This window comes from Eptesicus fuscus, chromosome 10, assembly GCF_027574615.1.
Source record: "Eptesicus fuscus isolate TK198812 chromosome 10, DD_ASM_mEF_20220401, whole genome shotgun sequence".
NCBI classification, from domain to species: domain Eukaryota; kingdom Metazoa; phylum Chordata; class Mammalia; order Chiroptera; family Vespertilionidae; genus Eptesicus; species Eptesicus fuscus.
In genome coordinates, this window is record NC_072482.1 from 97,413,063 (window position 1) to 97,479,950 (window position 66,888).

The 66,888-nt window shown below is 64.9% G+C and overlaps 4 protein-coding genes across 7 annotated transcripts; 2 read left to right on the plus strand and 2 right to left on the minus strand.

The window, feature by feature from the left end:
- Positions 1 to 7,424: 7,424 nt before the first annotated feature.
- CCR6 (C-C motif chemokine receptor 6) lies at positions 7,425 to 13,686 on the plus strand. Its single transcript, XM_008156687.3, has 3 exons — positions 7,425 to 7,483; positions 12,382 to 12,452; positions 12,542 to 13,686. Exons 2-3 carry the CDS (start codon positions 12,444 to 12,446, stop codon positions 13,637 to 13,639), a joined length of 1,107 nt encoding a protein of 368 aa, XP_008154909.3. The 5' UTR covers positions 7,425 to 7,483; positions 12,382 to 12,443; the 3' UTR covers positions 13,640 to 13,686.
- A 9,269-nt stretch (positions 13,687 to 22,955) lies between these two features.
- GPR31 (G protein-coupled receptor 31) lies at positions 22,956 to 23,900 on the minus strand. The gene has a single exon (XM_008156688.3). It carries the CDS (start codon positions 23,898 to 23,900, stop codon positions 22,956 to 22,958), a length of 945 nt encoding a protein of 314 aa, XP_008154910.2.
- A 4,195-nt stretch (positions 23,901 to 28,095) lies between these two features.
- On the plus strand, positions 28,096 to 44,329 carry TCP10L (t-complex 10 like). 3 transcript variants are annotated; one of them, XM_054722278.1, is made up of 11 exons: positions 28,096 to 28,151; positions 31,039 to 31,128; positions 31,342 to 31,444; positions 32,468 to 32,653; positions 33,295 to 33,429; positions 34,363 to 34,521; positions 35,191 to 35,289; positions 38,587 to 38,712; positions 39,692 to 39,776; positions 42,377 to 42,494; positions 43,669 to 44,329. In XM_054722278.1, the coding sequence occupies exons 3-11, from the start codon at positions 31,343 to 31,345 to the stop codon at positions 43,856 to 43,858; spliced, it is 1,200 nt and encodes a 399-aa protein (XP_054578253.1). In that variant the 5' UTR covers positions 28,096 to 28,151; positions 31,039 to 31,128; position 31,342; the 3' UTR covers positions 43,859 to 44,329. The 3 variants fall into 3 exon arrangements, with proteins under 3 accessions (XP_054578253.1, XP_054578255.1, XP_054578254.1); XM_054722280.1 differs by having other exon boundaries at positions 31,342 to 31,438; XM_054722279.1 differs by lacking the exon at positions 28,096 to 28,151 and adding an exon at positions 28,586 to 28,604.
- Positions 44,330 to 48,669: 4,340 nt separating this feature from the next.
- UNC93A (unc-93 homolog A) lies at positions 48,670 to 59,657 on the minus strand. 2 transcript variants are annotated; one of them, XM_008156689.3, is made up of 8 exons: positions 59,571 to 59,657; positions 58,458 to 58,639; positions 57,202 to 57,431; positions 55,446 to 55,571; positions 54,345 to 54,553; positions 53,294 to 53,429; positions 52,017 to 52,148; positions 48,670 to 49,402 (listed from the first exon to the last, which is right to left on the minus strand). In XM_008156689.3, exons 1-8 carry the CDS (start codon positions 59,655 to 59,657, stop codon positions 49,137 to 49,139), a joined length of 1,368 nt encoding a protein of 455 aa, XP_008154911.2. In that variant the 3' UTR covers positions 48,670 to 49,136. The 2 variants fall into 2 exon arrangements, with proteins under 2 accessions (XP_008154911.2, XP_054578250.1); XM_054722275.1 differs by lacking the exon at positions 55,446 to 55,571.
- Between the last annotated feature and the right edge of the window lie 7,231 nt (positions 59,658 to 66,888).

The window sequence follows — 66,888 nt, forward strand, 5'->3', positions numbered from 1 at the left end:
TTCTAACTTCAGCCTCCGTTCTGCTCAGCCTTCCTTCCGACCACTTCTCCTAGGTTTTACACACACACACACACACACACACACACACACACTAGAGGCCCGGTGCATGAAAATTCATGCACTGGAGGGGGGTCCCTCAGCCCGGCCTGCCCCCTCTCACAGTCCGGGAGCCCTTAGGGGCGGGAGGCGACCCGGCGATCAGGGGAAGGCGACGCCCCATCACACCTCTGCTGCTGCCACTGCCGGCAGCACAAGCCTCGGCCGGCCCTGGTTACCTGAGCCTCGGGCGGCCCTGGGCAGCTGGGGGGCTGAGGGAACTGGGGGACTCTGGAGGCAAGTGTGCAGAGCAGCTGGGCCCGCCTGGGGGTGGGCCTGGCCTTGCCGTGCGCCTGCCGCCCCGGCGGGGCTGAGGGGACTGGTGCCGCCATTTGTGGCTGTGGGTGCCGCCACCTTTGAGGGCGTGGCAGTCAATCAGCATATTCCCTCCTTATTAGCTGTGGATGCTGCCATCTTTGCGACAGCGTGAGGGTCAATTAGCCTATTCCCTCTTTATGAGATAGGATATATATACATTTATTGATTTCAGAGAGGAAGGGAGAAGGAGAGGGAGAGAAACGTCAATGAGGAGAGAGAATCATGATCAGCTGCCTCCTGCACCACCCCACTGGGGATCGAGCCCACACCCCGGGCATGTGCCCCGACTGGGAACTGAACCCTGACCTCCGGGTTCACAGGTCGATGCTCAACCACGGAGCCACGCCAGCATGGCTTCTCCTCCGTTTCCCGAGCTCGAGTGTGGGGGAGGGAGACGCTTTCTCCACGCCCCCCCGCCCCCCGCGGGGCCCTGTCCTGGGAGTGACCGCAGACTGATGAGCAGAGAACAGCTCACTCACACGCATCCGCTCCCCCCTGGGCAGTGGGCACCGGCTCCGGCCAGCCGTCTGGGGGAGGAGGCAGGCTGGGGCAGGTGACCGGGGAAGCCGTGTGTCTGTGACCCGGCCGCCATCGCCACGAGAACATGGGTCCCACTGGCTTCCCACAGCCCTGGGGAGAAGGTGACGCCGTTAGGAGGGACTGCAAACCGGGAGGCAGGCTGAAGGGCGGGGGTCGGGGGGGGGAAGGGGAGAAGGCAGCCTCCGGGACCATGGCCACAGAGGTCACAGGGCGCCAAGGGCGTGGAGAGTCCGCCGGGAGGAGGCGGGATTTTCCTCCAAAGCCCTTATCACCGTCTACCATGCTGTATATCCTTTCGTTTATTTTGTCTGTGGTCCAGCTCCCATGACCGGAATGTAAATCCCTGGGGTCAAGGCTTTTGTCCATTTTATTCGCTCCCGTGACCCTTTTGCCTAGAGGGGTGCCCAGCACACAGTAGGTGCCCAGCACACAGTAGGTGCCCAGGAAGTCTTGCTGCCGGAACAAATGAGTGGGGTGGAGGGGGGCGTGGGAGACCCAGGCCTCATGTGGCACCCGCTGCTCTGATGCAGGCACTCCCTGCCCGATGACGCCACATCTGTATGTGCTAGTTTCTCTTCAGCTGTAAAACGTTTTACCAGAACTGTTAGTCGGTGTTCAATGAAACGATCCCTACGAAAAGCGCTTTCCCGTTTGCGTGTGAATGCGCACCAGCGATGCTACTTCCAACCACAGGACAAACCGCAGGCTGCGCAGTCCTGGGGGTTGTGCCGAGGGCTAACGCGGGACTTTTCTCGGGGGCGTTAGCAGCGTGACTAGGGCTTAGGTGGTGGAGGTGACCCCGAGTCCCTCACAGCGCGGGGTCTTCCCGGAACGATCCGGACGGCTCCCGGGGGCCGTGGTCACAGCGGCCGGGGCGGGGGCGGGCGCGGCTGCGGAAGGAGGCAGCAGGACCCCGGAGGGCGGTGTTCCTCCTTCCCAGCCGGGACGCCTCCTGAGGGTCCGGCCTGCCCCATGGTGGCCTCCGGGTCTCCGTCCGTTCTGTTACCCTCAGAGGCCCAAGTCCTGTCATTCTCCGGCGTTCCGTTCTTTTACGGACGAGAAGGGGGGTGTTGGTGCCCGAGTGAGCTGGGAAAGGGGGGAGCTGTTCAGAGAACGTCATTGTCATTCTAACGAACCGGAGTTTCCAAGAAGCAGCAGAAACATTCCACAGACCAATAATTCTGAAACACACAAAAAAATTTCTATCTGAAATTGAAATGATCGAGTGACCTAGTTACATAACCCTGCCTTCCTTCCTCCCCGCTGTGCCCTCTTCTGTGATCTGAAGAACGTGCTGGAAGCATTAACGCTGTGGTGAGCAGTTCCCCGCAGCCCGGCGTGGGGGTGCAGCACCCAGCAGGCGCGGGGAGGTCGCCGAGCTGTGCGGACGGACAGACGGACAGGCGGCGTCCCGGCCAGGAGCCCTGCAGGCAGCACCCTCTGCCCCGTCAGCCAGGAGGGTCCGGCGCTGCCCGGGGGAGAGCACCTACGGGTTTCGTTTCTGAGGCTCCGAGGAGAGCTCGGTGCCGTCGGTGGCCGGACCCCTGCTTCCCCGGTGAGTGCTGGCTTTGCCGGGCCCGGGCCGTGCCGGCCGGTGTCCCCTGCCGAGTGTGCGTGGCCGAGGCGGCCGCCGCCCCACCAGCTGGGGCTTCCTGTGGCCCCGGGGGAGGGCAGGGCTCACCCCGGGGGGCCTGGGAGGGGACCTGCTCCGGGGCCTGTTTCATGCGATGCTGACGGGAGTCCCAGGAGGCGGTGTGAGCAGTTAGGAGCGCATCGCCCCCTGCGTGGAGGGTGGAGGGTGGAGGGTGGAGGGTGGAGGGTGGAGGGTGGAGGGTGGAGGGTGGGGGGTGGGTCCAGACCCTGAGAGGCCTGCGGGCCTGTCTCACGCGGACAGGAGCTGGGACCCCCGGCACCGGTGGCCGGAGGCGGGCTGACCGCTGGGGAGGGGTGGCCAGGGGGCCGAGCCGCCCGAGCAGGGTCTGTGTGAGGCTCGGCAATGAGGGGGAGCGCAGGTCCAGGGACCCGGCACTGCGCTGTGGGGGCGCCTCGGACCGAGCGAGGGGCCGCGGCCTAATGTGCCGGGACTCGGGGAGGTGATGGCTGGGGAGGGGGCGGCGTGTGGTGAGCAGAGCGGGCGGGGCAGGGCCCGCTGGACAGGCCGGCGCGGACAGCGGGACGGAGGAGAGGAGGGAGGGGGAGGAGGGCGGCCAGAGCCCGCTCAGCGAAGGTGCGAATCCCACGGAAACGCCGGCCGTGCTCCTGGCTCCTTCGCGGCTGCGATCACGGAGGACGTCCTGTGACACCCCGTCTGGCGAGTGAAAGTGCGAGAAGGTGGGTCCGCCCGCCCTGCACCGAGGAACACACTGCGCGCCGTCGCAGGAGCCGCCGGGACCACCGGGCTGTTCGGGCCGTCGCTCCCCGCTGCGCCCGCACCCACCGAGCCTGTGTCTGTGCCGGAGCCCGAGGACAAACCGGGAGAGGACACGGCGAAGTGGGCCCCACCGAGCCCGCGCCCCGAGTTCCTCCGGGGGGGGGGGGGGCTCAGGGCACCTCGAGGTGCTGACCCCTATTCTGGGGGCCCTTCGCATAAGCCGAGGGAGCGGGGAGGAGGTCAGCCAGGGGTCAGTCTTGGAGAGCCCCGGCGGACAGAGCGCTGCCCTCAGACGTTGGGAAGGGAAGCCCCGTGTGCAGGTAGGACGCAGTGAGCTCCCCGGGGCGGGCGGGGGACGCAGCCGAGTAGCCGGGTCTGTGCCCTGGTGACCGCAGGCGCCGGGAGGCCGGGCGCGGTGCGGACCTGGCTCTCCATCGGCCACGACTCCGGTTTTAAAAGCTCTGAAGTGCCAGAGCCCTGGGCACCGTCCCTCCAACGAGGCCCGGCCCGGCCCTGCTCCCTGACGCGTGAGAGCCGGGGACAGCCGTCCGAGGGCGGCCGTGCTCCTCGCACTGTGACCGGCTCAGGGTGAGCAGCCCTCTCCCTGCCCACAGCCGCCCGCTGTGCTCGCGGGACAGGCCCCGATCGGCCCGTGGCCGCCGCCACGCCTTCACGCCCCCTCATCCCTGTGGCGCCTCGTCAGCTGCCGCAGGTTCCCGTCACACGGGACGAAAGGAAGGCCCGCGTCTGGTCCCCCGAGCGCAGAGAGTCCGCGGCAGGCCCTCTGCTCGCCCCCCGCCCCCCGCCCCCGCAGGGAGGCGCCTGCCGTCCGGGCCGAGGGCGGGCGGTGGGTTATCTGTCAGCGATCGCGCAGCGGGCCCGGCACCCGCCGAGTGTGGCTTCCACGTGGCTTTCCGGTAGATAACAGCTATTTGGTGACTCTACAAATCACGGCTCGTGTGTGAGACCGAGCGCAGTGAACACGCCGCGTCTGCGTCCTGCGTCCTGAGTGTGGGCTCCCGCTGCCCCTGGCAACGGGCTGACCAGCGAGGCCCTGCGCTCAGCCTCGCCGCCGGCCTCCGACCCGAGGCGGCCGAGGGGCCTCAGGCTCCGGACTGGGCAGAACCGGAGGAGTGGCCTTTCTGCCCCCCCTCCCCCCACTGTGACGGCCGCCGTGCCTCCTGGGAGAGGGTGCCCGGTGCTGCCGTGGGTCCGGGAGAGCCCCGTCCACGAGGGAGCGCGTTGAGGGCCTGGAGGGTTTCCCTGATGCCGCCGCCTCAGGTCAGCGGCACGGGCCTGGCTTCTGTGCTGAGCGGGGCCCCCTCCCCCCCCATTTCCTGTGTCTGCCTCTGAGGCGAGAGAGCGTTTTCTGTTCTGGAAACCGAGGAGGAAGCGGGCCTGGGGCGCTCGGGGGAGACGGCCAGGAACGGCCTGGAAGGTGGAAGTTTCCGGCGTGAACACAGGTGACCCTGGACCCGCCCTCGCTGCTCCTAGAGGCTCCGCTCCGGCGGGCCGCGTTCAGCGCCCGGAGGCACAGGACGGGACAGAGCAGCGCCCACCCCCGCCCCACCCCCCGCGGCCCCCCTCGTGCTCACTCAGCCTCAGAGTTTCACGCTGACTTTTCAGTCCCGGTCACACCGAGGCCGCGTCGCGCATCGCAGGGTGACGGGGTCACAGCCTGACCCGGGGCCGCAGGGGAGACGGGCAGGGGGACAGCTCTTTCCAGGCGCCAACGCGCCGTCTGGACAAACTCCCCTCCGCCTCCCGGTCAGGCCCCGCTCCGTCCTCGGCGCCGCTGCGGGCCGTGGGCACCCGCCCCTCAGTCTCCATCGCCGCCGTTACCGAGGGAGGGACGCGCTGGGAGCGTCTCTAAGGGGCAGGGGCCTTGCAGGTCCCTCACCCTCGCTCCCCACGAGGAGGCCGACGCCCGCCGGGGACCTGGAAACGGCCCATCAGTGGCGGACGCAGGTCTGAAGTCACGTCAGGAATCTCCACGCACACGGCCCGTCCCCTCGCATCCGTGTGCCTTAAAGGAACCGCATCTCCTCCCCTCGGCTCGGCCTCGACAGCTTCTCTGTGCACAGCTGTGTCAGCGTCAGAACGCGCGTCCAGTCCCCACGCCCCGTGTCTGTTGAGACGGGAAATTGGCGCCGTTTCCACGCCTCCGTCCTCGGGGCCGTCCCGGGGCCGGCGGACGGGCTCTCCAGGCGGATGGAGTTGGGAAGTTGCTTTCTCTCCACGTTTCGGAGCGAGGACACCGACCCGTCCAGGGGTGAACGAGACAGGATAAGGGAAACCCCGCGGGGTCCCCCCAGGCCCCTGGGAGCCTGCCCCGCCCACGGCTGCGACCCCTGCCCCCGCGCCCCGGCCGCGGCCACGTCGGACTCCTGTGTCTCCTCTGTTCTGTGAACCGCTGCCCGCCACGCCACTGCCCCCGCCGCCCGCGTCCGGCCCCCACCTGCTGTGCGGGTCAGCGGGTCTGCGCGCTCCTCTGCTCACGCCGCTGGCCTCCCGCCCCCGCCCCTGGCAGGTCCGTGTCTCCTGGCTGTGCGCTCCCCACACTCCCAGTGCGGCTCCCCAGCAACGGCCCACCGGCAGCCCGGCGTGGCGGCGTGGCAGCGTGGCCGGCCCCCGTGTGCCTCCCCTCCCCCACGGTGTGAGTTCCCACAGGCGGGAGGCGGGCTGCCTGCGTGGAATCTGTGTGCGCGGCGGTGCACGCGGCCGTCACTGAGCTATCACGTTATAACAGGCGGAGCGGGTGGATTTCACTTTGAAACACGGAAGGAATATTGGGACATAGAACATTCCAGACTCCGTCCAGGCCAGTGAGTCCAGAACAGCAGCCTCACGGGCAGAAGGGACGGCAGCTGCGGGGAGCCCCTCCCGTCTCTGAGGCCCTCCCTCAGAGGGCGCAGGTGGAGGGGTCACCCCTCGGAGCCTCTCCCCCTCCCCCCAGGCCCTGCGCCTCGGAAAGGCGGCCACGTACTGGGGTGACCCTTGTCTCCGGGGAGGACCGGCCACTGAGCCGCTCAGCCCGCCCCCTCCATGCGGCCACACGGAACTGCCTGCTCACGGCCGCTCCCGTCCGGTGTCAGGAACGCGGACCTGCTTCTCTTCCCGGCCACCATTCCTGCCGCAGGCTCACGTCCCGCTCCATGCTAAATAGGACGTGGGAGGGAACGGGGGGGGGGGGGGGGGGCAGGTGGAAGAGAGGGATCTGAGCAGCGACAGGGGCCGCTGCACCTGCTGCTCGGCAGGCGTGGAGGCGGCAGAGCTCGGCCCGTGGGAAGGGGCCGCGGCCTGAGCAGTGAAAGCTGAGCCAGCCCCGGCGCGTCTCGGTGGCCGGTCCCTCGTCCGTGACACTTTTGGCGTTTCCGGGGCTGGTTCCAGCCACGCCGCGCTGTGGTGAACACCTTTCTGACTCCGTCTGCCCGTGGGGAGTTAGGGTCCTTGGCCCTGAGCTGAGTGCCCGGGGTCCCCGCGGCTGCTCCGCCCACCGTGGTCGTAGCTGAGGGCCGGCGGTCCTGGGTTCGCACCTGCCGTCGAACGGCCGCCCCGCGTCGGGGGCTTGCGTGTGTGTTTATCGCGACGTGACTGCCGTCCAGCGTTCCAGGCCACAGCCTGCGGGTGGGACACCTGCTGTGACACGGTGGCCACGCCAGGAGCCGAGTACTCAGAGCCGGCCTGACACGCCCCGCCCCCCCAGGGCGCCCGAGGCCGGGGCCGTCCCTTCTCCAGCCCGTGAGGAGGGCGCTGTGTGGGGAGGGGGTTGGGGACCCGCCTGGGTGCGCCCAGCTCCGGGCTCGGGAGGCTGGGCTGGGCGCTCCCTCCCCTTCCCAGGCAGCCGCCGCGTCCCTGCTGACAGGGGAGGGGAAGCGTGGCCCCCAGGCCCCCGGGCTCCTGGCCCTGCGGGGGAGGGAGTCACATGATGACCTGCGGCCCCGCGGGCTGGAGGTGGTTAACATCTGCATTTAGGCAAATAGGCGTTGCTTCTGAGTAGGAAGTGGCCTGTGCCTGGGGCCAATGTCAGTCTCCCCAGTCTCCCTCCATGACCAGGAGTCCCATCTCTTCTCAGAGTCCCCGGCGCCGACGGGGAGCCTGGAGCGTCGCGGGCGCGTGGCCGGAACGCCCCGGGATCGGATCGCGGCATCGCTCAAGGTAAGTGCGGCTGCGAGGGGGCTCCTCCTCTCCACCCTCCGGGCCTCGGCCTCGCGCCCCTGGTCCGAGGGACCTGAGACTCGGAACCGCTTCCCTCCCGGCTCCCGGCTCCCGAGTGCTGGCGGCCGACCGGGCGGCACTCGGCAAACACTCGCGCTTCAGACGTGGCCCTCGGGTCTTAGCAGCGCCCCGTCCTGGGCACAAGCCCACGGCCCTGGAGGTCAGCGACGGCTGCGCCCTCGTCGCCTTTCCCGGGGTCGGGGGGCCAGGCCCTGCTCCGGAGAGAGGAGCGCTCTTCATCCAGCGGAGCGCGGCGTTTGCAGCGCTGACAGCTACGCTCAGGGACGTTGGGGCGATGCGAACGGGGACCTGTGCACCGCAAGGCACGGGGCCCGCGTGGGGAGGGGGCCGGCACCGGGGAAGGGGCTCGTCCGGAGAGCTGTGCCGACAAGCTGATCGGGGCGTGCTCCGGGCTCCGCGATCAGGACCCGCTCTGCTCACACCCCAGGTGCCCTGAGGCCGTGGAGGTTCACGGCCGAGACACAGGCAGGAGGGGCTCGTGCTGTGGAGGGAAATGCGGCGCCGAGTCAACGCGACTCTGAGAGGGTCACAGAGGTAGTTTCTGCAAATAAAAAAGAAAATGCGAAAGCAAGCACCTGAAGCAGCAAAGGAACCAGAAGAAGAAGGAAGAGAGCGCACAGACCTCTGCACAAATCGCTGGAAATCACCTCCTGCCGCGGTGACCGCGCTCGCTCAAAAGCAGAAGGAAGCAGCGAGTTTCAGCCCCGGCGACGGATCTAAAAACCGCTGCGGCGCTGGGGCCGGGCTCCGAGGAGGCGAGAGAGCACGCTCACTGAGCACAGGCGGCGGCCGGGGGCTCTGCCTCAGAGCGGGTTTTAACTGCGCTCCATGTTAGGTCTCGGGGCGCCTCGCAGCCCCCCCCCCCCCCCCGAGGCCTCTGGCACGAAGTGAGGGGGATGGTGGGAGCCCACAGGCTCTCAGGGGGCTGGTGTCCCGGCTACAAGGCGGGCGCTCTGTCCCCCTCAGCGGGTGTGCGAGGGTCGAGACCATGGATGTGGAGCAGTGATTCCTAATGTCCAGCATGTACTCAGAACTCACATGTACATGCGTGCACACACATGCACACATGGTACATGCACATTACACACGAACACAGCACACGCGTGCATCGGTTTATGTACAACACACACATGCGCATAACTCACACTCTGTCCCAGTCTTGCCCCTTGTCCTGCAGGCTTCACTGTTTGTGAAAACAAGCTCAGATTTTAAGTCTCTGCTTTGACTTAATTTTAACGAACTTAACCTTGTGATTGAACTTGTTTAAATTAATTTTAACCGCTGTCCTTGCTGGCAGTATTTCAATGCTGTCACGCACGATGCTTTTCCGGGGTTAGTTTTCTGGGTGAGTCCGCCTTGGCCAGTGGCCCAAGATCGGAGGGCCCGCCGGCCACACCCGCCTCTCCAGCCTCCTCGGCTCCGGGACCTCGCTGCCCCTGCCCCGGCCCCACCGGGCCCCACCACCAACTCCCCGTGGCCGCGCTGCCTGCCGGCTGGTCCCGCTAGGACGCCTGCGCTGTCCACGGACCCGGTCACCTGCTTGTGGCCGGAGGCGCCCAAAGCCCCCACGTGCGAAGCCGTGGTTTCTGAGGAGGCCCCGGGGTCTCTGCGGTGCGTAGGCGCGTGGGTGTGGGGGCCGGCGCGTGGGTGTGGGGGCCGGCGCGTGGGTGTGGGGGCCGGTGTGTGGGTGTGGGGGCCGGCGCGTGGGTGTGGGGGCCGGCGCGTGGGTGTGGACCGCCAGCCTCTCGGCGGCTCCCGCGTGGCCCGGCTCTCAGGGCGTTCTTTTTGCTGCTGAGCGGACTCATACTCGCTGTCGGTCTCGGGGAGGTGGTGCTTTGCTCGTGGTACCTAACACCAACGGGACGAGGAAGCCACATGATTTTATTGCAAAATGTAAGTGAACGTTGTAAGTGCCACGTCTAAAATGTGACTCTAAGCAGCGCCACTTTTTCTCCAAGTAACACCGCTCTCCACGCACGGGAACGGACTCTGCCACGTCAAACCGAAGGCAGCGGCGTGACCGCCGGCCACCTGCCTGCATTCGCCCGGTGCCAGCACGTTGGCTTCTCGCGGGGAAGGCGCCGCGTGGACATGCTTCCCAGCGGACCTGCCGCCTGTGAAGGGCGAACGCAGCCCGTGTGCCGGGGAGGGGAGAGCAGCCACTCCGCGAGGCGCCCTCGGGACAGTGGGTCCCTCGGTGCTGCTGATACGGCTGGGACGCCGCGACGAGACGACGGGTCGGGAGTGAGCTGCGTGCGTGCGTCTCTGAGCCACTGGGTGCAGCCGGTGAGGGACCGCCAGGAGGCCAGCTGAGCCCGGCCCCTGTGCACCCGGCCCCTGTGCACCCGGCCCCTGTGCACCCGGCCCCTGTGCACCCGGCCCCTGTGCACCCGGCCCCTGTGCACCCGGCCCCTGTGCACCCGGCGTGGCCCTGGGTGGGCTCCCGAGCCGCTCCCGTCGCCTGCCCGGGTCCCGGCAGCACCGGGGGGGGGGGGGGGGGGGGGGGAGGCGTCCCTCAAGCACGGCTCTCCGGGCACTGGCCTCGGCTCTGCTAAATGTCCGGGAGGAGGGTGCCCTCAGCGTTTCCCAAACTCACCTACCCCAGGGCACCCCTCCCCCTCTGCCACAATCTTCATGGCAGAAACAGTTTCTCCAAAGAGCTGAATCGGCGAGTCACGTGAGCAGGGCGTGTGCAGGCCTCCTGACGTGTCGTGGTGGCGTGTGTCACCAGCACCGCTTCCCTGAAACAATCCACGTGATGTTTGTGGTGACATGGTGGCCTGGCCGGCTGAATCACCGCCAGCAGCGCGGGTGCCGGGAAGACACGGGGATGCGCTGCGGTCTGGGTTCCGAGCACTGATTCTCAGCCACGTGCGCGGACTAGGCATTGTCTGCAGGTGCGTGCCCTTTGACCCCGCGGTCCCGAACACCATCCCCAAGCAACACGGAACTCACACGCCAGGGTCCCTGTGATGAATCCTGAAATTCCAATCACAGGAATCAGAGGGGATTGAAACAGTGCCCCTCAGGTAGACAATCCAGTGGACACCCTCACCTCCCAGCACCAGCCAGCAGCTCCCACAGCCCTGCCTCCCGCAGCTCCCCCCCCCACCCACACACCCCCGCCTCAGAGCCACGATGGGGGTGTGGCCACAGCTGCCTGCCGGTGCCGGCTCCCGGCAACGGGAGGGAGGGGTGAGGCTGCCCATCGAGCGTGCGAGGGACAGAGTGGGAGTCACCTCACAGGGGCACGCGCTCAGGAACTAGAGGCCCGGTGCACGAAATTTGTGCACTCGGGGGGGGGCGTCCCTCAGCTCGGTCTGCGCCCTCTTGCAGTCCGGGAGCCCTTGGGGGATGTCCATGGGGAGCGGGCCTAAGCCGGCAGTCGGCATCCTTAGGGCTGCTGTGGAGGTGGTAGAGGTCGTGCCACCGCCGCTGCACTCACCAGCAGTGAGCCTGGCTTCTGGCTGAGCGGTGCTCCCCCTGTGGGAGCAACTGACCACCAGGGGGCAGCTCCTGCATTGAGCGTCTGCCCTGTGGTGGTCAATGCACATCAAATGAGTGGTTGAGTGGCCTTAGCATATCATTAGCATATTACCCTTTGATTGGTTGAACGGCCAACCAGACAACCAGACACTTAGCATATTAGGCTTTTAGTACCGCTCAACCGCTTGCTATGACGTGCACTGACCACCAGGGGGCAGACGCTCTGGTAGGTGAGCTTGCTGCTGTGGTCCAGCCGATCGGGACTGAGCAAGCCGGGCCAGACATGCCCTGGAGCCCTCCTGCAGTCCCTCTCCGGCTGGCCAACCTCCCGCATCCCACCCCAGCCCCCACTATGCACCGGTGGGGTCCCTCGGCCTGGCCTGCGCCCTCTCGCAATCCGGGACCCCTCGGGGGATGTCGGAGAGCCGGTTTCGGCCCGATCCTGCAGGCCAGGCCGAGAGGCCCCACTGGAGCATGAATTCGTGCCCCGGGCCTCTAGTTGAGGGTATACACATTCCTGCTGCCTTCCCCGGCCAGGGAGTCTTGTCAGCATATCCTGAGGATGGCCCTCACGTTCAGAGTTTAAAGAAAACCCATGGACGGCTCACGTGCCGGCGCCCTGAGCTGTGCTGTCAGCGCCTTGCCGGCGAGCGCTGCAAGCTGTCGGGATTCGGACCGACTCCTCTGGCACAAGCTCGTCAGGGGACCTGCCTGCCTGTGCTTCCGCTGGGCTTGGCGTGAGGAGTTCTGTGCAGATCAGAGTCTGCGGTGGTGCTGACGTCACCCTGGTTCACCCTAGGGATCAGGAATCCGTGAGTCGCAGCCCGCGGGCCACGTCTGGGCCAGCCCACGCGTGCGTGTGATCGTCCACAACCACTCTCCAGTCGTGTGTTAGAGCCCGGCTGGCGTGGCTCAGTGGTTGAGCATCAACCTATGAACCAGGAGGTCACGGTTTGATTCCCGGTCAGGGCACATGTCCCGGTTTCGAGCTCAATCCCCAGTGAGGGGTGTGCAGGAGGCAGCCGATCCATGATTCTCTGTCATTGATGTTTCTAGCTCTTTCTCCCTCTCCCTTCCTCTCTCTCTAAAAAGGTAAATAAAAACCTATTAAAAGGATAAAAAGTAGTGTGGCAGAGACCCTGTGACCTGCAGGGCCTGAGACCTCTGTCCGGCCTCCCAGGAGGGTGCTGCCCCCTGCTGGAAGTGGGTGTGTTTGTGTGGCGCACCCGTGTGCGCTCCTGTTCCTGTGCGAGAGGACGATGCCCTCGGCTGTGGGCCCTCCCAGATGCGTGTCTTAACGCCCCGTGTCTCTTGCTTCCTTTCCTGCCCAGGGTCCCTCCTGTCCTGTCATCCCCGTGGGCGGGCCCACAGCCCTGCCGGCACCGGCGGCACCATGAGTGAGGTGAGTGTCCCCGGGGGTTGGCTGGGGGCAGACGTTGCGTTCACGTCTTGAAAATGGCTGGCCGCTAACTCTCCCTCCGCCCGTCCCAGGAGCCCGTGACCTACATGGACGTCTACCCCGACGATGACGACTACAACGCCACGGCGGACTACGCCGCGGACGTCCTGTGTGTCCTGCAGGACGTCCGGGACTTCTCCCGGCTGTTTGTGCCCGTCACCTACTCCTTGATCTGCGTCTCCGGGCTCCTGGGCAACGCCCTGGTCGCGCTCACCTTCGCGTTCTACAAGAAGGCCAGGTCCATGACGGACGTGTACCTCCTGAACATGGCGCTGGCGGACATCCTGTTCGTCCTGACCCTGCCCTTCTGGGCGGTGACGCACGCCGAGGGCCGGTGGGTCTTCAGCGGCGCCCTGTGCAAGCTGGTGCGCGGCGTCTACGCCGTCAACTTCCACTGCGGGATGCTGCTGCTGGCCTGCATCAGCCTGGACCGCTACGTGGCCATCGTGCAGGCCACGCGGTCCTTCCGCCTGCGCGCCCGCGTGCGGGCGCACCACCGCGCCATCTGCCTGGCCGTGTGGGCCCTGTCCGGCCTCCTGTCCGTCTGGACCGTCGTCTTCAACCAGAAGTACGCGCTGCAGGGCCGGGAGGTGTGCGAGCCCCGGTACCTGGACGTGGCGGAGCCGCTGCGCTGGAAGCTGCTGCTGCTGGGGCTGCAGCTGCTGTGGGGCTTCTTCGTCCCGCTGCTGCTCATGACCTCCTGCTACCTGCTCATCGCGCGGACCCTGGTGCGGGCCCAGAACTCCAGGCGGCACAAGGCCATCCGCGTGATCGTGGCCGTGGTCCTCGTGTTCCTGGCCTGCCAGGTCCCGCACAACGTCGTCCTGCTGGTGACGGCCGCGAACCTGGGCAAGGTGGGCCGGTCCTGCTGGGGCGAGAAGGTGCGGGGCTACCTGGAGACGGGCACCGAGGTGCTGGCCTTCCTGCACTGCTGCCTCAACCCCCTGCTCTACGCCTTCGTCGGCCACAAGTTCCGCAGCTACTTCCTGAGGGTCGCCAAGGACCTGCTGTGCGTGGGGCGGCGGCGCGCGCCCGGCCTGGCCTGCGCCCGGCTGCACCCCGAGGCCTTCCCCTCGCGGCAGAACAGCGAGACCGCCGACAACGACAACCCGTCCTCCTTCACCATGTGACCCGCCCCGGGCGCCCTGGCCGCGCTCACGTCGGGAGAGGACTCGCGGGAGAGTGTGCGGTGTCTCCCCCGGGGACCGGGACCGGGTGGCCTTGGGCTGTGGACATCTGGGGGGCGGCGGGGAGGGGGGGGCGGCTCATGCAAATTTTCTCCACCAGAAACTCTGATTCTGCCGCCTCTGAGGGCCGCACCCCACGAAGCAGGCTCCGGGCAACGCCGCGTTTCAGGGAGGGCTGACAAACGGACCGTTTGGGAAATATTCATGAACCAGCCCTAGACCACCATTTCTCCCGGCCAGAGAAAACAATGCTACAAACAAACAAAAAAAAAGAACAAAACAAACAAAAATACACAAAAAGAACAAGGACACTGCTGAGGAATACACAGGGAGCCTGTCCCCTTCGGGAAGGGGGGGCCGTGAAGAGGCTCCTGGCTCTGCTGTGGACGCTGAGGCGGCTCCCAGAGGCGGAGGTCCATTAGGAATCAGGTTTCCTCCATCTCTCAGCTTCTAGAAAGTTCCTGGAACTCGTGTTTGGAAGGGCCGTGTACATGTAGGAGGGAAAAGCTCAGCACGTCCGAAAGACAGGCGTGCTGGGGAGATGCGGACTCGCGTTCCTGGAGGCTGGCACGTGTGATGCGGACGGACGTGGCCTCTGCAGCTTTCTCTCGCGCTCACGAGCGTCTACGTGAGATTCAAAGTGACATCTTAGGGCCTGAAGTCTGCATTTTATTTTATTTTTTTAAATTTTAAAGCCACTATTTTAAAAAAATGATTTCTTTTTTTTTTAATTGATTTCAGAGAAGAAGGGAGAGAGAGAGAGAAACATCAGCGATGAGAGAGAATCACGGATCGGCTGCCTCCTGCACGCCCCCTGCTGGGGATCGAGCCCACAACCCGGGCCTGTGCCCTGACCCAGAATCAAACCGTGACCTCCTGGTTTATAGGTCGACGCTCAACCCCTGAGCCACGCCGGCCGTGCTTGAAGTTTGCATTTATAACACGGCATTGGCTTCGCAAAACGAAACTGGTTTGCATGGGAAGCAGAGACGGTCTCGCAGCCTCGGCGTTCCGTCGGCGGGACCCCCGTGTGCGAGACTCTCCCGCCCTTCACACCCGTCAGCAGTCGCCTCCGGAAATCAAAGCGAAGGAGACGCCCCCAGCGGCCCCTTTCAGGTGCCCGGCACGGACAGGACCCCCCGTGGCACCGAGACGCCTGGTGCCCGGCACGGACAGGACCCCCCGTGGCACCGAGACGCCTGGTGCCCGGCACGCGGAAATGGCTCCTCTGTGTGACCGGATTCCCCAGAGGGGGAGGCTCGCCTCTCTAGGCAGCAGCCCTTCCCCACTCCGCCGCCGCGATGAATAAAAATGTCTCCGAGTGTCCTGAGTGCTTTGTCCTTGCCGCGCGTCAGGTACGTCGGGCACTTCCATAGCGCTTGGCGCCCACCCACGGCACGGAGCCGCGTGGGCTTCCTCCTGCAGGAAATGCTCGGGTTGTCCCCCGACAGTCCTCTGTCCTCTCTCCCCGGCTTCCGGCGCCTTCTCTCCCTGCCGGGCTCCGGAGGACACGGCGCGCCTGCCTCCCTGCTCTGCGCTCGGCTCCTGGTTCGGCACGTTCGCGGCATGGCCATCGGCACCTGTGAGAACACACTCGCCGGGAGGGAGTCACACCTCGGCCTGTCGCACACTCGCACACACGCACGCTCATGGCGTCACACGCATGTGAGCAATCACGTCTGCTGTGCTGACCAGGGACGTTTTTCTTGGTTCCTGCTACAAAGTGGTTCCGAGGATCCCAATGGATTCTTTCTGGACAAATGAGACTCTGTCACCATGAGCCTCAGCGGGGGTGGGGGGGGGTGTAGGCCTGAGTGTTACCTGGTAAGTTGCACCCCCCGACCAGAGGCCCCGAAGTCTCGTGCAAACTGCCCACCCGTTTGCTTCTGAGGCTGGACAGGCCGGCGTGTGACTGAGGCCGGAGACATCATCTCCAGGTCTTCAGAAACGTCCGGGCTGTGTGCACACTCCGGGCGCCTGTGGGCATCGGCACAGACACCCTGGCCGTTGACACGTGTGTGGCTTCAGTGCCCGGAGCACCCTTCGCTGGGGCTGCCGGGACGAGAGGCCGGGGTCCGAGACCCGGGCTGGGCAGGTGGGCTCTCCCTGGGGCCCCGCTCCGTGGCGGGCCGACGGCGCCCCTCGGGCCCTCACACGGCCGGCCGTCTCCCCGGGCCCTGATGTCCGCTTCGATGGCACCCAGGCAGGGGGCTTAGGGCCCACCCACAGACCTCACACCTCATCTCCCTTTAGGCCCCGTTTCCAGCGCAGCCCCTTTCTCAGACACGGAGCTGGGCCGTCCGCGTGGGCACCCGGCCCACGCCGCCCACACGGGCCGTTCCGGAGAGAGAGCAGCTCTTCCGAGCGAACGTCACGCACGTGAGACCGCGTTGCCAGGCGCCTCCTCCTCCCGGCGAACTGTTCCACGAGTCCGTCCCACGGCAGCTTCCTCAGCTTCTCCGCTGCCGCCCCACAGCGCCAAGGGCAAAGGGCAAAGGGCAAAGGGCACAGGCCTCTGCCAGACCACACGCACCTGCTGCCCCCGGGCAGTGACTGAGCTCCACCCAACCCCCACGTGGCCACGCCCCCTCTGCTGCCCTCCGTGCCTCCTGGGGAGGGGGCTCCCCCAGGCCTCCTGCAGGGCCGAGGCCACCGCCCCACCCGTGGCCCCTGTACCCGACGCAGAGACCCCTCCTTCGGGACCCCGGGTGGTGGGCAGCAGGAGGCGCTGGGACGGGCCCTGGGCGGCCGGGCCCCACCTGCCTGCCCGTTGGTTGGGGCGTTGGGGCTCGGGGCTCAGGGTGGCCTCCCGTCGAGATCCCTGGAGGGCCCACAGCCTCCCCCAGCTCGGGCGACGGTGCGGGTCACCCTCACTGTCCGACCACTCGACGCTGCCTCGCCTGCGGAGGGCCAGCGTCCGGTGGGTCCCCACCCCAGCCCTGCCCCCACCCCGGGCACCCTGCCTGCACGCTGCCTGGCGCCCAGGCATCTGACCCAGAGGGGAGGTGGCGGCAGCCCCGGCTCCCACGACGTGCTGGGCCTCGCTCTCCCGCGTCCTGATTCGGTGCGTCCGCGTGACACTCACTCCGTCCCCGCGCCTCCCTGGCTGGGGCCGCCCTTTCCCGACGTCACCTGGTGAGTCCGGGTGGGACGAGGCGGCAGGGGCCCCCCTCCTGCCCCGCGGCCTCTGTCTGCTGCCTCGGGGTGCAGGCAGGCCATCCAGGCGGCTGGGGGGGCTGTGTCCCGGCCGACCTCACGGTCCCGGCGGGACGCCCTGGCTCCTGCCATCACGGAGGAACGCCTTCCGCCGGGAACCCTGCGTCCTCGTGCCCAGAGCACGCGGGAGTCCGCCGGGCGCAGGAGGGGAGGCGGCGGCCGCACCACTCGCTGGGGAAGAGCGGAGGCTGGGGGTCTCCGGAGCCGGTTCCAGCTGCACCCAACGCGCGAGGACACGAAGCCGCCAGGTCTCCGCTAGGGCGCCGGGGAGACGGGCCAGCCCAGGAGGGTCCCCCAGAGCCCCGACGGGCACCTGTGGGGGGCCTCTCCCCCGGCGCGCTGGTCACCCCACAGTACCCGGACCCCGTCAGTCCGCGTTTGCAGACAACTGCATTTGGAATTAGAGTCAATATTTTATTTTATTTAGTATTTTGTTTAATATATTTTTATTGATTTCAGAGAAAGGGAGAGGGAGGGATAGAAACATCAGGGTGAGAGAGAGTCATTGATTGGTGCCTCCTGCACGCCCCCTACTGGGGACCGAGCCCACAACCCGGGCATGTGCTCTGACCAGGAATCGAACCCTGACCTCCTGGCTCATAGGCTGGTGCTCAAGCACGCGCCACCTGACCAGACTAGAGCCAGTATCTTATACGTTTCACCTTCTGCCTGGCTTGAGAAGACGGGCTGGGTTCTTCAATTCAAGATGGGGTTCGGGTTCCTTTTTCTGAACCCGTTTCACTGGGAGACGAGGCAGCCACGTCCCGCTGAGAGTGCAGGCCGGCCCTCGGCGACCTCGGTCCTCTCTCAGGAGCCGCGGCGGCTGGGAAGGTGACCTGCCCGCGGGCCCACGGCCTCCTCGACGGGGCGCAGCTGCCCTCTGCTGGCCGCAGGCCGCACCCGCAGGCATGCTCCCTGGCAGCCACCCAAATTCTCCCCAGTCCCGCAGGACACCGTGGCGTGGGCCGCAGTGCGGGAACTTTAACAGAACCTTACACATGTCCTCTGGAAATTGGAATGAAACCCTCAGAATAATTGAGTTTAAAAGTCTGACTGTGAAAGTGCTGCAGTTCACTCCTTGCCTTTAACACTCACCGAACGGAGAGCGGCTCCTTCGTGGCTTCCGCTGGGTGACGGCCTGTGTTTCTGTGTGTTTGACCCGTGTTTGCTTTGGTGTCGGCATATGCGTGTTTGTATGAATGTATATGTGTGATTTGGGAAATAAGGTCTCTCTGTATTTTTAGGGTACCTATTTTAGGACAATTTTAAGGGCATGGTAACTAATAAAGAGATTTTACTTTAAAAGATGAGAAATAATTGCCCGGCCAGTGCGGCTCATTGGTTGAGCATCGTCCCATAAACCATGAGGTCAGGGTTCGATTCCCAGTCAGGGCACAGGCCCGGGTTGTGGGCTCGACCTCTAGTGTGGGGCGTGCAGGAGGCAGCTGGTCCATGGTTCTCTCTCATCACTGATGTTTCTCTCTCTCCCTCCCTCTCCCTTCCTCTCTCTAAAACCAATAAAGACATATTTTAAAAAATAAAAGACGCGATAAATCTCTCACCAGGCACTTTCTGAAGCTCTAACGTTAAGCCATCCCCTCTCCCCAGCTTTCTGAATTCTGGGCCTATGGGAGCGTGTCTCCCGATGGTGAGGACCACGAGGGTGTGGGTGTGGGTGAGTCGGGTTCGTGGAGAACCGTTACTGCCTCTGGTCTGCGCGGCGTGACGGGTGGGCGTGGCGTGGGGACACCTGCCGAGGCCGACGGCGCGTTTGGTGTGGACCCTCGGGAGTGCGGCTGTTCTGTCGGGAAAAGCCTTCTCCACGAGCTCGGTCAGCGACAGCCTGCCTCCCAGTGACTCCCGTCCAACCAGCAGCCGCACCGGCCCTGGACCCCGGGGGTGCTGAGGGCTGGGGACGGGCCGGGATCCGGGTGGTGCTGAGGGCTGGGATCCAGGTGGTGCTGAGGGCTGGGGACGGGCTGGGATCCGGGCGGTGCTGAGGGCTGGGGACGGGCTGGGGACGGGCTGGGATCCGGGCGGTGCTGAGGGCTGGGGACGGGCCGGGATCCGGGCGGTGCTGAGGGCTGGGGACGGGCCAGGATCTGGGCGGTGCTGAGGGCTGGGATCCGGGCGGTGCTGAGGGCTGGGGACGGGCTGGGATCCGGGCGGTGCTGAGGGCTGGGGACGGGCCGGGATCTGGGCGGTGCTGAGGGCTGGGGACGGGCTGGGATCCGGGCGGTGCTGAGGGCTGGGGACGGGCCGGGATCTGGGCGGTGCTGAGGGCTGGGATCCGGGCGGTGCTGAGGGCTGGGGACGGGCCGGGATCCGGGTGGTGCTGAGGGCTGGGATCCGGGCGGTGCTGAGGGCTGGGGACGGGCTGGGATCCGGGCGGTGCTGAGGGCTGGGGATGGGCCGGGATCTGGGCGGTGCTGAGGGCTGGGATCCAGGTGGTGCTGAGGGCTGGGGACGGGCTGGGATCCGGGCGGTGCTGAGGGCTGGGGACGGGCTGGGGACGGGCTGGGATCCGGGCGGTGCTGAGGGCTGGGGACGGGCCGGGACCCGGGTGGTGCTGAGGGCTGGGGATGGGCCGGGATCCGGGCGGTGCTGAGGGCTGGGGACAGACCGGGATCCGGGCGGTGCTGAGGGCTGGGGACGGGCCAGGACCCGGGCGGTGCTGAGGGCTGGGGACGGGCTGGGATCCGGGTGGTGCTGAGGGCTGGGGACGGGCCGGGATCCGGGCGGTGCTGAGGGCTGGGGACGGGCCGGGATCCGGGTGGTTCTGAGGGCTGGGGATGGGCCGGGATCCGGGCGGTGCTGAGGGCTGGGGACGGGCCGGGATCCGGGTGGTTCTGAGGGCTGGGGACGGGCCGGGATCCGGGTGGTTCTGAGGGCTGGGGATGGGCCGGGATCCGGGCGGTGCTGAGGGCTGGGGACGGGCCGGGACCCGGGCGGTGCTGAGGGCTGGGGACAGACCGGGACCCGGGCGGTGCTGAGGGCTGGGGACGGGCCGGGACCCGGGCGGTGCTGAGGCTGGGACTCAGGGGCGAGGCCGGGCACCTGCTGTCCAGAGGGAGGCCCAGCACTAACGGGGCTGAGGCTCGCTCGGAGGCAGAGCTGTGGTCGGAGGCCCATCGTCCGCCGTCCGCCCCACTCCCCTGTGAGTCCGTTCCTGCCCAGAGGACGTCATTCGGAGGAGGGCGAGCGCCTCTTTAAAGCAGGGAGTGTCTGGGCGCAGAGCGGCAGGCGTCCGAGGGCGCGGGGACCAGGCACCAAAGACCCCTCAGACGGGCCCTCGCCGGCCTGACCCTCATGTCTGAGCCCCGGTGCCACCGCACACACGTGTGGAAGAGAACCCGATGGGGCAGAATTCTTACAGAGGCCTGAAGGATTCTCCGGGAAGAAAACCATCACAAACATCCGTGTGGCAGATTTCTCCCCCCCGGCTCTGCGCGGAGGGTGCGCAGGGAAAAGCGGTCCCCAAAGGCCCCGTCCGGCTGGGCCGTCAGCGGAGATGCGAGCTCACGCCGGTCACTCGCACCAGCAAAGTGACAGCCGCTGGCGCGTTCGACGGGCAGGCGCCGTGCTCAGCCGCCCGGCGGTACCGCGTTCAGTCCCACACGCTCCCCGCTGGCCCGCGTCGCCCCGTGTCACGGCTGAGTGACGTGTCCCGGGCCACAGAGCTGGGAAGGGACAGAGCAGGGCCTGGACCCCAAGGCCCCGACCTCGGCACTGACCCGGCTGCGTGTGGGCAGGGTCAGGAGGCGACCCCAGGCCCCTCCCAGGCCCGGCCGGAACCCGAGTTGGCCGAGGCTCCGCATTTTCTAGAAGCTGCTGGTCCCCACCGGCCGCGCTGAGCTGGCCCGGGCTGAGCAGGAGGAGGGCCGCCGGCTCTGCCCACGAGCCGGCAGCGAGAGCCCGCGAGGCAGCCACACTGCGCTGGGACTTCCCCGTCTGCCCGGCTGACATGTGACCTGGGGGGGGGGGCAGCTGCAGCTCCTGGGGTCACGGGAGGGGGGGAGGGGCCGTGTCTGGGAGGCCCCTGAGGGCGGGCTCTGCCCACCTGGGCCGCATGGGCACCTGTGGTGTCAGACGGCCTGAGACCTCGGGCTGGGGGGCGGGAGTGACCTGCGGGGAGTGCACAGCCCTCGGTGCCCTGGGCAGGGGATGGCGAGGAAGCGTCACCGGAGAGGTGATCGGGCGATCCGGTCAGGAAGCCTGTGTGGACGGAGCGTCGCCTGCGGACTGAAGGGTCCGGGTTCGATTCCCGGTCAGGGCACAGGCCTGGGTTATGGGCTCGATCCTCAGTGGGGGGCGTGCAGGAGGCGGCCGACCCATGATTCTCCCTCATCCTGGATGCTCCCCTCTCCCCTCTCCCCTCTTTCCCCCCCTCTCCCCTCCCTCTCCCTTCCCCCCCCCTCCCCTCTCCTTCCCCCCCTCCCCCTCCCTTCTTCTCCCTCTCTCCCTCTCTCTCTCCCCTCCCCCTCCCCCTCCCCTCCCCCTCCCTCTCCTTCTCTCCCCCTTCCTCTCTCCCTCTCCCCTCTTCCTCTCCCCCTCCCTTCCTCTGTGACCTCGACACAAAGGGCTGTGCTTTGTAAAGACGCCCGAGGGAGCTGACGTGGACATGACGCTGTGAAAAGGCGGCTTTCCCGGCAGCACCTGAGGCTGCACCACGGGAGCTCCGGGAGGAAACCGAGGCCTCGCTTTCGGCCGAAAGGGAGCACAGGGGGGGGCGGCCCGGCAAGAGGAACCGGCCTTCCTGTCTGCACCTGCTCGCACGCCCCTCGGCCTGAGCGTCTGTGCACTTGGGAGGAAGGACCCGGGCAGCCTCGGGGCGCTGCTGTGGGGCCCGTGGCCAGGCCGTCAAGTTCAGGTCTGATAAGCCCCCCCATCCCCCACCCGTGGGCAGACAGCTCCGGGAGGGGCCGTGGCTGTGCCATGTTCTATTGCCCAGGCCTGTGAGTTCCAGCCTTAAACATCACAGAGGCCGCGGGCCCACCCTCCGGGGGAAGCCGTGCCCTCTCCGTGGGCCACGCAGGCCTGGCTCCCGGGAGGCGGCCCGGTGAGCAGCCGCCAGGTGTGGCCGCGGGGACCCCGTCTTTCCAAAGCAGCCCTTGTGCCTTCTCTGAGCACGTGGCTGAGTCCCTGTGGGGACCCCACGTCCAGGTTTGAGCAGAGGAGGAGGTGAGGGGGTCAGGAAGGCGACTCTCACACCTGTTGTCACCTCCGTGAGCTCCACGTGAGAGGAATGAGGTGAGGCGATGCAGCCGCCCCCCTTCCCAGCAGGCCCCCAGGCGCCCTCTGCCCCCTTGTGCGCGGCATCGAGGGGGATCCCCCTTCACAGCCCTGGCCCCTCAGCCCGGCTTCCTCCCGGGGCCCCCAGCACCCTGGCTTCACAGCCGGGGACACCGCGGAGTGTTAGAGGCATTTGCGAATTCAAACCCAGAAACCCGTCCGGAGGGATTCTGAGACGTTTAGTGAGAAAGCGTTTGTCCCATGACCTGGCGCTGGGCTGTGTCCGACGTCACGGACAGGCCGTGCCAACAACGCGACGAGCATAAACCTGGGCAGATGGGCGCCCAGCCCTGCCCCCGCCGCCCCGTGGCCCGCCCGGGGGCACGACCCCGTCCGTCCGCGCAGCAGGCGGGAAGCGGCACACACGCATTTACCAACAAGCCAAGAGAGGGACCAGGACTCACGGAGACCAGCCAGAGTGAGAGGACCGGGCTCAGCTCCCCCCCACCGACGCCGGACGCCCTGCGGGGGCGGCCATGTGGCCGCGTCACCGGCAGCCGCTCGGGGACCAGGGAGGGCCCGTCCTGTCTGGATCGGCGGCTGTTTCGTGCAGCAGCCGAAGGAAGTCCTGGCGAATGAGACGAAGAAGAGCCTCAGTTTTGCTGACGACTGTGGTCTCTCCTCGCAGTGCAGTCTCGAGGCTTCTCTTCGTCCGGATCCTGACAAAGGGTCCCTGGTGCCGAGGTCCCGGGGCTCCCACGAGCCAGGGGCTAGGGCTCCCACGAGCCCGGGGTGGGGGTGGCGGCTGCTCTCAGAAGTCGGAGTCTCTGAGGTCGCAGCCTGGGGCCTGGGTGCCCGGCCCTCGGCCCCGGAGGCTGAGGAAGACCTTGCGGTAGGAGTGCCTGAAGGCGGGGTTCGAGAAGCAGTACACCGCGGGGTTCAGCACGCTCTGCAGGCCGGTCAGGCTGCTGGCCACGTCGGCGGCGAGCCCCAGGGCGCGGCGGGCCCCGCAGCCGCCCACGCCGCGGCACACGGCCAGCGCGACGTGGGCCAGGAAGCTGGGCAGGAAGCACAGCACGAACAGCGCCACGACGGCGGCCAGCAGCGCCCGGGCCCGCTGCAGCTTGGGCTGCCTGCCCGGGGCCCGGAGCCGCTTCCGCAGGGTCCGGATGATCGCCGCGTTGCAGAACAGCACGAGGCCGAAGGGCAGGATGAACTGGGTGAAGGACAGCGCCTCCTGCCACGCGCGGCCGGAGGGGACGCCCGTGCTGGGGTCCACCGCCGGGCACTCGGCCTCGGGCACGAGCAGGCCCTGGTGGCTGAGCACGGCCATCAGGAGCCAGACCAGGCCGGAGACGCCCCACGCCGCCCGAGGGGACAGGAGGTTGAGCTTGAGGTGCGGGTGGACCACTCGGAAGTAGCGGTCCACGGCCACCGCCGTGAGGAAGGCCACGCCCGCCCCGCGGCCGAGGGGCCACAGGAAGAACAGGGTCCGGCAGGGCGCGCGGCCGAGGGCACAGGTCTTGTGGCGCAGGAAGAAGGCGGCCAGGAAGGGCAGGCAGAGGGTCAGCAGCAGGTCGGCCAGGACCAGGCTGAACAGGTAGACGGCGTGCGGCTTCCACACCTTCAGGCGGAAGAGCAGCGTCCACAGGGCCACCGCGTTGCCCAGCAGGCCCAGCCCGCACTCCAGCGCCAGCAGCGAGGCCACCGCCACCTCCGCCCCCACGCTGTGCTCCGAGCAGTTGGCCGGCGGCATGGCCCGCGGGTCCGCGTGGGGCCGGCTCCGAGCGGCCGAGCGCAGAGCCTGCCCGCGGAGATGCTCTGGCCGCCGAGGGGAAGGGACGCCTCTCCCACCAGGGAGCTCCCAGCTTCTGCATTTTCTCAGCGGGAAAGCGCTGAGGCAGCGGGAACAGTCAGAGGCAAACTGAAACCGGCCTGGGAACGGCGGAGCGAAACCCCCGCCGCGGCTTCGGTTTTGTTTTGCCTGAAAAAGAGGAACGTGTGGTCACTGCCCGCCGGCCCGAGTCCCAGCTGCTGCCCGAGGCCGGCGGGGCGGCTCTGTCCTCAGCGGCCCAGGGGGCACCGGGGAGCCGGGCGCTTCCTGGGAGCTGGAGCCCCCTGCGCCTGACTCAGTTCACCCGGCGGTCAGACCGGCTCCCGCCTTCGCCTGGAAGAGGGCCGACGGCCTGGCCTTTGGTCACGCTCTGCTTCCTGCTGAGGGGCCGTCCCTCCCTCCTGCACCCTGGGCCTCGCTGCCCTGAGCACCGTGACATCGATGCTGGTCAAGACGCACCGAGTCCACCACAAGGTCAAGTCCGTGAGCCCAGCGGCACGCTCCAGGTCTAGGGACAGCACAACGTGCTCATGGGAGCCAATGAATACCTGTGCAATGAATCCCAGCCTACCCACTGCCGACCCCACTCACCTTGGTCCCGACCCCCAGCCGACCCCACTCACCTTGGTCCCGACCCCCAGCCGACCCCACTCACCTTGGTCCTGACCCCAACTCACCTTGGTTCTGTTCAGCCTGATTGGCTTTGGAGTGAAATGGACGTTCGTTGTGATTCTGTCTCCACTCGGCAGCACGGAGGTTGGGGAAGCAGGTAACGCCCGCGCCCGCCCCTTCACCTGGGAGGCGGCGGCGAGGCCCTGCTGCCGGGCCGGAGTGAGAGTCTGAGGTGCGGGCAGCGTGCGCGGGCGCATGGCCGGGCTGTTATCCGCTGGGTGTGCTCGCCGAGCTGCTGCAGGACCCGGGCCGCTCACGGCGAGGAAGGGAGGCACGGAGAGGCCGGGCCCCGGGCCCGGGAGGGCGGGAGCAGGACTCCCAGCCCAGGGCCGCCGGGACCCAGGCCGCGGTGCTCAGCTGCTTCCCGCGGGGCGCGGCGCTGCTGTGCACACGGAACGCCACCCTCCGGACGCCCGAGCACCGGCGTGCCTGCTGGCTCGGGTAACTGGCCCGTGGCCTCTGGCTTTGACGTGGCGGCTCCTCTCCAGCGGGGCCACGGCACACATCGCCCGTCTCGGCCAGTGGGTTCAGCCGCCTCTTCCTCTTCTAAGGAAGTCCTCCGAGCGCCCGGAATTGTAGCAACGTCCCCCGCACGCCACAGTGACACCTGTGAGCACGCACCCACCTACTGCACGCCCATCACACACATCCTGGGAACACGGAGCAGCCGTTTCCTCAGCTCTCTCCCCACGTGGAAGACCGCTGTCCTCCCGCAGTTCAACGGCGTGCCTTCCCGCACACGCTTGTTCCCACACTCACACGAGAGCGGAGTCTGCTCTAACCTGCGCACACGTCTGATTCTATTGATTCCTCCCCCCCCCCCCGGGTTTTCTTTTCCGTGTGAAGACGGCCAGAGGGAGGTTTGTCAAGATCGACCGCGTCTCAGGCTCTCCCCCGCTCGCTGGGAGTTTGCAGGGAGGACCCTCCCACCGCTGGCCCCGCCTGGCACCAGCTGCCCGTCTGAGGGTCCTGAGGGGCTCGCAGAGCCCGCTGCACGCGGTCATGTTCATGGCTGTGTTTTATTGTAGAGACAGGACACAGGTCAGCATCAGCCACGGCAGGAGAGTCGGGGCCGTCCTGGCAAGCAGTCTGTGTGGAGCATCCGTGCGTGGAGCATCCGTGTAGAGCATTCGTGTGGAACATCTGTGTGTGGAGCATCTGTATGTGGAGCATACATGTGTGGAGTATCCATGTGTGGAGCATCCGTGGAGTCAGGACAGTGCTGGTTTCTCTTTGCAGACGTTTGACGATGCACAGAGCACCTTGTCAGTGAGGGGAGCCCCGAGCCCCGAGTGAGGAGGTGGCCTTGGGTCCGTGTGCAGGTGGGGTGACCTTGCATGGCGACCTCAGCCTCTAGCCCCCGGGAGGTCGCCGATACTGTGTGACCCAATGTCCCGCCCACAACGCATGTTACCAGGCCTGGCCCGGGTCCCCTGGCCACAGCTGGACCCGAGGGCTTGGAGACGACCCCCAGCAGCGAGGGCAAAGGTCAGACCTCTTTTGGGGCGAAGTTACATTCTTGCCTGCACACTCATTTATGAAAACAAGATTTAGAATACAGTGTTACCACTTTGTGCTGAAAATACAAATACTCGCAATTCTTGTAATGCTTCCTGATTCTGAGAGGCTTGTGTTCCAGCAGGGAAGACCCACGAGCAAGCGAATCTGTAAAAGCAACGGGACCAGACGAAAGGGGTGACGGGCGTGGGGGCGAGAGGGGGTCAGAGGCGGCGAGGCCGGGGTGAGGCGGGGCAGGGCGTGCGGGGCGGACACCCGGGCAGGCGGCGCCGTGGTGAGCGCGTGGCCTGCCTGTGGACGGGCTGCGGCTTTCTCCACCTTCGCGATTCCCGTGGCCGCTGAGGCTCCTCACACTCCATTTTCTTCACGTGGTCGGTCCCGTGTCCGCTGCCCGCCCTGAGGCCCTGCTTCCTCCCCGGCGGGGACCTGGGTCACCTGGTCTGGCCCCACTCGCCGGCCCGGAGGCGGGGGGGGGGGGGGGCCTGGGAGAGGGGAGCCGGCCACTTACAGAACAGGGAGCCGTGTCAGTAACGGGAAGTGGGAGCAGCTGCCGGCGGGGAGGATGTAGCACAGCCCCGGGCCCCTGGCGCCCGCCGAGCCTGCGGTCGGGGCCGAGGAATGTAGCCCCTCCCCCCGCACGCTCCTGCCCCGCGCACATCACAAGGGCTGGGTTCCTAGCACACGCGTGTTGCAGGCAGGAGACATCGCTTGGAATGTCGTTTACTGCGACAGGAAAAATTTAATCGTGCAGAACTAAGCTTTTAATGCACCACAGATAAGGAACCAGGACGTGTGCCAGCTGCCGCCTGTGAAGAAGCTGTTTGTTCTTCACTGTTTAGTGCAGGTTCAACCAAACCCACACTCCCCACGCCGGGGAGCCCCTGAGGACCTCCCAGAGTGAACACACGGGGAAGCGGGCGGAGACGGGAGGTGGCCCGGGACCCGGGGCTCTGCGCCCGGCCGGGCCCGACTCCAGGGCTGCAGGACAGACAGCGGGACGTCACAGGGCAGGGGCCCGAGCACCGGGAACTGGCCGCCTCGGGCCAGCAAAGGCCCGTCCGAGACACACATGAGCCTGGGACCACGAGGAGCTGTCCTGGGCCCTGAGGCGGTGGGGCCTGTGCAGAGGCTATGGCCAGAGGTTCAGGGTCACTTTTTAAAAAATATGTATTTTTATTGATTTCAGAGAAGAAAGGGGAGGGGAGAGAGAGAGAGACATCCATGATGAGAGGGAATCACGGATCGGCTGCCTCCTGCACGCCCCCCCACTGGGGATGGAGCCCGTAACCCGGGCCTGTGCCCTGACCAGGAATCGAACCCTGACCGCCTGGGTCATAGGTCACGCTCACCCCGGAGCACCCAGGCCGGGTTCGGGTCACTTCTTGGCCTGTGTGGGGCGCCCGTGTGCTCCCCTCCTGAGTCTCCGATTGTCTCGTTGAACTCAGAGCAGCGCCTCCCGCGCACCTGGCGTCACACGCGCAGCCGCCGCCGCCGGCCCGGAGGCAGGGCCGCGTGATGCCGAGGCTCTGTCCTCGCTTCCGCTGAACCTGCGCGTCCTGCTTTCTCCGCGCCTCTCCCCAGCAGGCGGTTTGCTCGGACGTCGGAAGGCAGTTCTAGCTCCTCAGGAACAAGTGCAGGGGACGGGGGGCTCTCACTGTTCAGTGCACATTGAAGACTCGATACCGAGCTTTCCTTTTGGGTCGTTGGGAGGGGATTTGCATGTCCCGCTCCCTGTCCGTGTGATAGGCGTGTGATAGGCATGTGATAGGCGTGCTCCACGGACTGTGAGCTTCCGAGGTTCCCGCCACGTCAGCAAACACGGGGTTGTGTCCAGTCGTGTGCATCCTAATGCTGGGCAGGCGCCGGGAAGCGGGCAGGGAGTGTCCCTTTAAGCCAGGGCGTCGGTTTAGAACCCGGCACTGCTCCCCGGCGTTCTCCCGTGGGGCCGAGAGGCAGGCCCCGGCCCGTGGCCGCCATGGACGGGTGAGGGGACAGTGGGGTTGGGGGCTGAGGATAGGCCTCCCAGACTGAGGGGGTGAAGAGTTCGGGGCCAAAACACAGCTATTCTCTCAGGGAAATGAGGGAAAAGTGCCTTTTCAGGGTCCGGGAACGATAAACGCAGCCGAGTTCTGCGGGAAACTTCCGTCAAGGCCGGCGGAGGACGGGGGACCGGATTTCCCGGTCGTTTCAGTTTTGTCGTTGGAAGATTCGATCCTCTTCCCCGAGGAAATGACACTTGAGCCAGCGCATCTCTTGTTCATCTGTTACATTTTTAAAACTTGATTTTAGAGAGAGGGCGGGAGCGCGGGAGTAACATCGGTCGCTTGTCTCCACGTGAGCCCCATCGGGAGTCACACCGCCGCCTTCCGGTGCCCGGACGGCCGGGCGGCCCAGCTCGGCTACAGCTGCCGGTGATGGCCAATACTTCGTGAAAATGTGCGCTGCCCACAGACCCCTCCCACGGTGTCTGTGTGCACAGCCCTGACCTCTTCCGGGCGGCCTCACCCTTTGATGAAGAGCCCAGTTTCCTTAGAACGAGGAGGACGGGGAGTCGGGGGGCGGGGGGGCCTCCCCTCAGGGAGCCTCCGCTTTGCTTGTGCTTTGTTTCCAGTTGCCCTGAGCCGCGTGGGACAGGAGAGACGGTCCCGCATCTCCCCGCAGGGGCTGGGCGCTAGCGGCCCTTGTTCAAGGCTCCGCCTCTCGGAGCTGCTGGGGGGGGGGGGGGGGGGGGCACCGGGAGGCGGGGCCAAGCCTCTCGGCTTCGCTGGAGGCGCCAGAAAAGCCAGCCATCGACACAGCGGCTGGGTCTGCCCTGGTGTGTTTAGGGGGTGTCTGACCTGGTGTGTTTAGGGGGTGCCTGACCTGGTGTGTTTAGGGGGTGCCTGACCTGGTGTGTTTAGGGGGTGTCTGACCTGGTGTGTTTAGGGGGTGTCTGACCTGGTGTTTAAGGGGTGTCTGACCTGGTGTGTTTAGGGGGTGTCTGACCTGGTGTTTAAGGGGTGTCTGACCTGGTGTTTAGGGGGTGTCTGACCTGGTGTGTTTAGGGGGTATCTGACCTGGTGTGTTTAGGGGGTGTCTGACCTGGTGTGTTTAGGGGGTATCTGACCTGGTGTGTTTAGGGGGTGTCTGATCTGGTGTGTTTAGGGGGTATCTGACCTGGTGTGTTTAGGGGGTGTCTGATCTGGTGTGTTTAGGGGGTATCTGACCTGGTGTGTTTAGGGGGTGTCTGACCTGGTGTGTTTAGGGGGTATCTGACCTGGTGTGTTTAGGGGGTGTCTGACCTGGTGTGTTTAGGGGGTGTCTGACCTGGTGTGTTTAGGGGGTGTCTGACCTGGTGTGTTTAGGGGGTGTCTGACCTGGTGTTTAAGGGGTGTCTGACCTGGTGTTTAGGGGGTGTCTGACCTGGTGTGTTTAGGGGGTGTCTGACCTGGTGTGTTTAGGGGGTGTCTGACCTGGTGTTTAGGGGGTGCCTGACCTGGTGTTTAGGGGGTGTCTGACCTGGTGTGTTTAGGGGGTGTCTGACCTGGTGTGTTTAGGGGGTGTCTGATCTGGTGTGTTTAGGGGGTGTCTGACCTGGTGTGTTTAGGGGATGTCTGACCTGGTGTTTAAGGGGTGTCTGACCTGGTGTGTTTAGGGGGTGTCTGACCTGGTGTGTTTAGGGGGTGTCTGACCTGGTGTGTTTAGGGGGTATCTGACCTGGTGTGTTTAGGGGGTGTCTGACCTGGTGTTTAAGGGGTGTCTGACCTGGTGTTTAAGGGGTGTCTGACCTGGTGTTTAGGGGGTGTCTGACCTGGTGTGTTTAGGGGGTGTCTGACCTGGTGTGTTTAGGGGGTGTCTGACCTGGTGTGTTTAGGGGGTGTCTGACCTGGTGTGTTTAGGGGGTGTCTGACCTGGTGTGTTTAGGGGGTATCTGACCTGGTGTGTTTAGGGGGTGTCTGACCTGGTGTGTTTAGGGGGTATCTGACCTGGTGTGTTTAGGGGATGTCTGACCTGGTGTTTAAGGGGTGTCTGACCTGGTGTGTTTAGGGGGTGTCTGCCCTGGTGTGTTTAGGGGGTGTCTGATCTGGTGTGTTTAGGGGGTATCTGACCTGGTGTGTTTAGGGGGTGTCTGACCTGGTGTGTTTAGGGGGTATCTGACCTGGTGTGTTTAGGGGGTGTCTGACCTGGTGTGTTTAGGGGGTATCTGACCTGGTGTGTTTAGGGGGTGTCTGATCTGGTGTGTTTAGGGGATGTCTGACCTGGTGTTTAAGGGGTGTCTGACCTGGTGTGTTTAGGGGGTGTCTGTCCTGGTGTGTTTAGGGGGTATCTGACCTGGTGTGTTTAGGGGGTGTCTGACCTGGTGTGTTTAGGGGGTGTCTGACCTGGTGTGTTTAGGGGGTGTCTGCCCTGGTGTTTAGGGGGTGTCTGACCTGGTGTGTTTAGGGGGTGTCTGACCTGGTGTGTTTAGGGGATGTCTGACCTGGTGTGTTTAGGGGGTGTCTGACCTGGTGTGTTTAGGGGGTATCTGCCCTGGTGTGTTTAGGGGGTGTCTGATCTGGTGTGTTTAGGGGGTATCTGACCTGGTGTGTTTAGGGGGTGTCTGATCTGGTGTGTTTAGGGGGTATCTGACCTGGTGTGTTTAGGGGGTGTCTGATCTGGTGTGTTTAGGGGGTATCTGACCTGGTGTGTTTAGGGGGTGTCTGATCTGGTGTGTTTAGGGGATGTCTGACCTGGTGTTTAAGGGGTGTCTGACCTGGTGTGTTTAAGGGGTGTCTGACCTGGTGTGTTTAGGGGGTGTCTGCCCTGGTGTGTTTAGGGGGTGTCTGACCTGGTGTGTTTAGGGGGTGTCTGACCTGGTGTGTTTAGGGGGTGTCTGACCTGGTGTGTTTAGGGGTGCCCATTCAGCTCTGTGGACTGAGAGGCCCTAAGATTCCGCTGACACAGCCCCATCACCGCGACAGCGCTGACGGCCGCGAGCCCAGTGAGTTTCTGTGAATTTCGCGTTGCTACGGGTTGCCAAGGGGAGGCCACGTGCGGGCCATTCCGCGGTCCAGACACTCGCTGGCCGTTTCCTGGGTCCGTGTGGGAGCACCGAGCAGGGAGGTGGGCCGTGGTGATGAGGGGTCCCTCACACTCACCCGGGGGGGGGGGCTGGCACCCGCCTCCCGCCTCCTGATGGCCCCCTTCCCGCCAGGATGCTGGGGGCTCACGTGGAGGCCGAGCCGCCCACAGACCCCGGCTGCCCCGAGGACCCCCAGGCCGGGGCCGACCCCGGGGAGACGGCCGAGGAGGTGCTGGTGAGCCGGGCGGTGCTGGGCCCCACCTCTGGGCGGGGGAACTCCGTGTCCCAGCCATCACCGGCCCGGCGTGCGGCCCCCGCGTCCTCGTCTCGCAGGACTTGAGCGATGCCTCCCGGTCACAGACACCGCCTCTAGGAGCGCGTGTGGAGCTTTACCTCCTGAGAGGAGGCCGCGCCCCGACGCTCACACGCCCGCTTCCTGCCCCCAAATAAGAGGGGCGCAGCCCTAGGGACTGGGCGGGACCCGGCGGGAGCGTTTTCTGACTTCACTCGTCCCACCAGCCCCCCCCCCCCACACACACACACACACAACCCCGAACTCTGTCAGCTTCCGTCTCCCTGCACGGTTTCTGGCGTGTGGACGACCCGTCCGCCCCGCCCACTGAGCTGCCTGTCCGGTGGCCGTGGCCACACAGGGCGGGGCTGTCCGTCCTCGGAACGCCGGCCCCGGAGAGCTGGTGTCGGTGCGAAGGGCCGAGGCGTCCACCCCCCAAACAGCGGCCGTTCCCACCGACCAGGGTGTCCGCTCACGCTCCTGGGACTCAGGATGCGCTGGCCACAGGCCGTCGGTGATAACGTGCAGTGAGCGCCCGCGTCCGTGATGGGCGAAGCCCCGTGCTCGGCGGCGTCCCCTGCTGCCTCCCGTGGAGTGATGGGAAACCAGCTCCACTGAGTAACCAAGGCGGAGCCCCGGCCGGTGTGGCTCAGTGGACAGCGTCGGCCTGTGGACTGAAAGGTCCCGGGTTCGATTCCCGGTCGGGGCACAGGCCCGGGTTGCAGGCTCGATCCCCAGTGGGGGGCGTGCAGGAGGCAGCCGATCCATGGTTCTCTCTCATCACGGATGTTTCCATCTCTCTCCCTCTCCTTTCCTTATTATTATTTTTAAATAACAACAATGATAGAGATGGATGCAGGCATTAGAGCTCTCAGCTCCTCAGCGGCCGGAGGCGCGGCGTTGGCGGGGTGCTGGGTGCCCGGCCAGGACTGTGACGCTAGCCGTGCGCTTTCTCTCCGGCGACAGCGGTTACGGCGGCAGGTGGCCGGGCTCTGCCAGCAGCTCCAGTCACAGCAGGACCGCTGGACCGCCATCCTCCACGACCTGCGGGCGCAGATGGACGCCCTGAAGGAGCAGAGCCCGGGGCTGCGGGGGCCCGACGCCAGGACATCCGGGGCCTCCCCTCGGCCGCGGAGGGAGCCCGACACTCCGGTACAAAGCTCCCCTGTTTCCGGAAAGTCGCTCTTTGGAGCGGGTGCGTCCCTGCCGGGCGGCTGTCCCAGCTCCCCACGCCGCGCGGACCCCGTCCCCACGAATGACGAATAACCGTCGCTGCCCAGATCGGCTCTCACGGACGCCAGCACGTCTGGTGGCCAGGCCTCTGACAACATGGCAGCCGCCTCCACGGGCTCTCCCCGCCGGCGCGTGGCGCGCTCCGCCGGCTCGCAGTGACCCTGTGAGACGGCACCTACGGCCACGGCCACGGCCACTGTTGGTCCCGTGGCTGGTGACCACGGCCGGCGTGTGAACGGCCTGAAACACCCCCCAAGGGCCTGGCAGCCTCGGCCACGGGCTCGCCTCCCGTCCCGTCTCCCGGAGGACACAGTCCACGGAGACGAGCCGGTGTCCTTTCTTCTGGGAACCGGGACGGTTTGAGAACGACAGTGAGAAACCCGCCCACGTGGCCCGCGAGGATCCTCCCGCGTGGAGGGGACCCTGAAAGTCCCCCTCCGGCCGCCCTCCCTCGTCTTGGGCGCGGCCATGACTGTCGAAGGGGAAACTGAGTTTGTGCTGCAGCCGCTGGGCCTGAGCCGCTGGGACGCCCCGAACCCTGTGTGGTCCTTGCCTTTCAGGCAGCGAAACCCGCTTGTGGAAGAAGGTCCCCTCTGCCGGGCGGTGAGGACACAACGAGGAGACACGCTGCCCGAAGCCGCAGCGCCCCTCTCCTCGGGCGGCCACTGTCACCCCGGAGTGCGCCTTCCTCCCAGGTGACCCGCGCGTCCGGCCTGCGACAGGAAGCAGGGGCCCAGGGCCGTCCCGCGTCCCCCCCGCAGCTCCTCTCCGGCTCCCGCCTCCCGGGGATGTGGTCCCTCCGCCCCCCTCCCCAACCAACCCCCGCCCGGGTCACGTGCCGCCCAGGGTCATGCTTGCCCAAGGCCGGCTTTTAAAGTAGCGAAATATATATATATACACTGGAGGCCCAGTGCACAAAATCGTGCCCGGGTGGCGGGGGGGGGTCCCTAGGCCTGGCCAGAGGTCAGGGCTGATCCGTGGGGTGAGCAGCGGGGTGATCAGGGGCCCCCACTGGCACTTACCGTGGCTGGCCTGGGGCCTGCGGGCTGGGGGCAGCTCCTGTGTTGAGTGCCTGCCCCCTAGTGGTCAGTGTGCATCACTGTGACCGGTTGTTCCACTGGTCATTCTGTTGTTCAGTCAATTTGCATATTAGGTTTTTATTTTATATATATATATATATATATATATATATATATATAGAGAGAGAGAGAGAGAGAGAGAGAGAGAGACTTCAGAGAGGAAGGGAGAGGGAGAGAAGGATAGAAACATCAATGATGAGAGAGTATCATCAATCGGCTGCCTCCTGCATGCTCTCCACTGGGGATCGAGCCCACAAACCAGGCATCAAACCGTGACCTCCTGGTTCATAGGTCAATGCTCAGCCACGGGGCCACACTTTAACCCCAGCTTTGAGGACTCTATTTGGCTGAGATGGCTCATCTTTTCTCTACGTGCAGTCATGACTCCCCCAACCCCCCCAGCCGCTGGGCGGGCAAACGGGCAAAGGGGGCCTCCAGCCCTGTTTTCAGGGCACAGCACCCGTCGAGCTCCTGCGAGGCCCAGCACGGGCTCCTGGTGGGCGTTTCTGGGTGGTAGGCTGTTCCTAACGATGCCCACGCCGTCTGCAGCCGGTGAACATAAAGGTGGAAAGAATCGATTCAGGGAAAATGGTGTCCTATGAAGACGGAGACAAGACCGTGTCCATCCGCCTTCAGATCCGAAAGGCCGCGCCTGCCGGGCCGGGGCTCCGCGCGGAGGGGAAGCCGGCTCCGCGGGCGGTCGCAAAGGTAACGTTAGACAACAGTTCTAATTCACACGGTTACAGTCAAAACTTAGGTGCAGGTGAAATTCCACTTTGGTCTGATAAGAATCCTTCATTTATTACTCAGAGTAATTTTAACGTTTTGGAATAATTACATTTCCGTAGACAGATAGTTGAATTTTTTCAGATTTGCTTTTAATGCTGAAAAGATGAACTAACTGAACGGATCTCCGTGGGCTCGGCCACGCTCTGTGTATTTCTGCATTTTTAAAAAGTGACACTGCGTGCAGCGCCCAGCGGGTGCTGTGGGCCAGGTCCCGGGGCGTTGGGCATCATAGGGGCTGAGCGTCGACCTAGGACCCAGGAGGTCACAGTTCGATTCCTGGTCAGGGCACATGCCCGGGTTGTGGGCTCGATCCCCAATGTGGGGCGTGCAGGAGGCAGCTGGTCCATGATTCTCTCTCATTATGGATGTTTCTACCTCTCTCCCTCTCCCTTCCTCTCTGAAATCTATAAAAACATATTTAAAAGCGTTAATCATGGAAAAGACATGATCGGGTTTGCATTAGAAAATGAATTAATTAAAAAAAGAAGAGATGCTGCCGGATGTGGGTGACCCGCTCGCTCCCGCCCCCTCACCTGCCCTCACCGTGTCTCCCGTGACCTCCTGTGACGATGACTCTTCTCTCCGCAGAATCTTCCCGTAGAACCAGCCTCTTCCCCGCACACAGCACAGCCCACGGGCAAGGAGACAGAGCAGGAGGGAGGAGTCGCCCGGCGCCCGGCCGGCCAGGTGGGTAGGCTGCCCCAGACACGCCCTCCGGAGCTCCCCCACCTGCCCCCCCACCCCAGCCAGGTGCCCGGCGTCTCCCCAGACCTCGCTAGCAGGTGGCCGGCAGGTGTTTCCACGTCGCTCTCGGCCCCCACGTCTCAGCCGTGGGGAGAGCGCCGCTCTGAAGCAGGACACGTCCGGTGGAGGTGGCCCGGGAGGGAGAGGAGGAGGGATGCGCGGCCGCCAGGGTCGTAAGGTCTCAGGAGAGTCCGCTAGCCCGGGACCTGGACACCGGCTCCCAGGCCGCCGAACGGTCCCTCCCCTGGAGCCTGCGGGCGGTCGGAAGCCCTCCTCACTCCTGCTCTCCCGCTCACCGGCCTCAGTAAGGCCCAGTGATGGTCTGGGAGATGAAATGTCAGTGCGGACATCGGGAGGCTGCGCAGGGAGCAGCTGGGGTCGCTCAGGAGTTGTTGTCCTTCGTGGGGTGTTACAGGCAGGTTTTTCAGGGGGAGCTCATGGAAGCTGAATGCTGTACCTACATCTCAAGAGCAAGGATATGAGAAATCACGTCCCTTAAGTATTCGAGTACATGGACGAGCCTGTCACTCAACCTCGGACCCTCCTAGGCTGTGGGTACGAAGCATAGGGACTCTGCTTCCTCCTCTAAGTCCCACCCACTGCTTCCTCCTCTAAGTCCCACCCACTGCTTCCTCCTCTAAGTCCCACCCACTGCTTCCTCCTCTAAGTCCCACCCACTGCTTCCTCCTCTAAGTTCCCCCCACTGCTTCCTCCTCTAAGTCCCACCCACTGCTTCCTCCTCTAGGTCCCACCCACTGCTTCCTCCTCTAAGTCCCACCCACTGCTTCCTCCTCTAGGTCCCACCCACTGCTTCCTCCTCTAGGTCCCACCCACTGCTTCCTCCTCTAGGTCCCACCCACTGCTTCCTCCTCTAAGTCCCACCCACTGCTTCCTCCTCTAAGTCTCACCCACTGCTTCCTCCTCTAGGTCCCACCCACTGCTTCCTCCTCTACGTCCCACCCACTGCTTCCTCCTCTAAGTCCCACCCACTGCTTCCTCCTCTAAGTCCCACCCACTGCTTCCTCCTCTAAGTCCCACCCACTGCCTCCTCCTCTAGGTCCCACCCACTGCTTCCTCCTCTAAGCCCCACCCACTGCTTCCTCCTCTAAGTCCCACCCACTGCTTCCTCCTCTAAGTCCCACCCACTGCTTCCTCCTCTAAGTCCCACCCACTGCTTCCTCCTCTAAGTCCCACCCACTGCTTTCCTCCTCTAGGTCCCACCCACTGCTTCCTCCTCTAAGCCCCACCCACTGCTTCCTCCTCTAAGTCTCACCCACTGCTTCCTCCTCTAGGTCCCACCCACTGCTTCCTCCTCTAAGCCCCACCCACTGCTTCCTCCTCTAAGTCTCACCCACTGCTTCCTCCTCTAGGTCCCACCCACTGCTTCCTCCTCTAAGTCTCACCCACTGCTTCCTCCTCTAGGTCCCACCCACTGCTTCCTCCTCTAGGTCCCACCCACTGCTTCCTCCTCTAAGCCCCACCCACTGCTTCCTCCTCTAAGTCCCACCCACTGCTTTCTCCTCTAAGCCCCACCCACTGCTTCCTCCTCTAAGCCCCACCCACTGCTTCCTCCTCTAAGTCTCACCCACTGCTTCCTCCTCTAGGTCCCACCCACTGCTTCCTCCTCTAAGCCCCACCCACTGCTTCCTCCTCTAAGTCTCACCCACTGCTTCCTCCTCTAGGTCCCACCCACTGCTTCCTCCTCTAAGCCCCACCCACTGCTTCCTCCTCTAAGTCTCACCCACTGCTTCCTCCTCTAGGTCCCACCCACTGCTTCCTCCTCTAGGTCCCACCCACTGCTTCCTCCTCTAGGTCCCACCCACTGCTTCCTCCTCTAGGTCCCACCCACTGCTTCCTCCTCTAAGTCCCACCCACTGCTTCCTCCTCTAAGTCCCACCCACTGCTTCCTCCTCTAAGCCCCACCCACTGCTTCCTCCTCTAAGTCTCACCCACTGCTTCCTCCTCTAGGTCCCACCCACTGCTTCCTCCTCTAAGCCCCACCCACTGCTTCCTCCTCTAAGTCCCACCCACTGCTTCCTCCTCTAGGTCCCACCCACTGCTTCCTCCTCTAAGTCCCCCCCACTGCTTCCTCCTCTAAGTTCCCCCCACTGCTTCCTCCTCTAAGTCCCACCCACTGCTTCCTCCTCTAGGTCCCACCCACTGCCTCCTCCTCTAAGCCCCACCCACCTGCCTGTCCCCATGTTCTGCCCCGCCCCCTCACCCCCTCACCTTCTCCCCTCTGGCTCGCCTTCACTGGATGGGCTGAAAGTCGTTGTTTGCTCATTTGCATGTTTCTCTCTTCTTATAACATAACCCCAAACACACCTGACCATGATGCTCTCCTGTGGAGCACTGAAGGTATCATTTGTGCCTCTTCATTTCTGAGAGGGAACCGGCTCTTTAAGCCTCACTGGGGGGCATTGGTGGCCAAGCCGTTCATCTCCCACGACTGAGGGACACACCTTTGCTTCATTGACCTGGTGGGTTTGGGGTGAACTTGTGGTCTTGGTTCAAACCTCAGGCTGATGGATGGCTGTTGTGGGGCCAGCAGGGGGGGGGGGGGGGCACAGGGGGCCCAGGGGGGCCAGCAGGGGGCACGCCGTTGATCTGCCTGACGGGTTGCAGAGCAGACTCAGAGCCCAGCGCTGGGGGTCGTGGTGAGGAGGAACGGTCACGTCGTTAATCATCGCCATCGCCACTCAGCATCTCCACGGTAGCTCTGCCTCCCAAACGTTGCCAGCATTTCTGTCAGCGTTTCCCTTTCTGTTAATCCTGACGAACATTCGAAGACACAGATTTTTTCTGACTTCCTAGTTCAGCGTATGCCCACGCAGTTACGTAACACTTGCCGTTTTCAATAGAAATCAGTCCGTCCTGTGGACAAGGTGCGTGGAGTGTGGATCAAGGGCCTGGGGTGAGAAGGAAGGGAAAGTCCTGGAAGGACATGTCTCCATAGAAATCACCGCCTTTATGGGCCAAGGTTTCCGGCTCCACCCACGCCGGGAGCACGGCTCCCCAGGCCGGGGCTAACACGCTTGAGGAAAAGGCATTTGTCGGGCGGACGATCCGTCGATCGCGTTCTCCCGTGTGGCCACGCCCCGGGGCGGTGTGGAGCTGTGGGTTCAGCATTTGTTCGTGGAAGCCACGGGCGGGTCCACGGGCCACCGGGCAGCAGCGGAGGAGGACTGGGAGGGGGAGAGTGTGACATGGCGATCGCCTCTTCTTCAATCCGGACTTCAGGTCTCCGCGAAGGTGGACGGGACGCGCGGCGCGGTCTGCGGAAGCTCCGAGGACGAGGGTCTCAGGACCACGATCCTGCGGTTCTCCAACGGGGACGTGAAGAAGACCCTGCCGGACAACAGAGTGGTGCGTGCCACGGGGTCCGCGCCCTCGGGGGAGGGGCAGCTGGGCAAAGACAGGCCCCCCCCCGGGCTGAGAAGTACCTGGGCCCCTGCGGAGTGTCCTCACCTTCCCCAGGGCCCGCTCTCCGGTCTCCAGGGGACACTGGGTCCTGGGCGGAGGTTGGACTGATAATTCCTGCAGCGACAGACATGAGCATTGTCTGCATTCACCTCACTATAGACCATTATTCCTGCACCCCCGCCTGTCCCTGCACCCCCGCCTGTCCCTGCACCCCCGCCTGTCCCTGCATCCCCGCCTGTCCCTGCAGCCCCTGCACCCCCCAACCTGTCCCTGCAGCCCCCGCCTGTCCCTGCACCCCCGCCTGTCCCTGCATCCCCGCCTGTCCCTGCACCCCCGCCTGTCCCTGCACCCCCGCCTGTCCCTGCACCCCCGCCTGTCCCTGCACCCCCCAACCTGTCCCTGCAGCCCCCGCCTGTCCCTGCAGCCCCTGCACCCCCGCCTGTCCCTGCACCCCCGCCTGTCCCTGCATCCCCGCCTGTCCCTGCACCCCCCAACCTGTCCCTGCACCCCCCAACCTGTCCCTGCAGCCCCCGCCTGTCCCTGCAGCCCCTGCACCCCCGCCTGTCCCTGCACCCCCAGCTTGTCCCTGCACCCCACAACCTGTCCCTGCAGCCCCAGCAATCTCCAGCTGCCGGCAGAGGGGTCGGCCAGCTGTGTGGTTCAGGGTCACAGGGTCAGGTGTCAGGGCCCGTCCAGGTGAAGGGTAGGCCGCGCCACGTCCGGCGCCCTCCGCCTGCCTTGTCTGTGGCTTTGAGGAGGATCCTCTTCAGAGCCCACCTCCCTCCCCAGGGGCAGGCCCCTCGCCCCCGCCCCCAACGGGAAGGCCCAGACTCTCCACCTGCAGGAAGTACTTCCCCGATGAGATCCGGGTTCGAGGGGACGGCACGCGCCGCCCCCCACGCCAGTGTCTCTGTGCCCGCAGGTCTACTACTGCGCCAGCACGGGGACGACGCGCACCACCCACCCCGGCGGCCTGGTGGTCGTGCGCTTTCCCGACAAGCGGACAGGTGAGGCCGCCGGCCTGCGTGTGCGTGTGATGTGCAGGGCACGTGTGGGCACACGTGAGACGTGGGAGCCTTTTAGCAGGCTCTCTGTGGCGGCCACCGTCCGGTGATTCAGGGCCTGAGCTGCTTAATGAAAACCCGGTGCGCTCTCTCCGGTTCTTTCCCTCACGGCGAGCCCGCGGCTGCCGGGCGCCGAGTGCCTGAAGGGGCGGCACCTGACCCTCCGGCAGGTCCGTGGTTTGGCTTCTGCTCATCGGCGAGGGCGCCGTGGGCCGGGGTGTGAGCCGTGGGCCGGTGAGTGCGCCGTGGGCTGACGTGTGTGCCGTGGGCTGGTGTGTGCTCCGTGGGCTGGCGTGTGCGCCGTGGGCTGGCATGTGAGCCGTTGGCCGGCGTGTGTGCCGTGGGCTGGTGTGTGCTCCGTGGGCTGGCGTGTGAGCCGTGGGCCGGAGTGTAAGCCGTGGGCTGGCATGTGAGTCGTTGGCCGGCGTGTGCGCTGTGGGCTGGCGTGTGTGCTGTGGGCTGGCATGTGAGCCATTGGCCGGCGTGTGAGCCGTGGGCTGGCGTGTGAGCCTGGGCCGGGGTGTGAGCCGTGGGCCGGGGTGTGAGCCGTGGGCTGGCGTGTGTGCTGTGTGCTGGCGTGTGAGCCGTGGACTGGCATGTGCGCCGTGGGCTGGTGTGTGTGCTGGCGTGTGTGCCGTGGGCTGGCGTGTGATCCGTGAACTGGCGTGTGTGCCATGGGCTGGCATGTGAGCCGTGGGCTGGCCGTGTGTGCTGGCGTGTGTGCCGTGGGCTGGCGTGTGAGCCTGGGCCGGGGTGTGAGCCTGGGCCGGGGTGTAAGCCGTGGGCTGGCATGTGAGCCGTTGGCCGGCGTGTGTGCCGTGGGCTGGCATGTGAGCCGCTGGCCGGCGTGTGCGCCGAGGGCTGGCGAGTGCACTATGGGCCAGCGTGTGCGGCGTAGTCCTCCCTCCATTCCGTGTGGACTCCAGGTCGCGGCGCCCTGGCTGGAGCCCGGGTTCCCGGCTCCGTGCGTTCGCTCGCTTTGCGGCGTTCGTTCTCCCCGTCATGGAGTGGGGTCCCGGGGGGTCCACGTCAGTGACGATTGTCCTAGGACCCAGCTCTCTCCGTGCAGGCGCGTCGGGCGCCCCCCTCCCCCCGTGGAGGGCTTGGCTTCAGCGTCCCCACAGGAGCCCGGAGGGAACGTGGCCTCTGGGGCGGTGCCTAAGAGGGCACACGCAGTGGCTGCTCCCGTCCCGTCCCTGTCGCCCCCCCGTCTGTGAAAGGGAGGGACTCCGTCTCCGAGTGTCGCCCTCCTCTCTGAGCTAACAGAGCCCTGGCCCTGGGTGAGCCTGGCCGTTTCCCAGACCGTGCTCGGGGCCAGCAAGCCTCCGGCCGTGGGCCCTGTCTCCCCGGGCCGCTGGCGTTCGGACGTGCCAGAGAGGCTGGGACCTGCTTCCTTCGCGTGAAAAGGTGAGCGTGTGTGGGCCTACCTGGTTTGGCTCCGTGGATAGGGCATCGGCCTGCGGACTGAAGGGTCCTGGGTTCGATTCTGGTCAACAGCACGTACCTTGGTTGCGGGCTCGATCCCAGGCCCTGGTCAGGGGTGCATGCGGGAGGCAGCCGATCGCCGTGTCTCTCTCACATCGATGTTTCTCTCGCTCTTTCTCCCTCCCTTCTGCTCTCTCTAAAAATCAATGGAAAACTATCCTCGGGTGAGGATTAACAACAACAGAAAGTGTGTGTGGGGACAGATCACGTCGGGCTGGTGCTGTGTGCAGGCCCAGGCGTCCTCTGGGGTCTTGGGGCGTAGCCCCAGGGACAAGGGGACGCTGGAACATGCATTTTTAAAAAAGGGTAAAGGAGCCAAAAACAAAACAGAATTTCCAGTTAAAAATAAGTGAGTCCCAGGACGCCATGTGCGGGAGGGTGACTATCTATACACTAGAGGCCGATGCACGAAATTCATGCAAGAGTAGGCCTTCGCAGCCGCAGCTTCATCTGGAAGGGTGTTCGGACGGCCATTCCGCTGTTCGGCCATTCAGTCGATTTGCATGTTATGCTTTTATTATTATACTAGAGGCCCAGCGCGTGAAATTGCGCGAGACCCCAGACCCGCCGTGCCACCGCGGAGCGGGACCCATCAGTGCACCTCCAGGTGACTGGTTGTTTGGTTGTTATGGCGTTACGGCATTACAGCCACAGGCCTTTTATAATATAGATAGCCTAATATGCAAATTATAAAAGCCTAATATGCAAATTGTCCCCACGGGAGTTCGACCGGGAGTTCAATTGCTCGCTATGATGTGCGCTGACCACCAGGGGGCAGCACGGAATGAAGGAAGGCCCCGGCCGGCAGCCAGAAGGCCCCTGTCGGCCTTGATCGCTGGCCAGGCCTACGGACCCTACCCGTGCATGAATTCCCTGCACCGGGCCTCTAGTAGTTAATAATACTTATTGCACATTTGCAAGTTGCTGAGAGATTAGATCTTAGGAAGTCTCATCACAAGAAAAGACATTTTTGTAACCATAACTACGTGGTGTGGAGGTTAACGAGCTTGGATGTTCTGTGACAATTGTGCCTCAATAACCAAGCGTGCATTCTGCAGAGAAATTCTACCCCGACGGCTCGAAGGAAATCTTGTTCCCGGACGGGACAGTGACACGTCTTCATGACGGACGAGAGGAGACCGTGTTTCCTGACGGGACGTTGGTCAGTGTGGCCAGGTCGGTGCTGGGACAGGTGATACCCATCTGACGTGCCTGAGTTTTTGGTTTGTGTAGTCAAGAATTTCTTTAGTGGTTGAGCATCGACCTATGAACCAGGAGGTCACAGTTCAATTCCCAGTCAGGGCACATGCCCGGGTTGTGGGCTCGATCCCCAGTGTGGGGCGTGTAGGAGGCAGTCAATCCATGATTCTCTCTCATCATGGATGTTTCTCTCTCCCTCTCCCTTCCTCTCTGAAATAAATAATAAAAATATACTTTAAAAAAGAGTTTATTTAGACTAACTTCTTAAAAATGTTTTTAATATGGTTCATAGGTCGACACCCAGCCACTGAGCCACACCAGCTGGGCCCTTTAGAGTCGTTTTGGGGAAAGCGTAGATGTTTGTCCAGATGTAATAACAGGACACGGTGTCACTGGCCCTGAGTCCCTTCCTGGAGAACATGGGCTTAACGCTGGTTTTTAAGTGTCTCTTCACCGGCGGTGGGCATGCTGGAACGGTAACCACAGAAACAACTGCAGCCTCGGGCCTGTGCCCACCTGAGGCCATGCTGTCCGGAGGCCGAGTCCAGAGCGGGCCACACGCCAACACCGTCTCAGACACACGAGAAGCTATCGGTGCTTCTCCTGAGGCAGAACGAGCAGCGCCAAGACCCTGCCCCCCGCAGGCGCCCCTCATGTGGGAGGTCGCCTCTCGCTGCTCCTTCACCCCGACAGCCACAGGCCCTGAGGGTGTGGGACATGTACCCCGACTCCTCTCCCCCTCTTCCCCCCTCCCCTCCTCTCTCTCCCCCTCCAGGTCACCACCACCAGCCCCCGTCCTTTCTCTCTCGGGTGACTGCAGGCCCACCATCTGCCCTCAGCATCGGCGTCACCTTCCTGTCCTCTGGTCCTTTGTCCTGAACGATGATCATGAAACCCTCTGGTTCCCCCTCCTTCCGGAGGACCCTCCCAGCTCAGGATGTAGGATTCTGCATGGCCAGGCCCAGCTGGCCCAGCCCGCCTGCTGGCATGTCCCAGCTGACCTCCTGGCCCCATGTGGGCCTTCACTGCCCAGCCTTTGTACGTGCCTGCCCCCAAACCAAGACCTGGAGGGGGATCCAGCCCCCACCCCTTCCATGCTCGCGGCTCTGGCTCCCGCGAGGAGAGCTGACGCCACCTCCTCCTCCCCCAGGAACGGCGATAAGACCATCGTGTTCAGCAACGGGCAGCGGGACGTCCACACGGCCGAGTTCAAGCGGCGGGAGTACGCCGACGGCACCGTCAGGACGGTGTACTGCGATGGCCGCCAGGAGATCAAGCTCGCGTCCGGGAGGGTGAAGGTCAGAGGCGAGACCGGGAGCCGTGTCCTGGGCCTGAAGTAGGCCACCCGCGAACACGGCGCGGGCGTCGCCGTCCGTCGCCGTTTTGTTAAAACAGACACAGCGAAAGGATGACACGGTCACGGCCCCCAGTGATGGCCACACACGAACTTCCGGACTCCCCACGGCTCTGGAGGTTGTGGAGGAAGAGACGCCGTGTCTGGTGTCCTGGTTAGAAAAGCGTGAGGCCCACACCAGCCAGCGGCCAGGACGCCCAGGAGGCCGCAGGCCGGCTCCGTGGACCCTGTGGCCTCGCGCACGCGGCGCCCTGTCCTCAGTCACTCAGTGGGCTCGGCCCTCACGGTTTTCCCCTCCATCCGTGCTCAGCTTTCCCGGGCGCTCGGCTTTCTCGTGGCCCCGGGGGTTCTTGCCTGCTTCTGCAGATGGACACACGTGTCTCCGTAAACAGACACAGGAGGAAGGAAACCACACCCCTCCTTACTAAAGGGAATAAATCAGACGGCTCCTATCACAGCCTTTTGTGCTATAACTATTTGTATATTTTATAGCAACTTCTTATTGAAGATCATTTTGACTCAGAGATTGGAGAGCAGGTTCAGGCCCCTTGGTCTCTGTCCACTCATGTTTCTGGGCTGTGGCTGCTAGTGCCTAGTTTGATAGACAACCAACTACCCACCATCCACCCACCAACCAACCAACAACCAACCAACACCCACCCACCCACCACCACCCACCACCCATCCAACCACCATCCACCCACCACCACCCAACCACCACCCACCCACCACCCACCACCCACCCACCATACACCCACCAACCAACCAACCAACCAACCACCCAACCACCCACCCAACCACCACCACCCAACCACCCACCAACCACCCACCCAACCACCACCCACCACCAACCACCACCACCCAACCACCCACCAACCACCCACCCACCCACCACCCACCATCCACCCACCACCCACCCACCACCCACCACCAAACAGAGCTCACCGGCCGCCGTCCTTGGGCCGTGGCTGCGCGGCCTCCTCTGCACCTGCAGGGACCTGCGGTGTTTGTTTGTCCGGCTGCACTTGGCGGAGGAAGAGGGACCCCACTCCGGCTTCCCTGACGCGGAGGCCCAGGTCTCTAAGGGCCTGGCAGCACCTCCGTCATGCGTCTCTGACCGCGTCCTTGTCTGCTCTGCCTCAGAAAGGCGCCTCCGTGCTCCCTGCGTGTCCCTTGAGCACCCGTGGGCCTGCATGCCCATCTCCTGCCGCCAGGTCTCCTGCCGCTGCGGGACCCTCCCACCAACACGTTGTCATCCCACTCAGCTCGCCTTTCGCCAGACCGTGCACGTCTCCCTGACCGACGGCTCCTGTGCTCCTCGGACTCGCCTGACGCACGACGAAGAGGAGCATTTGGAAACCCCGAGCGTAAAAGCAAAGAACACTGAGAGCCCGGCGGCGGGCTCAGAGGCTGAGCATCGACCTGTGAGCCAGGAGGTCAGGGTGCGATTCCCGGTCAGGGCACACGCCCGGGTTGCGGGCTCGACCCCCATTGAGGGTGAGCAGGAGGCAGCTGGTCAATGACTCTCTCTCATCACTGATGTTTCTGTCTCTCGCTCCCTCTCCCTTCCTCTCTGACATCGATAGAAATATATTAAAAGTAAAACAAAATGAGGTCCCAGGCCCCACCCAGGCTGCGCACAGTGGGACCCCTGCCTGCCCGGGAGTCTGCGGGGTCAGGGCCCGTCAGAGATCTGGAAAGACAGCCCAACACGTCAGAGTCACGAGGACGAAATGCGGGAACCCAGGCTGGGCCGTGTCAGGGGTGCCGAGCGCTGGGAGGTGACCCCAGGAGAGCCGTAGGTCCCCAGGCGAGGGCTCTCCCGCGGTCAGTGTGGTGAGCTCCCTGACGCCCCTCCCACCAGCTGGCGGCCCAGGACACAGCGTGGGTCTGAGGCCCTTGGACATGAAAACAGGCGTGAATGACCCAGAACAAGGCGTGTCCGGTCCACGTGCAAAAGCTCACGGCAGCACAGCACACGCGGGCGGCCTCGCGGCTTGGCCACAGGCCTCGTCCTGAGGCCGACGCTTCCTGTGCTTCACCCGATGGCAAAGGAGGCGCCAGGGAGCGGGCCTGTGAGCGGGAAGGAGGGGTTACGCCGAGGCGGGAGCTGGGACCCCCGGAAACGCCTACGTCTCCGTGCCGAGAGCCGGTCTCCCTAAGGCGCCAGGAAGCCCGCGGGCGGCACGGAACCGTGGGCCTGGTCACCATCACCGGGGCCGCTGCGACCTCGGGGCTCCCTCGAGGGAACGGCTGGAGTGGATGCAGCCACGCCTCGACCGAGAACTGGTCCCCGCTGTACGCTTTAACTCCTCTTTTCTTTTAGACAAACCTTCCATTTTCAGGGAGTTGTAAATGCCACGTTGTGACAATCGCCCATGCGTTCTGTACCGTACACCTCGCCTCCTGATCGCTCTGAGCGGGTCGTCCAGGCGTGCTGCTCGTGGCTGAGCCCTGGGCGCCGGGCCAGGGGGTGGCGGCGGCTGGGGCGCGGCCAGTGAGCTTGTGATGGTGAGGTGCAGACTCACAGGACGCCCGCGGCGGAGCCTCTCCCCGGGACGGCCCTCCTCACGTCTCCAGTCCTAACGCCCCAGGAGGTGGGAGGAGTCCCATTTCACAGCTGGGACAGGAAGAACAGGGTGAGCGATGGACCTTCCGCTGACACGTGGAGGCCGGCGTGCTGGCCGGACCGAGGGGCCGGGCCCTTCGCCTTCATCCGCCATCCCGGCCGAGACAAGGGCGGGGCCGGTGGCCTTGGCCGTGGAGCAGATCTTTCCATCCCAGCGTTTCGAGGACGAAGAGAAAAGGAAAGGCCCGCGACCGGGCGTCGTCCCGGGAGCGCAGGACGCCAGCCGGGCCGCGGGCCGCGCAGGCGGATGGGACGGCGCTGGGAGCCCGAGCTTCCGCGGCCCCAGCCACGGCCTCCAGACGAGACGGGCAGACGGCCTGCGCCCGGGCCGGGCTCGCTCTCCCTCCATCCCCGCGGGAGGCCGGCTCCTGGCACAGGCGCCGTCTGGCACGTCGGGTATCGAGCCAGATACCGTGCTCGGCCACCTGGCCACCCGTTCACCTCCAGCGAAGCCTTTAACCCAGTGAAACCTCGCCTGCACCTCGGCCCCAGGAACGGCTCCGCTCCCCATAGGGGGGTGGTGTGTGTGTGTGTGTGTGTGTGTGTGTGGTGGTGAGATGTGTGTGTGTGCGTGTGGTGTGTGTGTGTGTGTGTGTGTGTGTGTGTGTGTGTGTGGTGTGAGTTGTGTGTGTGTGCGTGTGGTGTGTGTGTGTGTGTGTGTGTGTGTGGTGGTGAGATGTGTGTGTGTGCGTGTGGTGTGTGTGGTGTGTGTGTGTGTGTGTGTGTGTGTGTGGTGGTGTGTGTGTGTGTGTGTGTGTGTGTGTGGTGGTGTGTGTGTGTGGTGTGAGTGTGTGTGTGTGTGGGTGTGTGAGTGTGTGTGTGTGTGTGTGGTGTGTGTGTGTGATGTGTGTGTGTGTGTGTGTGTGTGATGTGTGTGTGTGTGTGTGGTGGTGAGGTGAGTGGGGGGGATTGCATTTCCCGCGACAGGGAGCATGGCCGTTTCAGTCCCACGGAGCCCCGTGAGCCTCCCGCGGGGCGGGGGTGGCGGGTCCCTCCAGCTTAGAGGTTCGGGTTCGTGAGCGGCCGTGGGTCCTGGGGTGAAGCCTGGGGCGGGCAGCTGCGGGGAGATGTTGGTAATTCACTCGCCGCCCTCCCCGCCTCAGGGCCCTCCTGCATGTTCTTCACTCAGCAAACACCCGTGAAGTGTCCGCTCCCGTCACGTGCCGACACGGAAAGCGCCAGGCCCGGCGGGGGCGACTTATGCACAAACAGGCGCACACGGGGTTGGTCACATGGGCTATGGGGACCGCCCGAGCTTGGCCCTTGGTGTTGGGAGGTGAGTGGGGGAGGGTGTAACTCAAGGTTGAGGAAGCGAGCGAGCGAGGGGCGGTGGAGAGGACAGCGTGCTGTGAGGGGGGCCTGCGGCTCTGGGCCGGCGAGGCGGCGCGGGGACGTGTGAGAGGAGCACAGACGGGGGGCGGAGGGGGGGCAGGGGGCCCGTGGGAAGAGAAGCCACAGGCCACGGTCAGAGCCCAGCGGTGCGAGCGACGCGGAGAGGACGGAGAGAGCAGCGGGCCCGCGACCAGCTCTCAGCCGCGAGGGAGGGAGAGGCTGTGGGCGCGGGGCCGACTCCCGGATGGACCAGCGGCACGGAGACGCCCGCACCCACTGGTGTCACCCGCACCCACTGGTGTCGCCCGCAGCCTGCGCCCTCGCCGCGAGGCGGCCTCCCTGTGTGACCAGGTGAGGATTATAGGTTTTTAGTTTTCTACCTTTTGTTGAATTTATTGGGGTGACACTGGTAAGAAAGTTATACGGGCCTCGGGTGCAGTTCTAAACACATCATCTGGCCCTGAATGGTGTCACTCAATGGATAGAGCGTCAGTCTGCGGACTGAAAGGTCCCGGGTTCGATTCCCGGTCAAGGGCACAGGCCCGGGTTGCGGGCTTGATCCCCAGTGGGGGGCGTGCAGAAGGCAGCCGATCCATGATTCTCTCTCATCATGGATGTTTCTCTATCTCCCTCTCTCTTCCTCTCTGACATCAATAAAAATGTATTTTTAAAATATTTAAACCCATCATCTGTACGTTGTACTGTGTCCCCACCCCAACTCGAGTCTCCATCCATCACCCTTTATCCCCCCTACGCCCGCCCCGACCCCCCCAATCTCTACGTGAATATAGAGAATGAAAGTTCCTGGACAGGAGGGCGTTCACAGTACAGTCGTATTTATTTAGAAACGCTTACTCCGTCCGTTTCGGGCAGCGTAGACTGCGGTCTGGCTGGTCCCGCCGCCCCGGGGGGCAGCGTGGCCGCCTGGGGGTTGGGGGTGGCGGCTCGGGCGGCTGCATTGCGTCAAGCGGCTTCTGGTCCCTAAAGGCACCACCAGCAGCAACACACCGGCACGTCCACGCCGCCGGGTCCAGGGTTCGGAGCGGGTTCCCGTCGGCGAGCGCGCCCAAACCTTCTCCTCTCGTGCCTGAAAGGAACCGATTTTCCTCGGTGCTGTCCTCGCCCTCATCGGTGAGATGGTGGACGGGACACTTGGCAGGACAGGAAGACCTGACATACAAAAATAACTCTATCTTATGCCTCCCAAGGCCACCTCCTGCTAAGACGGCTGTGAAGCGCGGTCAGCAGCCGCCAGGCCCCTCCCGCGAGGCCTCGGTCGCCCGCCGCGTGGAGCGCGGCGCCGTCACATTTTCGTCTGCGTCTCTCCCGCCTCGGCCGGTGTCGCCGCGGCCGCGGTGGGGGCCCCGGGCCGGGCCCTGGACTCCAGGACCTCGAGGGCCGCGTAGGCCAGCATGGCTGCGCTCAGCACGGCCAGCAGGATGTAGAGCTTCACGCGGACGCACAGGAACGTGCTGTAGCCGAAGGCGACGACGAAGCCCAGGGCCTCCCACAGGCGGTAGTTGGCGAAGGCGGCCTCCTTGTCCTTGTCGAACAGGACGCCGAAGAGCACTGTGGAGGGAGAGCGGGAGCCTCGGTGCCGAGCCCGGCCGTCGTGCCCCTGCCCGGCGCTCAGCCCCGCCAGGACCGTCTCTGTTTAACTCAACAGAACGCCTGCCCGGCCGGCCTGGCTCAGTGGCTGAGCGTCGACCTGTGAACCAGGAGGTCACGGTTCGATTCCAGGTCAGGGCACAGGCCCGGGCTGCGGGCTTGACCCCCAGTGGGGGGCGTGCAGGAGGCAGCTGATCACTGATGTTTCTCTCTCCCTCTCCCTTCCTCTCTGAGATCAATAAAAACATAAAAAATAAAAAGTTATCTAAAAAGAAAAGCGCCTGCTCTCAGCCTGCCCGGTGGCCCCTTCCTCCCAGAGCAGACGGGGGGTGGGGGGGGAGGGGGAGGGCAGTGCCGACGCTGACCCCGTCCTCGGAGAAGGAGGTTAGACCAGCAAGGGGAGGCCGAGGCCGGGCCATGGCCGACATCTCGCGGGGAGGAGACGACGGGGGCGCGGGGACGGAGTGGCGGGCAGGAGGTCAGGTTTCCGAGTCTGTCTGCCCGGGCACGGAGTATTTTTAGACCAGACATTCTGAATCTTAAAGGCAGCGCATTGGCGTGTGAGGGTTGCTATGGCAATGGCACCCGTCTCTCACACGCTGTCACCGTGAATAAACAGGAGCCACGGGCCCGGCTCCACGGCGGCCGCAGAGGCCGGGGGCCGCGCCCGCGGGAGACTCCCAGCGGCTGGCGGCGGTTCCTGCCTCCGAGCTGCCGAGCCTGCGGAAAGCTGAGGGTCGGGTCACATGGGGACAGGACACGGACAAGGCGGGAGGCGCCCAGTGCATCCGTGTCGCTCACGAGGTGTGCGCACACGGCTTCTCCTAAGAGACGCGCGCTCAGTGAGGGTGTTAGAGCCCAATTTGCTGTTTAAAAGGAAAAAAACAAAAAACACCCAGAGAGCGGCCCTGGGGAGGTGGCAGGAGCTACACCGAATTTCCCGGTTGTAAAATCCCATTTCCACCGCGCCGGGCCTGTGCCGGCGGGGAAAGCCTCGCGCCTCGCCGAGACCCGGCCGCCCCGCGGAAACCTCGAATGTGCGGGTAACCACGCCCTGCCCCCTGACCCTCCTCGAGAAAAGCCGCCTTTTCTCTGCACAAGAGACTGAGTGACTGCGTTTAAATCAGCGCCTTCTGGGTCTCCACCCGCGTCCTTCCTCGAGCCTCACGTCGCTTTGTGAGGGAGACACGGAAAAGTCTGGACAAAGGCTCTTCCGTCCCCGATGAGGCGGAGAGTGAGCACGGCCCTGCCTCCGGGGGAAGGAGACCAAGCGCGCCTACCGCCATCGCGTGGAGCGTGCAGTGACCGTGTAGGAACCGCGTGGTTCCTCGTTCTATCCCCTCACCCGGCGCGTGCGTGTAAATACTTTTAAAATCCAGGTGAACTGCCCGGCCGGTGTGGCTCAGGGGTTGAGCATCAACCTATGAACCAGGAGGTCAGGGTTCGATTCCCGGTCAGGGCACAGGCCCGGGTTGTGAGCTCCGTCCCCAGTGGGGGGCGTGCAGGAGGCAGCTGATTCCTGATTCTCTATCATTGATGTTTCTCTGTCCCTCTCCCTTCCTCTCTGACATCAACGTAAAAAACATTTAAAATAAAATGCAATCCAGGTGGATTCAGACGTCGCTAGCATTTCAGGAAGCGAGGCGGCGTCCGCATGTGGAAGGCTCAGGGAAACAGCCCGCCGCCCCCACGGGGATGCTGACAGACACACTCCCCCTGCTCCCTGGGCACGGGGTGCGGAACCCCCGCAGGGGGCGTGGCCGGAGCCAAGGAGAGCCGGTGAGTCCGTTTCCGCTGCTGAGCAATGCCAAACGCGTGGCCTGAGGCTCAGCCCTTCCTCCCCGGTGTGGGCCTGGGCCCAGTCCCTCCCGGGACAGCCCCGAGCCAACCACGCGTGTCCCGGGCTCCGAGGCTGTGGACGCCACGGCTCCACACCTGGAAGCGCCCCCCCTCCCGGCCCCCCGTCAGGTCTGCGTGAAGATGTTTTCTCAGCTGTGGGGCGGGGCCGCCGAGGCCGAGTCCAGGACTCGTGAGCCATGGGCGCCGGCTCTGGTGCAGGCCCCCGCCGGGAATGGGGGCTCGGGGCTCGTGGGGGCCAGCCCCCCAGGCTCTGTCCCAGGTGTTTCCCGATCGAGGCTGAACGTGACGGCGATGAGGCAGGAAGCTCTCTTCCACCCAAAGCCAGCTCCCAGGGCCTGGGTGACGGGCCAGGCTGCAGGCGCCAGGGCACGGGTGGCGGCCTCCGATAGGGGGGCCCCTGACACCCCCTCAGGGGCCACAGATGGGCCTGTGGGAGCTCAGGGCTAAGGCGCCCACCTCATCCCTCATTCTCAGCCACAGGCAGCCCGGCAGCCCCCCGCCTTCCGTGTGTTGTCCCCCACACGCTGCTTCCTTCTCCCCCCGTGGCTCCCCACGCCCCCTCCTCTGTGGCTCATCTCACTGAGGACGCGGGGACCAGCCAGCCACCCACAGGCACCTCGGACACGGCAGTCCGGCGGCCGGGGCCTGCCCCCACGACGTCCCCCACGGCTGCGGGCAGGGGCCCTGAGCAGGGGTCTCCGCGCTGCACACTCACCATTGTTCTGCGTCTGCCAGACGGCGTCGGCCACGCCCCAGAGGCCAGAGAACACGAAGAACACGGGCAGCTGGCCGGGGCGCGGCTCCCACAGCAGGAGGGCGACGATGCAGGACAGGTGGGTGGCTGCACCTGTGGGGGGAGGGGCGGAGCTCACAGTGAGGATCTTTCCTGGTCCTCGCGTCCCGGTGTGAACAGTGTTTCCTTAAGACACTCCAGACTGGCCCGGCCGGCGAGCCTCATGGCTGAGCATCGACCTAGGAACCAGGAGGTCACGGTTCGATTCCCGGTCAGGGCACGGGCCCGGGTTGCAGGCTCGATCCCCAGTGGGGGGTGTGCAGGAGGCAGCTGATCCATGGTTCTCTCGCATCATTGATGTTTTTCTCTCTCTCTCTCCCTCTCCCTTCCTCTCTGAAATCAATAAATATATATTTTAAAAAGAAAACAAAGACGCTCCAGGTCGCCTCCTGCAGGTGGGTTTGATGTTGACAGGGTCTGATCGCAGCCCTGCCCCCCTCTGGCCTTGCATCACCCGGCAGGGCAGGAGGGCGGGGGTCACAGAGGGAAACATTATGGGGCTTCAGGCAGCGAGAGAGGATGGGAGGGGTGGGCCCACACGGAAGCTGGGCAGGGACGGCCGGAGAGGCCAGCAGAACCGCCTGGGCCAGTCCTCCCGACGTGGCCTCAATGGACGAGTTTCTGCAGACGCTGTGGCCTCAGAGTGCAGCCACAGAGCAGCTCGGGGCCCCGCAGCTGCCGGCCACGCTGGGCCTGAGGCTGTGTGCCTGGCGCCGTCACTGCCTCTCTGTTCCTGTCTGCTCCTCTGCCCACTGGCAGGGTCTGCCCCACAGGGCGACGGAGGAGGGAAAAGGAGGGAGACGCCGATTACTCGGCCCCGGTCCCCTCTGCTGACGGAGACCCCTCAGGCCCCGCCCGGCTGCCAGGTAACTGTGTGAAGGCCCCGATTCCTCATTCCCCATGGTCTCCGTCCCTCCTTCCCTTCCCACAGGGAGAAGGTGGCGTGTGCTCAGCGTGGAGTCAGGCCGCTTTAAACTCAGTCTCCATGCCCCAGCTGAACACAGGTCACGGCCCTCAGGAACACGCCTACTCCCGCCTCACCCACGGCCGGAGGGCGGGGCAGGGAACCGTCACGGGCTGCGTGACGCCCGCTGACCCCCCGCTACCCCATCACACCGCCCCCCGGGGGCCCCGGCGCACACCACTGTGCGCCCCCAGCCAGGTGCGCGGGGGCGGGGGGGGGGGGGTGCTCCACCTACCGAAGGCGTAGAGCGCGGCCCTGCCCGTGTACCGCGCCACCTTCCCGTAGAGCTCGGAGCACAGCGCGTTGGTGGCCGCGAAGCAGATCATCACGTAGCCCACGAAGTGGATGCCGAGGGCACAGGTGGTGTAGGACTGCGGGGACATGGACCCGGTCACGGCCTCTGCCGGGCGCGCTTGGCGGCGGGTGGTGGGCGATTCTGCTAACGCGTGTCCTGCCGCCTGTCCCTCCGCCCTGGCAGGGGCCTGTCCCTCCGCCCTGACCGGGGCCTGTCCCTCCGCCCTGGCCGGGGCCTGTCCCTCCGCCCTGGCCGGGGCCTGTCCGGGGCCTGTCCCTCCGCCCTGGCCGGGGCCTGTCCCTCCGCCCTGGCCGGGGCCTGTCCCTCCGACCTGGCCGGGGCCTGTCCCTCCGCCCTGACCGGGGCCTGTCCCTCCGCCCTGGCCGGGGCCTGTCCCTCCGCCCTGGCCGGGGCCTGTCCCTCCGCCCTGACCGGGGCCTCTGTCTAGTCCGTCCAGTGCTGGCCCCGTGCTGGGCCTGTGAGAAGCCAGTCCTAATGTGTGGGCAGATGTCCGGACGCCTTTGCGGTGCTTAGCATGTGCCCGGTGCGTGGGAGCTGCTCCTGGGGCTGGGCATTTCCTACCCTGGAGACAGGTGAACAGAGGTGGAGGAGGGGTGACCAGGGCACAGAGGGTTGGGGCAGCGAAACGTTCTGTGTGACACCATCATGGGGACGTGGCGTGGCACATTTGTCCACACCCACAGGATGCCCAGCACCAAGAGGGACCTGCGTGCCCACTCAGGGCATGGGTGACCATGACATGTGGGTGCAGAGTCCTAGGTGCAGCAAACGCACCCTCTGGTGGGGCTGAGGTGGGGGCAGGGCGTGCGGGAAACTGCTGTGCATGCCACCCCAAAACTGCTCTAAAAACTGTTACCTATGGGGGTGGGGTCACTTAGCGAGTTACATACATGTCTACCCACCCTCCCTCATGCAGTCACCCGCCAGGCCGCCAGGCTGTACCCTCGGGTCCCCACCCGCCAGGCCGTACCCTGGTGTAGTCGCCCGCCAGGAAGGCCTGCTCGAACCCGCTGTACAAGGGCAGCAGCACAAGGAGACGCAGGCGTCTGTCTCTGAGAAGCTTGAGAGTCGACAGCAAAGTGGACCGAACAGATGGCGTCTCGCCTTCACCTTTGTGCAGAGTGTCTCTGATGGGGTCGAGAAAGAGCGCTACCAGCAGGACGGCCAGGACGCCGCTCCCTGAAAGGGAAGGAGAGCAGCTGCTACTGGTCAGGGACCAGGAACCATGGGACACGGGAACCAGGGGACACGGGAGCCACGGGACACAGGAACCATGGGACACAGGAGCCACGGGACACGGGAACCACGGGACACGGGAACCATGGGACACGGGAGCCATGGGTCCAGGAGCCATGGGACCCGGAGCCGTGGGCCACGGGGGCCACCGGACACAGCTCCACTGTCCTGTCCTCCTTCCTGGAGGTGACAGTCAACCTCTAATCCCAGCTGCAGGTGGGACCTCAGGCCACACCTGACAGACTCAGGTCTCCGATCACCTTGGGTTCCTGCACGCAGTGGTCACCACGCCTGGCGCAGGGCCCTGTGGCCACGTGAACTGCGAAGCTCTCCCAAACCAACCCCCCGCCTGGCCGTGTGCCGCCCCGTGGGAGAGGGGTGTCCATTGCCCACTAAGTGGCCAGGGTGCCTTCTCCACGGTCTCCCCTTGTGCGTTTTGAACCTCCCGCTTGGACACTACCCCACACACAAGCCCCACTCAGGAGCCTGTGAGAGGTGGGTCACAGGTGAAGAAGTCGCGTGTTTCCTAGGAGGTATGTGTGTGTCCAGAGCTGCCCTGTGACCCAGACCTTCTCAAGAGGCGTGACCTGGGGATTGCGGGCGTCGCACACGGAATAGACCGCGCTCTAAAGAACCTCGCGATGAGGATGAAGCCCAGCGGCCCTGGAAAATCGCTCAGGGAGACAGTGTTCTCTGCCCTTCAGCCCATTCTCCTCCTTTCCTAGTTTTTGTCTTGATGGCAACGTGGCCTTGCTTAGAGGAGAGAGACTTATAAGACCCGGCACGAAAGGCAGGAATCAAATTCCAGGAGACACTCTCTCCGCGCCCCACGCACCTGTGTAGATGCCGAGCAGCGTGTAGATCAGCTCCTGGGACGGGCGCCGGGTGCTGTTGCCGGGCGCCGTGGCCATCAGGCAGTCATTGGCCCCGCAGGACAGGAGCTGCTCATCGGGGACGGCATCTGGGAAGGGGGAGGGGACGGGGGTGTGAGAACCCGGCGAAGGTGAGGGGGTACGGGACACGGGGAGTGGAAGTGCCCGGGGAAAAGGAGGGCAGACACCCCCAAACCAGGCGTTACGACAGCTCGGGGTCAGAGCACGGCGAGTGTGGCCAAGTGTCTCCGCGTACATTTCCCCGGAGCCCATGTCTGTGCCCGATTTTAAGCCAATTCGGACAAATGTGCAATCCGTGTTGGTTACTTGTTGACTTTTTGACATAAATGAACAATTTAAACTTTTTAGCATAAATTAGAAGAAAGAATGCGTATGCGGACGGGTGTCAGGATGGCTGGGTTCTCGTTCCGACCCGTCTGTCCCAGTCCCCTGGCCGTGGGCAGGTCCTGTCCTGTCTTTTCTGAGAGTTAGTTTCCTTAGTTAACGGGTGAAATGTGAAATATCACGTCACGTGGGGAAAAGGGAAGGAGGGTTTTGTGTAGAGTTTCCCAAGGGCCGGACTTCCTACGGGGTTGCAGACGGGAGGACTGGGGGAGGGGCTGGAAGGGGCCCCAGGGGGTCAGGGGTCAGGACTCCCCCATTGATAAAGGTCTCCTGTGAGGATCAAAGAGACATATGTCCTCGGCCCTCGGTTTAAATCCTCAGACATCCCAGGGCGGCATAGACAGGTACACACTTCACACCCATGTCTGGCAGGTGCCTGACGTCAGTGAGCCCCGCCAGCGTGGCTCAGGGGTTGAGCATCGACCTCTGAACCAGGAGGTCAAGGTTCAATTCCTGGTCAGGGCACATGCCCGGGCTGCGGGCTCCATTCCCAGTAGGGAAAGGGGTGCAGGAAGCAGCCGATCAATGATTCTCTCTCGTCATTGATGCTTCTCTCTCTCCTCCCTCCCTCTCCCTTCCTCTCTGAAGCCAATACAAATATATTAAAAACAAAAAAATATAATGAAAACACAACACAAAAAGAAAAAGTCAGCAAATGCTCAGACCCGTGAAGGCGTAAGTGGTTCCCGGTGGAACCTCTGAGACGCTGGTCAGCGGGTCAGTTCAGTGGGAAAACGAGTCCTGGGAACCCGCCCTCAGACTGCGAGCTCAGTGTTGACTGTGCAGACCCCGGCTCCACAGGCGGCAAGTGTCCCCCGCCCGCCCCTCCCCCCACGACCCGCGTGGCTCAGGGTTCAGGTTCAGGGTTTGGGCTCTGGAGGAGACCGCACACAAATGAAAGAGACTAGAAAGTATTAATTTGGAAATATTGGGGCCCAGGTGGGAGCAGGCAGGCAATTCCAGTAACAGCTCAGTGATAGCCAATCAGCAAGGATTTACATGAGACTAACAGGTGGAGGTTGCTTCAGCTGCCATTGTCTCAACTAAACAGTGGGTGCTTGGCTCTGACCTTTCAGAGCTTCAAGGTTAACCAGCCTTCCGGGTTCCTTGTCCACACCTCTCTGCTAGTGAGGACAATGGGCGGCGAGGTCAGGACCAAGGGGGACCCTCGGGCCACCCCCACGGCCCGGGAGGAGCCAGGCGATGCCGAGGCACCGGCAGGGCCTCCCGTGGTCACCTGCTCAGGTCCCGGATAAGGACGAGCGCCCCTGGGACCAGGGACCCCGAAGGGTCACCACAGCCCGCTCCCTTCACCTTGCGTGGGCTTCTGGCCAAACACGAGGGACGAGATGAGGTTGCCCCACACGCCTGACGACTGGAAGAGGAGGAAGAAGATGCCGAAATACTGGTTCACCACGTCCCGGCCCGCCTTTCCCGCCTTCTCTGCGTGAGCGTTTCCCACCACGGTGAGGTAGGTGGACTGAGCAGACCACAGCGGGGCCGCGCCCAGGCCCAGCAGGATGGAGGTGGGGATCAGTGTGTACCTGTCGGGGAAGCACATTCGTGAGCCGCCGCGGCCCCCACGCTCCCCTCCGCGGGGGAGGAACCCGGCGGCCCGGGGGCAGGGCCGTGCTGTGGGCGGGCCCATCTCCTAACCCCTCCAGACCCGCCAGACTCGGCTGGAGCAGAGCCCGGCCTTTCCTGGCTCAGGAGCATTCTCGGGAGTGAGAGGCAGAGGCAGGGTCTCCCTTGAGGAGGAAGGCGACCCCAGGAGCCGGGACTACAAACGAGAGGGCTGCGTCCAGCCCGGCTGGTGCGGCTCAGGGGTGAGCGTCGACCTAGGACCCAGGAGGTCACGGTTCCATTCCTGGTCAGAGCACAGGCCCGGGTTGTGGGCTCCATCCCCAGTGGGGGGCGTGCAGGAGGCAGCCGGTCCATGGTTCTCTCATCACGGATGTTTCTCTCTCTCTCTCTCTCTCCCTTCCTGTCTGACATCAATAAAAACATAAAACAAAAGAACCGGAGGCAGCCAGGTGCTCCTCACAGCTCCCGGTGGCCGCGAGGCTGCGTGCACGGGAGGACGCGGCGTGGAAACGCGTGGAAACGCGTGGTAACGAGCCAGCGGAGGCTGCGAGGCCTTCCTGATGGGGCGGCTTGGATGGTGAGGGGGTCCCTCCCAGGAAGGCCTGGTGGGTGCACCTGGGAACGGGGTGGGGGGTGGGGGGATGGGAACAGAGTCCCTGGGGGTCGCTTTCCTTCAGGGAGCAGGTGCGCTCAGGTGGGGCCCCGCCCACTGTGCTGAGGGTGAGGGTCCCCTCCCCACTGTCCCCCTGAAACCCACCCTGGACATCTTGGGTTCTCGGGCGTTACTGGGGCCCCAAAAGTCCCCGCCCCGAGGGAGGCCCACCCGGGCTGCAGGAGGGGGCAGAGGGGACCCGGGAGGCGGGGCGGGGACGGAGCCAGCCGGACACGGGCCGTGCGAAGCCGAGCTCATTCTGAGCAGGAGCAGGGGCGCCGCGGGCCAGGCGAAGGGGTGCTGCCGCCCGGGCGGACGGCGGGGCCCTGGGTACCAGCTGGCGTAGAAGTTGCCCAGGGAGAAGGCCACGTAGCAGCCCATGGAGAGCACGATGGTCCACTTGCATCCCAGCGTCCGGATGAGCAGCGGCGGCAGCAGCATGGAGGACAGCAGCACCGCGCCGTACAGCGTGCTCAGCACCGTCACACCCAGGCCCTCGTCGCTGTACAGGCTGCTCTGTGGGGGCAGGGCGGCCCCTCAGCGCCCGCCCAGGCCCAGGCGGCTCCTCTGAGCCCCGCGTCCCCCAGCGGCCGCTGCCTGGGGCCCTTCTCCAGCGGAAGGCGGGATGGGTGGGGGAGCTGCTTCTAGCACCCCGGGAGGGAGTGGGGGGCCTGAGGGGCCTCCTGCCCTGTGACACCCCACCCTCCCAGGACGGGGTGGCTGGACAACCCTCTAAGGATGGAAGGGCAGCTGGGATGGGGCGGGGGAGGGAGGAGGAGGGGAGCTGGGCCGAGGGGATGGGCTGTGGGTCCGGGATGGTGAGAGCTGACGGGGTCAGCAGCATCAGCGATGGGCCTGGGAGGGCACTCAGTCGGCCCGCGGAGTCAGAAGACTTTTCTAGAAGGCGTGGAGGCCACGTGAGCCCTGGAGGGTGAGGAGGGGCCCTGCCCGTGGGGCTCCCGGAATTCACTTCACAGTTGAAGACCAGACTGGACGGGTAGCTGCCTGGGACCCAGCAGCAGGTCTCCTCCCAGGCACACGGGCCCCCCGCCCTCGGAGGGACCCGGGGAGAGGACGCCCGCGGGTCACAGACGCCCGCTCTGTCCACGGTCACGGCTTTGCTGCAAGCAGCCCAGACCCCCGTGGTCCCGTGGAATCTGGCACATTCCAGCACCTTCCCAGAGCGCCTCCTGTCAACCACCCAGAGGCAAAGCTATCTTATCCAGTCACCTCCCCGACCTGCTCTGCGGGTCCAAGGGTCAGCGCACACCCGCACGCCTGCTCGCCCGCCCGAGGGCGCAGCCCGGCTGAGCTGGGCGGGAGACCCACACCACGGCTGCTCTGGGGGCGGGGGGGGCGGGCGGGGGGGAGGTTCACAGTGAGCAAAGCCGGGCTCCCCGTCGGTGGCCTCGGATCCCTGAGGCCTGCGAAGGGAGCGGCCGCGCACCTGCAGGCTCTGGAGGCCGCCGTAGGCCGTGAAGAGCAGCAGGAAGCCCAAGGCCACCACCAGCACGTTCCGCAGGCTCCGGTCCATCGTCCCCGCGGCCGGCGTCAACCATCAGCGGGCTGGCGGGCTGTGGTCCCTGCAGGAGCGCCGTGGGCACGGAGTCAGCGCACCCGTCTCACCCCCGTCAGCTGGAGGCGCTGGTCACCAGGGCTGCGAGGCGGTGGACCTGGCTCTGGCCGAGGCCGTGAGGCAGCCCCGGTGACTCATTCGCCTCTGCTGCTCCCGCGGCCACTCCGGGCGCCAGAGGCCGGGGCTCAGCGCGTGGGCTGACACCGCCCGTTTCCAGCCGGGGTCCGCAGCCAGGTCTTATCGAGGGAACAGATCTTACCTCCCGTCTCACCACGCAGGGCGCTCCCCAGGGCGTCCCGCTCCAGAATGCGATCGGCACACGTGTGGACGAGTGCGCCGCGCACCAGCGGGGACGCGTGCACCCCCACACCCCGGGCGACGTCCGTGTGCAGCGCGGCGTGAGCTCCAGCCTCAAGGAACAAAGTGCACCGTCCCCCGAGGCAGACGGTCCACCCTCGGAAGCGCCCACGGGCTCATGGGAGCCCGGGCCCAAGGTGCCGGGGCCTCGGGGCCGCCCCCGCCCGCCGTCCCTCCTCTGCGGGTGCACCTCGCGCCGCGACCCTCACCTCCGGCCCCACGTGGCTGCTGAACCCCGGAGCCGGCAGAATGCCGAGCCGGCCGGAGCCGGGCTGGTGTGCTCTCCTCCCCGTCGGCAGGGCCCTGGGGGATGTTGCGCAGCCGCTGGCGCAGGCGGCCGGCCTGTCTGAATTCCTGGCTCAGCAGCTCCTTATCTGGGAAGGCCGGCTGGGCTGGGCCGGGCGGCCGGACCGGGAGCCAGAGGCGTGGTTCGGGGAGCGCGTTTCTGAACTTCCACTGGGAACGAGGGCGTGGTTACTGAACACAGACAGGGTGGGCATCTAGGAATATCAATGTACACACACACATGTCTACACACATGCACACGCAGCCTGCACGCAACTCAGCACACCCCGGTCTGGACAGAGACACGGGGAGAAGGCACCCATGTACTATTTCCACGTTTTCAGAAAGAAGACAGATTTTAAAGGAAACACGTTTTTACAGAGACACCTGTGTGGCCCGGGGACTCCTGCGGAGACAGGTCCCCTCGCGGGTCTGCCCTGAGGGACACGCGGGCGGCGTCTTTGGCCGGGGAGCTCCCTGCGCGGTGAGACCGGAGATAAGGTCTGTTCCTCGGCCCCGGGGCAGGCGGACTGTGGGCGCTGCCGGGACCACCCTGGCGAGGAGGTGACCGGCCACCTGCTGTGTGTCCTCGTGAGAAGCCCCGCGTGCTCGCTGCTGCTTCTCATTCCAGCCCCGGGCGAAGAGCACCCGACTCCCACGGTCCCAGAGCCAAGTTCTTGGGAAAGGAAGACACAGATGGGACCGGCCTGAGTCAGCCCCCCCCACCCCCACCCCCCGGGTCGCCCAATCCACTGGGCAGGCAGGTACTCAGCACTGCCTGGCAGGGTCCCTGTGCGGGAGGACATGTGTGCGCTGTCTGGGGGCTGGCGGCCCCCCAGGTGCTTCCCCTGCAAATGGACCTCGGTGCCCAGAGCCGCTCTCTCCATGTGAGGCCAGCGGGTGGGCCCCCGACTCGGGAGCGTCCCTGTTTGGGGCCCCGGGGTCTCTGTGTCTCGGTTCTCTCCTCGTCCGCTCTCCGCAGGGTGCGGAGGCCCGAGGGAGGCCTGTGCTCACCCCTGAACCCCGAACCAACACCACCCACTTACTTGCAATACAACCTTGACTCAGAGAAAATAGTCACAGCCCGGCCGGCGCGGCTCCTCGGTGGAGCGTGGACCTATGAACCAGGAGGTCACAGTTCAATTCCGGGTCAGGGCGCATGTCGGGATTCAGGCTCAATCCCCTATCTCTGTCTCCCTCTCCCTTCCTCTCTGAAATCAATAAAAATATATTTTTTAAAAAGAGAGAGAAAATAGTAATTTAAAATAATCATGTTCTTCTTCTCATTGGCTTTAAACTCTCAGCCTCGGGCACTCTCGCCGTCACCTTCACATTCGGGGGCTCACACAGCCCCTCCCGTCCCTCAGGTCAACACCATCCGTCTCACGGGCGTTGTCAGGAGCCCCCTCTCACTTCTGCCTGAGGCCGGTTCTGCCCCGGCTCACCCGGCCCCGACCACGGCGTCCACAGCGGGCGCGGCCTCCGCCCGGGCGGCCTGCAGTGCGGCCTCCGCCTGCCCCTCGGGCTCCTGAGGGGCGTGCTGGGCAGCCCCTCAGACTTACTTCTCTGCATCGAGTTCATTGTCACGGAGCTGGCGCCAGTGATATGCGGGAGCCGGGAAGGGACCGCGCTAAAACTGTGAGCAGGTGCCGTCCGTGTCCGTGACCTCCTGGCTTCCAGGAGTGGGGATGCAGGGAGTGGGCAGGTGGCTGTATTGTGACACGAGGGACCTTGGGCAGGCGGGGCCATGTGACAGCCGAGGAGCCCCACGCCCTGGGGAGGAGGTGGGCCACAGGGCGGCGTCTGAGCTGAGCCTGAGGGACGCTCCGTGCGCATCCTCGACGCAGAGGGAACGGGATTGAAGTAGGAAGAGAAGAGACTCACAGGGCAAATCACCATGAGCACGGCCAGGAGCGGGCAGGGCCGAGGGGGCTGGTGCGGCCCAGGAGCCTGGCCCTCCAGCAGGGAGGGCAGAGGTGGCACCCCACAGCCCTGTCCCTCGCTCTAGTTTATGTCTGTCTTGCATCCTGTGCCGAGCCGGCACGGCCATGGGTGAGCCTGAGGGGGTTGGTGAAGGGAGGAGAAGACAAGAGAAGGAAGCTGGGGCTGGGTGGGACGCTGCCCTCTCTGATGGAGAGACAGCCCCACGGCCTGCAAGCCGAGTCTTCATTCTATAGCCAGATCCCACGGGCAAAGTCAGGGCGAGGTCACACGTTCTCTCGGGTTTCCAATCCACTCAACGACAGGCACCTGATCCAGCTTTGTTTACCTGCTGCTCCTCCCGCAGCCCACACCACTCAGCCACGTGGGAGCCGCTCGCCACACATCATCCTACACGCGTTGTTTTTATATGCGTGGAATTATTCTGTAACTTTTCTGTTCACTTTTCAACTGGACAAAGCCCGGGGCCAGCCTTTGGCGAGCTTAAGTACAGGTCAGGTCTGTCTCCGTGACCCGCGTGGCTCGCGGGCCGCACGGCGGTCCCGTCATTGATCTGGCAGCCCCTCTGTGTCCACAGGGAAGCCGCTCCTAGTTCTTTGTGGTTCGGAACAAAACTGTAAGCCACCACACGTCACCTGTTTTTTGATGTTGTTCCTTTTCATCCGGAGGCAGAAGCAATGGGCTCGGGAAACACGGACAGAGGCCAAGGAGGGCCTTGGAGCTCAGGAGGGAGGAGGGCACCGGTGATGCACCTGTGGGGACGGGGGAGGGGGAGGGGGAGGGGGAGGGGGACGCTCCCGGGAGGGAGGCCCCTATTTCTGAGCCTGCGTGCACGTGCCCGGGAAGTCCACAGAGCGGAATTCCTGAGCACACGTGTGAACTTTGACCTTAACACTTTTCCTCGGGGGCTGACACTGCGGGGCAGGGGCAGTGGGGCGGTGTCGCCGGGACCTCACCCCGTGGTCCTGGTTCTCGGCCTCACCTGCTGGGTGGAGACAGGCGGGGGGTTACTTTGTGTTTCCTGATCACAGGGCTGGGGGAGGGGGCGGGCGTCATTCCCAGTGTTTACAAGTCGCTTGTATTCTTTTCCTACGAATGGGACCTGAGCCGGGGGCCCTCACCCCGGGAAAGGGCTGCTTCCCACGCGGGGCCTGCACACGGCAGCGGGCCTGGAACTAGCCTGGATGTGGGGGTTCCTCTCGGGGAGCAGTTGGCCTCGGGGGGGGCAGCTTCCCAAGACCCATCAGTCCTCCCTCTGCAGCAGGCGCCTCCTCCTCGCTGCTGCTCAGCCCTCGGTCTCCGTCAGCGCCCCCAACCTCCCCACCTCGGGCCCAGCTCTCCTGCTGAGGGGCTTCCGGGGCGGCATTGCTGAAGGTCACTCGTTGGCCGAGCCGGGAGGCGCCGGTGCATTAGCTCCCGACGTACCGATCACCGCCCGTGGCAAACACAGGAAGTGAACAAGCCGGGAGGGAGGCTGCGGCAGGCTGGCGGCCCTCGGGCGCTTTGATGTGTTGGCTGCCCCCGGCGGAGTCCTGGGCCGTCTCAGGAGCAGGTCCGGGTCCTGGCTTCAACCACCCGACGGTCACGGTCAAGGCCCCTGCGGCCGCCGTGTTCCCCCAAAGGCCTGCCGTCCGATGGCTGGACGCCGCGCCTGGCCTCGCCCGGAGAGGCAGCACACGATGAACGAGGAGATAGCGGGAGGAAAGAACCTTCCACACCCGACCCTAACGTACGCGTTCCATCACCAGACAGAGCAGCGGGACGCTGCTGCCCGAAGGGGCACAGAGACCGACGTCCGGCCCATCTGTCCTGGGTCCGGAGATGAGCAAAGTGGGGAAGCGAGGAGCCCCCAGAATGAGGTGACCACACCCTCACAGCCCAGGGAAGCCACCAGGTCTCCGCCTAAAGCACCTCGAGGCTAAGAGAGCCAGCGCCCCCCCCCCCTCCCCCCCCCCCCCCACCCGCCGCCGTCGCGCAGCTCAGTGGTTGAGTGCAGCCTATGAACCAGGAGGTCACGGTGCGATTCCCGGGCAGGGCATGGCCCGGGTTGCGGGCTCGATCCCCAGTGGGGGGCGTGCGGGAGGCAGCCCATCACTGATTCTCATCATTGAGTCTGGGGTTTGCATGGGGACTTAGTCCTGCGTGTGGAGAGCGTCTACAGAGTGTGGACAGGTTCAAGCCTCGGACTGATGAGAGGGCACGGTCCTCTCGTGGCCACGTGCACGTCCCAGCCTGGAGGGCAGAGCCCCCCAGCACAGTGATAGCCAACAGCTGTGGTTGTGAGCTTGAACCTGTGGTCCGAACACGTGGCCCCACGTGCCTGAGTGATAGAGGCTGCAGGTAAACAAAGCTGGATCAGGTGCATGTAATTGAGGAGGATCGAAACCCACGAGAATGTTGTAAACATCCTGACCAGCCCTCACTGTGCCTCGTGGCATCGGCTATAAAAGAAAGACACGGCGTGTGGTCCGGGGCGCTCTCGCTGTCTCTCCATTAGAGAGGCAACGTCCTACCGGGACCCAGCTTTCTTCTCTCGTCTGTCTTTTCTCAGTCCTTCACCGCCCCCACCCGGGTCACCCTCGGCCGTGCTAGCGCGGCAAACTGAGGGACGGGGCCAGGGCTCTGTCACCAGGGAGGAGCGGGCCTGGGAACCGCCTGCTGTTGTGGGACCCACATTCCATCGCCAATGGGGAGGCCAGGGCCACCCACGGCAGGAGGCCTGCCCGCACCCTCCCGCCCTCGCCTCCTGACACCCTGAGCTGCTCCGGGTGGCAGGGTGCCTGCACGGACGCACACTGTTCTCGGCTCCCTCGCAGCCCGAGGAGCCCCTTGAGGTTGGCCCGTCTCACTGGGGCCCGGGACCCTGCCCTCCGGCCCCTTCCTCACCTGGGACCCGGGGCGGACGCGGCTCAGAGACAGGTGGGGCGGGCGGAGGAGCCACCTCCACGGAGACGCACGGGAGCCTGCGCCAGGCCAGGCCCACCACCTGCACAGGAGCAGCCGCCGGTGTGCGAGGCCCCCCGCCTGGGTCTGTGGGACCAGCCGAGCACCCCCCTTTGAGAAGGTTGTAGAGGAGGACAGGGTCTCGGGGAACGTCACCTCCCCGGAGATCTGATCGCACATTCCTGGCTGCGCTCTAATGGAGGCCTGTGTCTGCCCGCAGCCAGCCCTGCCCACGGTTTCTGTGCTTCCGGGAACACGCCTGGGACCGCCGGACGCCGTCACCTGGAAGCGAGACGCCGAGGGAGCTGTGACTGGTTCACCTGTAACCCCCCCCCCCCATCACCACCTGCTTCTCCCCCGTCCCGGGACCGGCTTAGCTCCCTCCGTCAGGTCAAATGCGAAGAGGAAATTGCATGGCTGTTACTCTCGGGGCGTCAGATCCTGCTCCCCGGCTGGAGGCTGTAGACCGCTTGGCCTTTACCCGGCTCGGCCTCCCCATCCCGGGTCCCGGCCGACCAGCGGAGCCTGGGAGCCGGGAGGAGACGGTGGGCTCCGGTGGACAGGAACAAAGACGGAGCGTGACCCGGGGCCAGTGTGTCCCTGTCTGGGCAGGCGTGCCTGGGCGTGCCCGCGGGGGCGGTGACACGGGGACCAGCTGGCCTGCCAGGTGTGCACTCACGTGACTGGCCCGGAGCCGCCTGCTGACGACCGTTCGGGGCCTGAGAACTGAGAGTGGACAACCTGACCACATGGCTCAGACACCCCTCCTGCTGACAGAGCTCGGACCCCGGCGCCCCTCAGCCCCGGGCCCCCGCCCGGCTGCTGGAGGGGGGAGGGCGCCCCCCAATACGCGGCTGTGGTGGAAGGAGGGCTTGAGTCCAACACTGACAGACGCAGGACCCTGCTGCCTTCTCTCCGCCGGAGGGCAGGGCGGTGGCTGAGCGTGAGGCGGCCTGGACCTCTCGGCCCAGAGAGGACGGCCCGGGCCCCGCACTCCCCGGGGACCGCCTTCCACCCCTGCGGCCCCGAACCCGCGCCCTCCGTGCCTCGAACCCGCTGCGTGCCATGCGTCGCGCTCAGATGCTCAGTAGCCTGGGCTTGTTCTTTATTCCAAATATGTTTTTATTGACTTCAGAGAGGAAGGGAGAGGGAGAGAGAAACATCCATGGTGAGAGAATCATGGATCGGCTGCCTCCTGCACACCCTGCCCCCTGGGAATTGAGCCCTCCTGGTTCATAGGTCGACACTCAACCGCTGAGCCACGCCGCGGGCGGAGCCTGGGTCCCACCCCCCGAGTTACGCGTCCTGAGGTCTCCGCGTGTGCGCGGTGTCCGCGCTGAGTGCTGGTTCTCCTCCCGGAATCTGAGTCAATCGGGTTCGCGGAGCCCGTGCAGGAAACCTCAGGGGGGAGCTGGGTGCCCTGGGGTGGGCGCGAGGCCCGGGGTCGGGAAGTCCTGTCGGAGGCGCAGGTTCCCGGAGCCTGAGCTGCGTTCTTGGGACAACCTTGAGGATCGTCTGGAAAATGGAGGATGTGAAAGCCCCAAACTGCTCCTGCACAGGGACCCTCCGCCCTTGGCATTGGCTGTCCCGGGGCGGGGGGGGGGGGGGGGGCGCAGAATGGCCGCTGACCTGGCCCCACAGGAGGCCCCAGAGACGGGAGCGC

Bases quoted from the DNA above. Each gene is read 5' to 3' on its own strand.
- GPR31 (XM_008156688.3), bottom strand. From the start codon at position 23,900: ATGCCGCCGGCCAACTGCTCGGAGCACAGCGTGGGGGCGGAGGTGGCG.
- TCP10L (XM_054722278.1), top strand. From the start codon at position 31,343: ATGCTGGGGGCTCACGTGGAGGCCGAGCCGCCCACAGACCCCGGCTGC. The intron at 39,777-42,376 runs GTGAGGCCGCCG...TGCATTCTGCAG, and splicing joins CTTTCCCGACAAGCGGACAG to AGAAATTCTACCCCGACGGC. The intron at 42,495-43,668 runs GTCGGTGCTGGG...CTCCTCCCCCAG, and splicing joins ACGTTGGTCAGTGTGGCCAG to GAACGGCGATAAGACCATCG.
- UNC93A (XM_008156689.3), bottom strand. From the start codon at position 59,657: ATGGACCGGAGCCTGCGGAACGTGCTGGTGGTGGCCTTGGGCTTCCTG. The intron at 55,572-57,201 runs GTGAAGGGAGCG...CCCCCTTCCCAG, and splicing joins TGGCCAGAAGCCCACGCAAG to ATGCCGTCCCCGATGAGCAG. The intron at 54,554-55,445 runs GTGCGTGGGGCG...CTTCCCTTTCAG, and splicing joins GCTGCTCGGCATCTACACAG to GGAGCGGCGTCCTGGCCGTC.